Source organism: Chiloscyllium plagiosum, unplaced genomic scaffold (assembly GCF_037043375.1).
Source record: "Chiloscyllium plagiosum isolate Xiang-an unplaced genomic scaffold, Cpla_swu_hap1 HiC_scaffold_35, whole genome shotgun sequence".
NCBI classification, from domain to species: Eukaryota; Metazoa; Chordata; class Chondrichthyes; order Orectolobiformes; family Hemiscylliidae; genus Chiloscyllium; species Chiloscyllium plagiosum.
In genome coordinates this window covers 15,806,429-15,862,463 of record NW_028270173.1, presented here as the reverse complement: position 1 = coordinate 15,862,463, position 56,035 = coordinate 15,806,429, and the positions used below count along the sequence as shown (strand labels likewise).

General features: G+C 45.2%; 1 protein-coding gene across 2 annotated transcripts; it reads right to left on the bottom strand.

The window, feature by feature from the left end:
- Positions 1-22,097: 22,097 nt before the first annotated feature.
- Positions 22,098-39,749, bottom strand: LOC122541543 (zinc-binding protein A33-like). 2 transcript variants are annotated; one of them, XM_087979309.1, is made up of 7 exons: positions 39,325-39,749; positions 38,994-39,089; positions 35,169-35,402; positions 34,485-34,507; positions 33,496-33,609; positions 33,283-33,398; positions 22,098-23,594 (listed from the first exon to the last, which is right to left on the bottom strand). In XM_087979309.1, exons 1-7 carry the CDS (start codon positions 39,733-39,735, stop codon positions 23,044-23,046), a joined length of 1,545 nt encoding a protein of 514 aa, XP_087835435.1. In that variant the 5' UTR covers positions 39,736-39,749; the 3' UTR covers positions 22,098-23,043. The 2 variants fall into 2 exon arrangements, with proteins under 2 accessions (XP_087835435.1, XP_087835436.1); XM_087979310.1 differs by lacking the exon at positions 33,496-33,609.
- Positions 39,750-56,035: the final 16,286 nt, after the last annotated feature.

The following is a 56,035-nucleotide window of genomic DNA, read 5'->3' as shown; positions in this document are numbered from 1 at the left end:
GGTCGTTCCTCACAAACCTTATTGAGTTCTTTAAGAAGGTGACGAAACAGGGAGATCAGAGTAAACCAGTTGATGTGGTGTATATGGATTTCAGCAAGGTGTTTGGTAAGGTTCCCCACAGTAGGCTATTGTACAAAATGCGGAAGAATGGGATTGTGGGAGATATAGCAGTTTGGATCAGCAATTGGCCTGCTGAAAGAAGACAGAGGGTGGTGGTTGATGGGAAATGTTCATCCTGGAGTCCAGTTACCAGTGGTATACCGCAAGTGTCAGTGTTGGGTCCACTGCTGTTCGAAGGGTGGGTTAGTAAATTTTCAGACAACACGAAGGTCGGTGGAGTTGTGGATAGTGACCAAGGATGTTGTAGGTCACAGAGAGTCATAGATAAGCTACAGAGCTGGGCTGAAAGGTGGCAAATGGAGTTTAATGTGGACAAGTGTGAGTTGGTCGGAGTAACCAGAATGCAAAGTATTGGGCTAATGGTAAGATTCTTGGTAGTGCAGATGAGCAGAGAGATCTCGGTGTCCAGGCACACAGATCCTTGAATGTTGCCATCCAGGTTGACAGGGTTGTTAAGAAGGCATACAGTGTTTTCGCTTTTATTAATAGAGGGATCGAGTTCGGGAACCATGAGGTTAGACTTGTTGGGCCGAAGGGCCTGTTTCCACACTGTAATCTAACCTAATCTAGTCTTCCCCCGCTAGAGGTAATACAGGTTAGACAGAGGTTAGACAGCTGTACAAAACTCGGGTGCGGCGGCACTTGGAGTATTGTGTGCAGTTATGGTCACCACACTTTAAGAAGGATGTGGAAGCTTTAGAAAGGGTGCAGAGGAGATTTACTAGGATGTTGCCTGGTATTTCGAGGAAAGGCTAAGGGACTTGAGGCTGTTTTCGTTAGAGAGAAGGTTGAGAGGTGACTTAATAGAGACATATAAGATAATCAGAGGGTTAGATAGGCTGGACAGGGAGAGCCTTTTTCCAAGTATGGTGACGGTGAGCACGAGCGGGCATAGCTTTAAATTGAGGGGTGATAGATATAGTACAGATGTCAGAGGTAGTTTCTTTACTCAGAGAGTAGTAAGGGTATGGAATGCTTTGCTTGCAACAGGAGTAGATTAGCCAACTTTAAGTACATTTAAGTCGTCATTGGACAAGCATATGGACGTACATGGAATAGTAAGGGGTTAGATGGGCTGCAGATTGGTATGACAGGTCAGCGCAACATCGAGGGCCGAAGGGCCTGTACTGCGCTGTAATGTTCTATGTTCTATGTTCCTCAATCAGGTCCCCTGTTATCCTTGTCTGCACTAAAGAATACAACCCGAGCCCATCCAGCTTCTCTTCAGAGCAAAACTGATCCATCCTGTGAACCTGGGCTGCACCTCCTTCCGCGATAGAGAGAACAAAACTAACTCAGATTCCAGAAAATCAGCACAGGGAATGTCGTAAATCTTGTGCTTTCCTTCTTTTATTTGCCGTTTACAATACAGCCGCTTCTTCTCTCTGGAAGATTTCGAAGATTCCAAACGAACCTCGGGTTTGGAGAGTCAATCACAGAAGGAAACGGATTACCTGTATTACCTCTAGCGGGGGAAGACTAGATTAGGTTAGATTACAGTGTGAAAACAGGCCCTTCGGCCCAACAAGTTCACACCGACCCGCCGAAGCGCAACCCACCCATACCCCTACATGTACCCCTTACCTAACATTACGGGCAATTTAGCATGGCCAGCTCACCTAACCTGCACATTTTTGGAGCACCCGGAGGAAACCCACGCAGATACGGGGAGAACGTGCAAACTCCACACAGTCAGTCGCCTGAGGCGGGAATTGAACCCGGGTCTCTGGCGCTGTGAGGCAGCAGTGCTAACCACTGTGCCAACGTGCCGCCCAAACCACTGTGCCACCGTATCAAGCACATCTTTAGCTTTTTTGCCCTTGCGGATCTCAACAGCTTCATTGGACAGCAGGAAACTCCGTGTCTGCTGTCTGAACCAAAATCAGAAATTGCTGGAGAATCTCAGCAGGTCTGGCTCCATCTGCCGAGAGAGAAACTCAAAGTTAACTCAGACTTTAGAAGCAACGGCACCTGACTTGAAACGTTCGCTCTCAACAAGACCTGTCTTTATCAATTTCAGAAAACAGCTTCAGGTTCACCCGACGATCCTCACGCTTCACTTCCTCCTCTCTCACTTTCTGGTTTAAATTCTCCAGCTTGACAGACCATACGCACTATTTATAAACGCTCCAGTCAGAGAAAACATCCTTCCAGTACCTACCCTGTGAAGCACATGTGGAATTTCAAATTTTTCAGTCAGTTTATTTTTCCGTCCTCTAACCTGTAGCTGTTATATACCATGTCTTCTCAGTCTGTCCTCATCATACAGTTTCCAGCAGATATTCACCAAACTATCCAGAAAAATTACCGAACAAATGTTCATAAATTCACAGTGGAACTTCACTATTCTGAAACTTCAATTCTTTTCTTTCAAATAGATTCAAAGTGAAAATACGGGCGGTGATCGGAAGCGTTACTGTATCTCTCTCCACAGCCTGGGCTACGAAAGGAGGTCATTCAGCCCATTGTGGCGGCTGACCATCCTTCACTTTTCTCACTTGCATTCTTTGCAGTGGATGTTTTTTCCTGCAACACTGAGAGTCTGTCAACAGGTGGCAGCCGTGTACCGTATAATAACAAGAGGCCAGCGATGGGACAGCGACTCAACCCGTCCCAGAAACAAGCTCCACCCACAATGGATTGGGGAAATGGGGTAGTCAACATATACGAACTATACTCGTTAAAAAGTACAATCAGAAATGACTCGCCAGTTAATTTCTTTTTGAAAGTTCCCGTTGTCTGAACATTGTCGGTCTCGACATCAGGAGATCTCCCCCGCACCTCTTTATTGTGGAATCTGAAACTTTCCCTTCACAAACACTAGGTTTCGCTTTAACAGGAGCAGCAGCAGGCCCTTCAGGGACTCTAATCTCTTCCACCGTTCAATCAGATCATGGACAATCTCAAATCCTTTCACCGCTTTAATTGATCCTTTAGTGAGCTCCAATTATTTCAGTATCCCTCACCGTTGGCAGGAAAGAATTCCACAATGTCCCCAACATCTGGTCATGGAAGAATAAACTTTGGGCATTCACACTCGAATTGCTCCATTGAATTTTGTAAAGAGTATGACACTGTTGCCCCCACCCCAGCCCCGTGTCCCTCTCAGCCCCAGGCTGATGACAGAGGAGTGGAGGTTGCAAAGCTAAACAGGATTCCGTCCTTGGGGGAGGATTCCCACCGCTAGCAGATTTAATGCTATTCACTCAGTAAAATGACCGAATGATGAACAAGAAGGAATCTGTGAATGGGTGAACGTGACAGATGGCACAACCATCTTCAGCTGCGTTATCAATGACCTTCCCTACATCATAAGGTCAGAAGTCGGAATGTTTGCTGATGATTGCAGAAAGTTCAGCACCATTCATCAGACACTGAAGTCATCCATGCCCCAATGCAGTAGCACATGGTCAATATCAAGGCTTTGGCTGACATGTGGCAAGTACCACTCGTGCCACACAAATCGTCAGCAATGATAGAACCTAACTACCACTTTTTGATGTTCAATAGCATTACCATTACAGAGTTCCATACCATCAACAGATTTCACGTTACCACTGAACAGAAATGTAACGGCCCTAGCCATATAAAAACAGTTTCTACACGTTCAAGTCAGAGCCCAGGAACCCTGCAGCAAGTAATCTATCTCCTGACTCCGCAAAGCATGTCCACCATTTAAAAAATACAAGTCAGGAGTGTGGTAGAACATTCTTCATATGCCGAGATAGATGCAGTTCCAACAAGACACAAGAAACGTGACAGCAATCTGGACAAAGCTGCCTGCTCTATTGTTATCACATCCAGAAATGTTCACTCCCTCCTCCATTGATTGTCTGCAGCAGCAGTGTGTAATATTTACAAGATCTACTATCCAGTAAAAGAACATATTCAGTAAGATTCCTTAAACACCACACTCAAATCCCACAAAAAGTACCATCTGGAATGATAAGGGCGATCAGATCAATGGGAACACAATCACTTGCAAGTTCCCCTCCAAATCGCTCACTGTCCTGACTTGGAAATATAAACACCATCCACTCACTGTCACTAGGTCAAAATCCTGGCAGATAACATGGTACGAACATACAACAAATGCTAGCACAGCCAGCAATCTCCATGTCCCACGAGTGATTCAAAAAATGTCAATATATTCAAATGTGCTCAAAAACAATGAGCCATCATTTGACACCAAATAATATAATTTGCAGCTAGTTTTCAGTAACCCTTTGCCATTTTCCACATTAAATATATTCAAAAATGCAAAAGGCATAGTGAATGCACTCAATAACATCAGAATTAAACACTCAAAAAGAAAAAATAAATATTCAAATACATCAAATGCGATCAATAATCTAATGCATTGAAAAGAATGAGGGATTTGATGAATTAAGTAAAAGCGAATACCTCAGCCCCTTGTTAAAGGTATTCTCCAGGAATGTTGTACTTTCAAGGCTGGTTTGACTATTTCTGTGCCTCAGTGCTGGTAAATGTGGGGGAGGGGATTTTCCAAGTACATGTTAACTTACAGGCCTGCTCTCACCAATATATTGTGCTGTGAGATAACGACAATGGTGTGCCAGAAATGCACCTTCACTGGAGTAATAATCTGGGTGGAAAAATTCACAAACAATAAAGTGCCTGACCACACACTTCACATTCAATAACAAGGCCTACAAACAAATCATTGGAAACCCACTGGGATCACCAATATCAGGGTTCCTCGCAGAAGCACTGATACAGAGACTCGAACAAACAGCCCTCCCAAAAATCTAACCCAAACTTTTGGTCCACTATGTGGATAACACCTTTGTCATCACTAAACGAAACAAATTAGAGGAAACCTACAACACCATCTACAATATACTTAGTGGCATAAAATTCACAAAAGCGAAGGAGAACAATGACAAACTGCCATTCCGAGATGTCACACTAGAGCGAACATTCAATGGGGAACTTTAAACCGCAACTTCAGGAAAACAACACACACAGACCAAAAAGTTAACTACAGAAGCAGGAGTGCATTAGCACATTATTTCAACGAGCCACTATACACTGCAGCACGAGGAACTATGAAGAGCAAAAGAGAAATACCTGTACAGAGTATTCAATAAGAACGGGTACTCAATAAACAGAGTTTGCTAATTTCTCAGCAACAAACCCAAACAAACAGACACAACATGCCCAGAAACCCGAGCCACTTCACTTTATATCAAACCCATCTTTGAAATGATATCCAGACTACTCAGACACCTATCAACCTACAAACCTACCAACACTGAAACAGAGTCTAATGAAGTTAAAAGGCTCTGCACAAGCAACAAGCAAAACGAGTGTAATTTGCAAAATAACTTGCAACGACTGAAACAAACATTACACCAGACCAACAGGCAGAAAACTCGCCACCAAGATACATGAACATCAACTAGCCACCAAAAGACATGACTCACTATCATTAGTATCCTTACATACAGACGAAGAAGGACATCACTTTGACTGGGACAACACATCCATCCTTGAGAATGGCCAGGACACAAAAGTCGGAAACTGTGGAGAATCCACTGATTAGTGGAATACAGCAAGAACAGAATTTCTTCCCTCATTTACCTTGGCCAAAATGTTTACTTCTGTGTGAAGGCCCTGCAGACATCTATTCTCCTGCTTTCATGAACCTAGTTCGCTCAGTGGGTCGCCCTGCAATTTCGCACTGTTCACCATTTGGGTAAAATACCAGCCTGAGTTCTCACAGTTAAATAGGTCAGGACATGCTTCCCAAAATGTCACTTCACCTTTTCCTTCGCCAAACATTGGAACGAACATTGTTGGTACTTACTGGTTCCTTCTTAGTTTTCCCTATTCCTTCAGGGGCTATGGGCACTATTGACAAAGCCAGCATTTGTCACTCATCCCTAATTGCCCTTGATCTGAATGATTTATGGAGCTAGTTTAGAGGTCAGTTTAAAATTCAACCACTTTGCTGTGGTTTTGAGTCACATGTAGGTCAGACTAGGCAAGGCTGACAGTTTATCTTGCCTAAAGGAAATAAGTGAGCCAGTTGGGATTTTACACATTTGCTGATATTTCACACCAATCCCATTACTGAGATTAGCTTTATATTCCAGATTTCAGAATTGAACTCACTGTGATAGGATTCGGATCTGACTCCCCAGCATATTTGCCTGGGTCTCTGGAGTATTACTCCAGTGATATAATCAATATACCATCATATCTGTTCTTCAAAGCAAAGTAACTCAATTGTATCACAAAACAAATAAAAACAGCTGATATCTTTTCATTTTCAACTCACATTGTCTAGCTTCGCTCTAACATTGGTCAAATAGACTCTCCCTTACAAATTTCTTTAAACTTATGTAACTGATTTTGCACTTCTGTTCAGCTTTGCTCTCTTCACCGTCTGTGATGGCACATCCTTCAGCAGAGGAGAGTACTTGAGAGGATCCTCTTCGGTGAGCTGATATTAATTCCTTTCTTAACTCTGAACAAAGCTTTTGAGAATGTCTTTGAGGCCTCTTGTGGCACAGTGGTGGTGTCCTGACCTCTGAGACCCAGGTTCAAGTCTTATAAAGTCAATGAACAGGTTGATCAGAAAATCTTGTTGAGAATGCCTCATGCAGGGAAGATCATTGTGGCCATCTGTGCAGAGAATCAGTTCTGTGTCAGCCTGGTCAATTTCTCATCTGTGATATCACTTTTTAAAAAATAATTACTTGTCAATTTCACTGCGTTCCTCATTTATGGTCTCTGATTCATTGGACTGAATTTCTCCGACATAGACAAAAGCCAATTTCAACAGCCTTGCTTTATCCAGACAATGTGCCTCAACTCAATGCAGTATCTATGTGATATAACAGGGGAAAACGTGTACCAGTTAATTTGAAAATCTTGCTTCACTTTCTCTGGCATGTTGCGCCTTCTGCTTGATAAGTTTCATTGGGTGCAGTAGACAATGCCTCAATGATAGTTTGGTTTTTATGGATCCAGAACATCCAGCAGACCCTTGAGATCTTTGGTCAGCTGGCCCAGGAGGTAGGGATAATTGATAGAAAGAATGAGATTATTGTCAATCAAGATTAATGAACTATATCGTGGATGGTTAGAAAGTCTGGTTAATAAACTGCTGATGGGAGAGACTGGACAAAGATAAAAGCTTCGGAATAATCACTGTGACAAGGAAACTTGTCAGACTAGCGCACATTGTGAGCAAACAAACGAAGAGTTGCCGATGCTGGAAATGTGAAACAAAAGCAGGAATTGCTGGAGAAACTTAGCATGTCTGGCAGCCTCTATGGAGAGAAAGCAGAGTGAACATTTCAGGTCCGTGAGACTTCTCCAGTTTTGTAAATGTATCACTGGACATGAAATATTGACCCTACTTTCCCTCTACTGAGTTTCACCAGCAATTTCTATCTTTGTCGCACACCTTGTGATTGGCAGTTACATACTGGTTTGATTTGGAATATTGAAGTCACTTGTACAAAGTACAGCAAAAGGTATACAGGCCAATGATAGCCAACAAGGACATATAGTTCATCGGGTGCTTAGACAGAGTGAGATATACAAGGTTACAACTGCACAGGAGGTGCACAAAGCAAGATCAACAGAAGCAAGATCAATCCTATTAAAGTTAGATCAGCAGACTGCTAACAGCAGAGAAGTTGTTCTTAAATATGTTGGTGTGTGTAATCAAGCCTCTGTATCTTCTCCCTGATGGATGAGGTTAGAAGAGAGTATTACTGGTGTGGGAGGGGTTTTTGATGATGTTGGCAGCCTTTCCACAGCAACGAGAAGCGGAAATGGAGACCATGGATAGACAAAGTTTGTGAGAAGATTTGTAGCTCGGGTGCTCGTTGCTGTGGTTCTGTTCGCCAAGCTGGAAGTTTTTGTTGCAAACGTTTCGTCCCCTGTCTAGGTGACATCCTCAATGCTTGGGAGCGTCCTGTGAAGTGCTTCTGTGGTGTTTCCTCCGGCATTTATAATGGCCTGTCCTTGCCGCTTCCGGTTGTCAGTTTCAGCTGTCCGCTGTCGTGGCCGGTATATTGGGTCCAGGTCTATGTGTTTCTAGATGGAGTTTGTTGATTGGCACTCATCCACAAACTCCATCAACAAACACATTGACCTGGACCCAATATACCGGCCACTACAGCGGACAGCTGAAACTGACAACTGGAAGCGGCAAGGACAGGCCACTATAAATGCCGGAGGAAACACCACAGAAGCGCTTCACAGGACGCTCCCAAGCACTGAGGATGTCACCTAGACAGGGGACGAAACGTTTGCAACAAAAACTTCCAGCTCGGCGAATAGAACCACAGCACCATGGATAGACGTTTGGCTTCCATGATGGTCTGGACTTGGCACATATCGTTCTTTACTTTTCGGTCCTTTGCAGAGGAGTTGCCACACAAGGCCATTATGCACTCAGATAGAATGCTTTCAGATAGATATGGTGAATCTGGAAAGGTTGGTGAGGGTCCTTATGGACGTGTTGAATGTGCTAAACTGCCTGAGGAAGGAGAGGCATTGTGGAACCCTTTTGACCATCACACCTACATGGGAGGCCCTGAACGGATTGTTTGTTATCATCACTCTTACAAACTTAATGCTCCCTACCCTCTCCACCTCAGCTCTGTTGCTGTAGATAATGGTGTGTCCTCCTCCTTTTTTCCTGATGTCGATGATCAGTTCTTTTGCATTTGCAACACTGAGAGAGATTGTTATCATTGCACCACATCACTAAGCACTCTAACTCCTTCCTGTATTTTGACTCATTGTTGTTCCTCAGGGCCATTTCAAAGCGTTGATGAATTCAGCTTCCAATAGGCTGAGGCATTAGATTGCCTACAGCTGAACAAGCACACCATATTATCCACCTGAATCTCCCTTTAAACTGTCTCTGAAAAAAGACTATGAAACCTCTTTTAGCCACCACACAAATCACTAATTATATACTCTCTCACCAGACAGTTGAAAATGTGTTGCTGGAAAAGCGCAGCAGGTCAGGCAGCATCCAAGGAGCAGGAGAATCAATGTTTCGGGCATGAGCCTGAAGAAGGGCTCAGCCCGAAACATCAATTCTCCTGCTCCTTGGATGCTGCCTGACCTGCTGCGCTTTTCCAGCAACACATTTTCAGCTCTGATCTCCAGCTACTGGCTCACCTCCTGAGGAGCAAAACTTAGCTGAACACACCGTGCAAGGAATCTGTGGGATCTGGAGGAGGATCTTTGAACTCACTGCTTGAAGTGGTGCTCGAGATAGAAACTGCTCTCTACATTTAAATAACATGCTCATGAAGTGTTGTAACCTACACAACTACTGTTCAGGAGTTGCAAAACATGGATGAACCAATTCTGTGTCTTGCATGTACCCTGACCACATATGAAAGAGGAGCAGACTTATGTATGATATGTTTCTCAACCCGATTATCCTGCCTTTTTCCCATAACCCTTCATCACTTTAACTTTTCTGTTCTAAATATTTATATAAATTCTTGCTTTCTTTTTTGCATATTTCTGGTTAGCTTTCAGCTACAGAGTAATTTTCCTGTTCTCATTCATCTTATCGTCATTTTTCATTTTGCTTATTTCTGGTTTATTGACCAATCCTCTGACCTGTTATAGATCATAGAGTCACGGAGATGTACAGCACAGAAACAGACCCTTTGGTCCAACTCGTCCGTGCCGATCAGATATCCTAACCTAATCTAATCCCTTTTGCCAGCACTTGGCCCATCTCCCTCTAAACCCGACTTATTTATATACCAATCCAGTTGCCTTTTAAATGCTGCAATTGCACCAGTCTCCACCACTTCCTCTGGCAGTTCATTCCATACACGCACCACTCTTTGCATGAAAAAGTCACCCCTTAGGTCCCTTTTGTATCTTTCCCCTCTCACCCTAATTCTATGTCCTCTAATTCTGGACTCCCCCACCCCAGGGAAAAGACTTTGTCTATTTATCCTATCCATGCCCCTCATGATGTTATAAACCTCTATCAGGCCACCCCTGAATTAGATGTTCATCTGTAAAGCAGTACTACCCACTGAGAAATACCTGATATCATAGATGAAATATTTTGCATGCAAAGAATCTTGTTGTCTTATGATGGATTTTTAACTATCACTTGGACCAAAGACTTTGAAAAATTACCTTATCTGATTTTAATTTGTTTTTGTGCATATTTCTTTCTCATAGTAAACAATTTGTGGTTTGGCCTAAAATCTTTAGGCTAGCAATATCGTTTTGCTTTCTGAGATCAAGAGATCTCTTTAGATTATGCATAAAATGTTTTCGATCTCAACCCAATTTGCAACAAGTGATTTGGCAAACTAGAAAAACCAAATCCATTGGTACACAATTTATTATCTTCAGACCTCAATATTGTCTTTCTTCAGAGAACAATATTTAGTCTGGATGAAGAACTTTCAATCAAATCAAGAATAAAAGCTTGTTTTATAAGGAGAGACTGTAGGCCCATATTCACTGCTATTTAGAAGAATGAAGAGATCTATTTGCAGCATGTAAAATGCTAAACGTGGATTGACATAGTAGACGTAGATCGGCTTCCCCTTATGACGCAATCAAGTCGGAGAGTTCACAGCTTTACTCCAAGGGAATTCATTAACCCAGAGTGCGGTAGATGGCATGATACTGAATTAAGGACCGTGTCACCTGTCTTTCCACCATTACCTGCTTTTTCCTATTAGTTTGACACCACCTTTAACATTTTGAGTTAACCACGGGTTGCTGATCTATGCTTTCGAATTTTTCTTACTCATTGAAATGTATCTGCTGTAGGATGTACACATAGTAAAATGAGGCATAAATAGAATAAGGAATCTAACTTTTTTTAGAAATTCGACCATGTAAGTTCAGGGAAATCTGCATATTGGTCAATATATTTGGATGCACATTCATGCATATTCTGATTACTGAAGCCAGAATGCTTGCTTCAGTTATTTCATTTGTACTCTGTGTGTGATGTAAGCTCTTGATATAATTTCAGGTGATTGCAACAAATCATTTTCTGAATCTGCTGACATTGGCTTTCTGAAATTCTGCAATGTTTCTCCTGCTTCAGTTCACAATTTGGATCCTCCATGTTTGGAGGAAGAAATTGCACAAAAAATGTATTTGTTTCAATTTTGTCATTTCTCTGATTGAATTCGGAGCTCATCAAACACTGACTGAGAGGACCAAGGTATTTTTTATTCATTGATGAATGTGAGATTTCTTGGCAATTCTTCACTCTCCAGAAAAGGTGGTACTGCCAGGATGTAGGGAAACAGGAGTGATATTATGGAAGAAGTTTCAGGATTTTGATCTGACAAGACTGAAGGAATAGCGATATATTTCCAAATCAGGATGCGAGTAGCTTGTCGGGGAACTTGTAGGTAGTGGTGTCCCCTGTATCTACTGACCCTATCCTGCTAAGTTTATTTAGGTTTACGTTTAGAAGGAAATCCCAAAATTGCTTTGGAAAGTTGCTGAATTGTATCTTGTGAAAGATAAACATTCTGACTAATGTGCATTGCTACTGGAGGAAGTGAATGTGAAATGTGTTGGAAGGGACAATCAGCCAGTCAGCTGCTTCGTCCTTGAAAATGTCAACTTTCTTAAGTGCTATTGGAGCTGCACATATCCTGGCAATTCCCGGACCAGAGAAGCAACCTGGGCTAGCTGTTGAATGCTAGACTGTCAGAGGGATAGTATGCAGAGAATATGTACTACTGGACACGCAGCACTTAGATAGTACTACACTTCTGAAGGGCCAGTACAGATAGTATGCGGTACTGTTGGATGCTCTGGGTGAAGGAAGTGCTTTGCTGTCAACAAGGTCAGCACTGAGGGAGTGCCATATTGCCAGAAAGTGAGAACTGAGGAATGCCACACTGTCAGAGTGGGAGACTGCAGCATCAGAATCTCTACTGTGGGAGTTCTGTTTGAGTGGAGAGTTTGTACTCTGAGAGTACTGCACTCTCACAGGTTTGTACTGAGAGAAATATAAGTCACTTTCTGACTTCTCTGCCATCTGGCTGTCTCTCTCTCTCTCTCTCTCCCTTTGTTTCTCTCCCACAGACTCTCTCTGTTGCCCTCCCTTTCTGTTTCTATTATTATGAATGAAACAAAAGGAATGACATTTGTGAAGATGGATGGATCTAATTCTCTCTCTGTTCCCATTGCTACGGAAACTGTGGTGGGTTTCAAGGTGATGGGACTATTTGACCCCTATCTCGAGAGTTGTTGTGGTCGACATGACACTGGGTAACTTTCTCCCATTCCCCTCTCCCTCTGCTCTTTTCCTCTGGCCTTGCCTTCCTCTCCCTGGCAGTCTTCTCCCCAACACTGATTTCCTGCCCTCACAATAATTTTCCCTCCCACTTACCATCCACACTCCCATCTTCCCTCCCAACTCACCACATCCTACTCACCTATTCTCACTCCTTCCACATCACTCCCCTGTGCCCACCTCATGCCTATCCTTCCCTTTCCTCTACCTCCTACGTTCCACACACCATCCGTCTCCTCACTCCCACTAGCCTCCATCATCATCCCCTCTTCCTCTCTCTGCTCCCTTGGAATCTGCCACCACTTCCTCACTCTCCCTCCCACGCCCCACACAACATTGCATCACTGCCATCTTCTCCTCACCTCCTACCCACCGTCTCCTTGTCCTCTGGTCACTCCATTTGCTTCCTTTCATCCTCTGCCCTGACATTCATTCATTTCCTGGCTCATTTAACCACTGGCATCCCAATTACCTCCCCCTCGTTGTGGTTCTGTTCGCCGAGCTGGAAGTTTTTGTTGCAAACGTTTCGTCCCCTGGCTCGGCGACATCATCAGTGCTTGTGAGCCTCCTACGAAGCGCTTCTTTGATGTTTCCTCCGGTGTTTATTTTGGTCTGTCCCTGCCGCTTCCGGTTGTCAGTTTCAGCTGTCCGCTGTAGTCGTTGGTGTATTGGGTCCCGGTCGATGTGTTTGTTGATGGAGTTTGTGTTTGAATGCCATGCCTCTAGGAATTCCCTGGCTGTTCTCTGTCTGGCTTGCCCTATGATAGTAGTGTTGTCCCAGTCGAATTCATGTTGCTTGTTGTCTGCGTGTGTGGCTACTAAGGATAGCTGGTCGTGTCGTTTCGTGGCTCGTTGATGTTCATGTATGCGGATTGTTAGCTGTCTTCCTGTTTGTACTATATAGTGTTTAGTGCAGTCATTGCATGGTATTTTGTACACTACATTCGTCTTGCTCATATTGGGTATCGGGTCCTTCGTTCTGGTGAGTTGGTGCCTGAGCGTGGCTGTTGGTTTGTGTGCCGTTATGAGTCCTAGGGGTCGCAGAAGTCTGGCAGTCAGTTCCGAGATGCTCCCGATGTATGGTAGTGTGGCTAGTCCTTTTGGTTGTGGTATGTCCTCGTTCCGTGGTCTTTCTCTTAGGCATCTGCTGATGAAGTTGCGCGGGTATCCGTTTTTGGCGAATACATTGTATAGGTGCTCCTCTTCTTCTTTTTGCAGCCCTGGTGTACTGCAGTGTGTTGTGGCCCTTTTGAATAGTGTCCTGATGCAGCTTCGTTTGTGTGTGTTGGGGTGGTTACTTTCATAGTTTAGGACTTGGTCTTTCCTGTATACTCTTGTAGTGAATTCTCCGTCTGGTGTTCTCTGTACCATCACGTCAAGGAATGGGAGTTGGCTATCCTTTTCTTCTTCTCTCGTGAATCGGATTCCTGTGAGTGTGGCGTTGATGATCCGGTGTGTTTTTTCTATTTCCGTGTTTTTAATGATTACAAACGTGTCATCGACATATCTGACCCAGAGTTTGGGTTGAATTTGTGGTAGGACTGTTTGTTCTAACCTTTGCATAACTGCCTCTGCTATGAGTCCCGAGATTGGTGATCCCATGGGTGTTCCGTTGATTTGTTCGTATATCTGACGGCACTGTTCACTTCGATTGACAAAACCCTAGCCAGAGAAACAATAGCCAACCTACTGGACTTGGTCTCACACCCTCATCCACCTCCCCATCCACATTCCCAACCCCTCTCATTCTTAATTACCACTTGTGACCCCTGCATTGACTCTCCCTCTCCTATCCAACCCTGACTCTTCCCACAATCCATCCCCTCCCAATGCAGCCCTTCCCCTTTATCTCACTCTTCTCTTGTTCTCTTCAACTGACCCATTATATTCACACACCCACACTTTCTATGCTCTGTCTCTGTCTCTGTCTCTCTCTGTTGCTTTCCCCCTTTCTATCACTTTCCCCCTCCACATTACATTCTTCTCGTCCCCTGCTACGCCCACACTGACTTCTTCACCAACCCTCACTTCCCTTCCTCCGCCTATTACCCCCTCACATTTCCCTCCATCTGCTGTCCCATCATCCGTCCCTTCCCCAACTTCCCTCATTCATATCATTCCTTCACTCTTGCCTCCTCTTGCCAAGCCCCTCCCATGACCTACCTGTCCCTTAATCCTCCACTGACCTCACTCACTCCCTTCTCTGTAGCTCACTCATCAACTCCTCATCTTTCAACTCCCCTCACTCTTCTCCCTCATTCTCCCCTCCATTCCCATCTTCTATTCATTGCTCATCTGTTCCCACTCTCATTCACTCTTTGAGTTTCTGCTCCCCACAAACCTTTCCCACTGTGCTCTGCCTCTCTCGCTGATGGTATTATTTGATCTCTGCCCCAACTCCAGCCTCTCTGACTCTGGATCTGAACCCAATATTACGTCCAGAAGGCTGTAAAGTTCCTGGCCTGAAAACGAGATGTTACGTTAGACACAGAAACAGACTTAAACATGCTGACCAGGTACCTTAAATTAATCTAGTCCCACTTGCCATCACTTGGCCCATATCCCTCTTAACCCTTCCTATTCAAATACCCATCCAAATACCTTTTAAATGCTGTAATTGTACCAGCTTCCATCACTTCCTCTGGCAGATCATTCCGGACATGCACCACACTCTACATTAAAAAGTTGCTCCTTAGGTCCGTTTTAAATCATTCTGCTAAATCTATGCCCCCTTGACGTTTCTGGCATAAGCCATTCTTCAGGAATCCTGAAGAAGGGCTTATGCCTGAAACATCGATTCTCCTGCTCCTTGGATGCTGCCTGACCTACTGCGCTTTTCCAGCAACACATTTTTCAGCTCTGATCTCCAGCATCTGCAGTCCTCACTTTCTCCTGGAAATAGTCCTTGCCTGTTACTCTATCCATGCCTCTTATGATTTTGCAAACCTTCATAAGATCACCCCTCTGCCTCTGATACTCCAGGGAAAACAGTCCCAGCCTACAATCCTGGTAACTCTTCGGAGCAGCGAGAGCCGAGAGGAGGTGACGTTGGTTCGATGTGATTGTCGGGAAGCACGGCAAGTATATTTAAACTCCTTGCCTTCAGGCTAGTGAGGGAGGAGCGAGCAAAGGACTTCTGGGAAGGCTAAATAGAACAGGTTATATTTGCGTGGTTGCGTTACCTGAGATACTACTCGGGTAGTGTCTCCCACCCATCCTCCTTCTCTAACATAAAAAAAATGTTGTGGGAGCCAGATTGACTAGGCAAGGTAAATAGTTTATTTCCTAATCCTTTTTTTTAGTAGTCACTTCCGGATTTAGAACAGTGGGAATGGAGTGTAGGGCAGTGGAATGTCCCTCCTGCAGAATGTGAGATGTAAGGATCACCACTAGTATCCCTGCTGACGACATCTGTGGGAAGTGCACCCAACAGCAGCTCCTCGAAAAACGTATTAGGGAACTGGAGCTGGAGTTGGATCAACTTTGGATAATTCGGAAGCCAGAGGGGGTTATTGACAGGACTTACAGAGAGCTAGTCACTCCCCAGAGAAAGAAGAATGCCATCTTAGCCCTTTTCTTTCTTGACTTTAAACTGGGACATGGCTCAAGCTGGAAGGAGTTATGAAGGTGTTTTTGGGATATGTAAGTGCCCAGTGTTGGCAGGGGGAAGGCCCCTCATTAAGTGTCTTATATTAGGTTCAATTTGTTGATATTTTGCATCCATGTTTAGTTGCAGTCGTTCCAGTTTATGTATTTTTTAGGCTTCACAAGTCATTTTTTGGTTTATGCTCAGCAATTGGTAAGTCAAATTCTTCCTTTTTGGAGTTCAAATATTGTTATAGACAGTCATGGCGAATTGTGTCCTCAAAGGATGTACCTACAATATTGGAGGGAACCATTCACCAGTGAAGAGAAAACAAAGATGCTTCCTCATCTGAGAAAGGAGAGGTGGACATAGCCCTTTGACTCGGGAGACTCACCTTGGTGAATGGGAGATCTGCATTTGCAGCAGGGTGGGTTTGTTCAGGTGAATTTCTCTTCCTTCACAAGTAGGAGTATGGGAAAGACCATACTTATAAAAAAGCATCTTCCATTTAAGTTGCTAGTTCAGATTAAAGATGAGTATGGGCAGTTCGGCATTCTCAAAGACTCAATACTTGGAGAAGAGTATGGTATTTTGAATGGTTCTTGTCCTCCAGCGCATCACTTTAAATTTTTGATCAATGCATTCTCAAATCAATGGCTCTTGCACCACGATAGATTATTATAGGGGGAGACTTTATGTGCCTTATGGATCACATAGTGGATAGAATGCCTGGAGACCCTTCAACATTTTCTTTACAATCTGAGCAACAAGCAGATTTACGTGCAGAATTGGGATTGGTAGCTATCTAGAGGTGTCCCCATCCAACAGGGAGGGACATTACATTTTTTACTCATCTGCACAAGTGTCATATTAGGATTGATCTTTTCGTAAATTCTGCGTTATCCTTGGATTCCGTAACATTTTGTACAATTGGAAACGTTGCTAATTCTGACCATGCTACAGTATATTTAGTTAAAAATCGCACAACACCAGGTGTGATTTTTAACTTTGTACACCCCAGTCCAACACCGGCATCTCCAAATCACAGTATATTTAGAGATTGAGCTTAAGGGCAATATTACAGGCCCTTGACACTAGCGAATATATCCCTTTAATCTGAATCCATCATATAATTCTTCAATGAATGTAAGGTATTGTTAGCCACCAATTCGGATAAGGCCAGTAACCCATCTATTCTTTGGGAGTCTGCTAAGGCTTATGCCAAGGGATAATTATTTCTCATTCTGCCAGTGAGAAATGACAGAAGGGGGAGCAGCAATGCCTGCTTGAGGTGTGGCTAAATACAGCTGAGGAGGCATAATTTGCTTGGCCCTCAGTGGCTAAGCTGCAGTGGGTTATAGCTCTTTGGTCCAACTTGAACTCGATGCTCACGCAGACAACAAGGAAGGAACTTGCTTTTGCGAAATAAACACTGTTTGAGCATGGTGACAAGCTGGGCAGATGGCGAACATATCTTGCCAGGAGAAATAATGCCCCCCAATCGATTACCTCAATTAGGGACAGGACTTGAATGGTTACTTGTGATTCTAAAAAGATCAATGCTGCATTTTGGAAATTTCACTTTGAACTATACCAGTCTGAACGTTGTGAGGGCTAAGATTGCATCCTTCCAGGCGTTAGCTCCAAATAGGCGTCTTTCCTTAATGCCCCTTTAACAGAGCAAGAGGTACAGGATGCTGTGAAGTAGATGCAGAGTGGGAAGGCACCTGGCCCTGACGTTTATCCTGGCAAGTTTTACAAATAATTTATACATAGGCATTAGACATATATGATTACTTGTACAGCCATGATTGCCTACTGCCATCTTTAAGAGGGGCTAATATTTCTCTTAGCCTTAAGAAAGAGAAGACCCCAGAGGAATGTGCATCTTTTAGGGCCATCTCATATTTAAATGATGATTTTAAAATATTGTCCAAGGATCTTGCATTAAGATTGGTAATTCTGCTGTTTTTAATTGTTAGAGATGACCAGACATTTTTTTCAAAGCCTGTAGATCCTCCAATAATGTTAGGACGTTACTGAATATGATTCAAGTGTGTCAGCTGCAGTCAGTTCAGGTATTAGTGATCTCCTCGGATGCAGAAAAGGCATTTGATTGGGTTGAGTGGCCATATCTTTTTTGAATGATTTAATTGAGGGGAGATTTTTATTAGGTGGGTGAGGATCCTCTACAGTGATAGTCCAGCAGCAGTTCTCACCAATGGTGTGAGAGCTAGTAATTTTAATATCTGTAGGGGCAATCGGCAAGGCTTCTCCCTCTCACACTACCTTTTAACCCGCAAATATGGTTTTAAATTTTTTCAGGTTAGGGATTGTATTCAAAAAGGGACTATGCTTTTGAACGACTCCTACTGATCTGTCACAAGGAGAGGGTGCTTCGTGCAATAAGTATTCTCTCTGTCAGTGCTGTTTATCAGATATTTGGGGGCAGCGGGTGATCTTTCAGGAGACGCTGAGCAGCTTTGGGGATTCTGGGAGAGAGAGAGAAGAGGTTCTACCTCTTTCAATAAATATGTCTACATAAAAAGGAAAGGGACCTAATGGGCAACGCTTTCAAGAAAAAGTGGAAAAACTGCAAGAGGAAGTGATGGAGGCTGGTAAAACTACAAAGTTAAAAGGCATTTAGATAGGTATATGAGTAGAAAGGGTTGAGAGGGTAACAGGCCAAAAGCTGGCAAATGGGACTAGATTTATTTAGGATATCTGGTTGGCATGAATGAGTTGGATCATCGAGTCTGTTTCTCTACTGAGCATCTCTATGATGTTTTGACCCGATGAGGAATTTCTTCAGCCAGAGGGTGATTAATCTGTCAAACTCATTGTTGCAGAATGATGTGGAGACCAAGTCATTGAGTGTATTTAAGACACAGAGATAGCTTATTGATTAGTAAAAGAAGTAGGGTTACAGGGCGAAGGCAAGCGAATGGGGACTGAGAAATATATCAGCCACGATCAAACGATGGAAGAAACCCGATTGGTGTATGACCTCATTCTGCTGTTGCATCCTTTAGTCAGCAGACGGGAAGCCAGCAACTGGATATACTCGTAACTGTCTCCTATTCATAACAGATTCGTGGTGCTGTCTCCTATTCATAACCCCTAACCTAACGCTGTCAAGCTCCTTAATAATCTATTGAATGCCTCAAATAAAAAGACTGGTATTGGCATAGCACCTTTAATGACATCTCAAAGCTTCTTACAGTCCATGAAGTATTCCAGAGTTGTATTCATAAAGCAGCCAGTCTGTACAGAGCAGGCTCCCATAAACAGCAATGTGAACAGGTCATCTAATTGTTTTGATGTTGAATGAGAGATAAATATTGACTGTGGGATTTTTTTATATTCACCTCCACACAAGTTTTGGATCAAAGTGTCATTGATCGAAGTGCAGCCACATTGCTGCAGCACTCCCTCAGTACTGCACTCAATTGTCAGACTGGGTTTTTAATGATTATGTCACACCTTGCAAGCTAAGACCACCTACATTGTCCTCCAAATTATTAATATATGGGGTCTCAGTACAGATGACTGCACAACACCACTGGTCACAGATATCCAGTCAGAAAAACAAACTTCCATCACCCTCATCAATCTTCTTTGTCACCTCCTCAAAAAACTCAGTGAAGTTTGTCAGATGTGACCTCTCCTCTGCTTTGCCATTTAATAAGATCGTAGCTAATCTGATCATTCTCAAATTGACTCTCCGGCCTGAACTCCATGACCTTTGATTCCCTTCCTCGTTAAAAATCTGTCCAACTGAGCTTTGTATGAACTGAATGACCCAGCCTCAACAGCTCTCTGCAGCATCAAATTCCACACAAACTCCAACAATGTTGGAGAAACTCAGCAGGTTTGACAGCAGCTGAAGTGCGAGAAATGTTTCAAATCTAATATGACTCTTGTTAAGAGCTGTTTGTGTCTGTCCAGTGGGAGGGTGTAGAAAAGTGTTGATTTAAATGATGGGTTTGAGAGGGTTCACAGTCCTTTTCTCACCATAAAGGTACAGCCCTGCAATGTAAAAGGGAATTCAAGAAGATAACATGGAGTCCTTGGTTGGCAGTGGGGAAGCTAAATGCCTCAGCCTTCTTGAACCCTAATTCCCTTTGAAAAGATCTGGAAGAATGTGCATTTCGCTGCCAATCGCAAGGTATCCAACAAAAATAAAAATTGCTCGAGAAACTGGAGTAGACTCACTGGACCTAAAATGTTGCATCTTCTTTCTCTCCACACACGCTGGCAGTTTGCTGATTCTCACCAGCAATTTATGTTTTGTAGCACACCTTGGCAATGCAAATTGAAGTTTATAGCACACCTAATGTTCAACAAGAATTGCCAATGCTGGTAGTCTGAAACAAAACAGAAATTGATGGAGAAACTGTTTTCTCTGCACAGATGCTGCCACAGCTGCTGCGTTTCAGTGTTCCTGGAACAGACTGACACAGAAGATTACTGTAAAACTTAAATCATCTCAAATCCTCACTCACTGTCAAATTCATCTTCATGTTATCACTGGTGTTTCATTCCATGGGCTTCAATTCTACTTCTAAATCTTTTATGTGACAATTTCTCAAAAGTCCTTTCAAGTCCAAGGATCAAATTCCCTCTGAAACCTAATTTTATCTTCAGTCAAAAGCTCAATCAATTCAGATAAACATGACTTGCTTTGAATAAACCCATACTGGCTTTCCTTAATTGTCCAGAATTGCTTAACTGTGTTGAACATTATTCTTAAAATTTCCCACCATCGAGGTTAATCTCACTGACCTGTTGCTGCAGCTTTACGTTTACATTTTATTTTAAGAAACCGAACCACTAACAATACTACAAAATTGAATGAAAGTTTGACTGTATAACCAAAATTGCAGGGCAGGAGGTGAAAATGGACTAGACGTGGACCAGCAGAATACTCTATCCATGCGCCTTTACAGCTTCATGTTCTGAAACATGCGGACGTTCCCATTAACCATCACATGACAATTTGCAAATAACACTAAAATAGGCAGTATTGTAGACTGAGAGGAAGGTCCTCAGAAATTGCAGCAGGACCTTGACTAGTTGGTGAAGTGGGCCAAGAAATGGCAAATGGAGTTTAATGCACATAAGTCTGAGGTCCTGCTTATTGGAAAGTCAAATCAAGATGATCATTTCATGACGAAAATTCGGGCCTCAAGGAGTGTAGTAGAACAGAGGGACTTCTAATTCAGGTACACAGTTCTCGGAATTTGGAGTCACTGGTAGACAGGATAATGACGAAGGCTTTTGGCACATTGGCGTTCATCAGTCAGGGCACTGAGTTTAGAAGTTGGGAAATTATGTTACATTTATACAGGACATTGGTGAGGCTGAACTTGGAGTATTGGGTTCAATTTTGGTATCCTTGCTGTAGGAAGGATGTTATGAAACTGGAAAGGGTGCAGGAGATGTTTACAAGGATGTTGCCTGGACTCAAGGGTCTGAGTTATAGGGAAAGGTTGGACACGTGTGGATTTTTTTGTTTAGTCTTAAGAAGACTGAGGGAGGGGGGATTATCACAGAAGTGAATAAGTTCATGAGAGGCATGGATAGGGTGAATGTACTCAGCCTTTTGCCCAGGGTTGCAGAATCAAGGAAGAGAGGACATCAGTTTCCAGTCAGCGGGAAAAGAATAAAAGGGGCACTGATTTTACACAGAGGTTGGATTGCATACAGAATAAGCTGACACCTTCAATGGTTGAGACAGGCACATTAACAATATTTCAAAGAAATTTGGAGAAATACATAGATTGGAAAGGGTTAGAAGGATATGGGCCAAGTGCACGGAAATGGGGTTAGAATACATAGAACATTTGGTTGGCATGGACAGTTTGCGCCAAAGGGCCTCTCTCTATGCTGTAGAACTCTATCAATCTCTGATTCTAAGACCCTAAATAAGGGAGCAATGACTGAAGATCCAGAATAAATGTGGGATAATTTCCAGATAGCTAACACTCCATTGACTTGAAATAGTGAATTTTAAAATAATCCAGATGAATTTGGAATGCAGGGTATAAGGATACATATTCTGGAGACATTTACAAACAAAATCTCAACAGGTTCACTCTCTTGGATTTATTGATGAAATATTTTTTTTAGAAACCTTGCTTTCACTCTAGTGAATCACAGATGTTGATTTGATTGAAGAAATTATTTTCAAATTTTATACTGCACTCCAATATAAATTATAATTACATAAACGTAAACATTGTCAAAATCTGAATTGGTTCTGTGCACAGAGTGCTGGATTAATGACTTTTAGCAAAGATATTTTCCTTGGGCTCATTTAAGGATTATTTCAGTGCAGATAATGATGAGAGAGTAATAAATCAGGAACAAGTGATAGCTATAATTCCAACTCCATTGTAGTTTTGTACAAACTGAACGGTTTCAAACATACTTAACTATGATCCTGACACAAATGATCAGTTCACCCACCCCTTTCAAATCTGAGGTTTCCAAATTTTCCAATTTTATGAAAGAGCGGCAACATTCTGGACAATAGTTACAAACCTGAGCAAATCAAGACTGATTTCCCTATGTTACTAAATCATGTACATTACCGACACATGCTGGAAGTCTAAAGAAGATCAGTCTGACATTTGTATTTTGCGTGAGTACAGTCCCATCCGGGCAAAGACCTCACTGACTCTGCAATGAAATTATTTAATTTTCCCACCAGAAAGACTCCACTGACCCTGCAGGGAAATGTTCTAGTCTCCTCTTGGAACGACTCCCCTGAGCCCAGTCTGAGACCCACTGACTGATTCATTTCCAACACTGTCATGTAGCGCCACCTCCCGCCTGTGGAGCAACATTACAGGCAGGAAGGTCCTGCAGCTCACAGCTCACTCTACCCAGTCAGTCCCTCTCAACAATTGAGCTTCTATTTGTTTCTTCTCTCCCCCTCCCTCCTTCTTTCCCCCAGACTGAGACCGACCCCATCAGTTTACAGCTGGCAGGAGGCAGGGGGACGGATTGAAATTATGGGATGGATCTGTCAGTGCCCTTTAATCCCGCAGATTGTCAGCGGGGCGGTGATTCTCCCGCCTTCATTCCATCCCGGACTGAAGATGGGAAAAATCCTCTCAGTGAAAGTGTGGGTGAAAGTGTGGAGATGGGACATGGTGTCCGCATTGTAAAATGACACCTGTCCACCCTCATGGTCCAGGAAAACCCCGATCTTCCGGGGATTCACACTCAGGGAGAGGGGGGTCAGGAAGGGGGAGGTGGCGGCAAAATAACCACATCCGGGTACCAGCCCCACAATCCAGAATCCGGTCTCCGGGCTCGGGGTGATCTCCCGTTTCCTCTCCACAGACTCTCGGACCACTCCCAGAGCCCACCAGAACATCTCTCCCAGCTCCACCTCCCAGTAATGTCTCCCTGATGTGAATCCCTCTGATCCCTGGACGCATTCCCAGGAATCAAATCTCTCCGGGGAGTCAGGGAGCGGCTGCTCTGTGTCTCCGAGTCTCACACTGGTCCGGTCCTCAGACAGGATGAGCCAGGGATGCGCTGTGTTCGGATCCAGAGTCAGAGAGGCTGGAGCTGGCGGAGAGATCAAATAACACCGTCAGAGAGAGGGAGGGAGAGAGTAGCCACGCAGAGTGAGGGGAGCATGTACTGAGGGGTTGAGGAATGGAGGAGTATGAGAGTGAATGGAAGATAAAGAGCGTCTGGAATAGCGGAATTTGAACAGGGAGGTGAGACAGGGTAAGGGGAGTGAGTGTGGGAGAGTGCAGTGAGTGGTGAGAGTGGAGGAATGAGGAGGAGGGATGGGTAAGGCGGAGGGATGGGAAGAGAAGAGTGATGGAGGAGAGATAAGAGGGTTCATTTGGAGGGGCGTGGGCAGGGAAATGAAATGCATAGGAAGAACAGAACCCTAGCGCTAACCTTAACCCTATGGCTGTCGGGAAAGAAAGGTTAAAGAGAGGAGGAGAGTGAATCGATGTGGGATAGAAGGCGGTGAATGAGGAAAGGTGAGAGAGAGATGACGGCCGAGTGAATGGGCAGTATGAGAGAGAGAGAGAGAGAGAGAGAGAGAGAGAGGTGTGGAGAATAAGGGGGAGCTCAGAAGGAGGTGAGCAATGGGAGGGTTGAGTGCTCAGGTGAGAGCGATGGGAAGGGGTATCCCTTGGGACGGGATCATCTGGGGAGCCAGGAGAAGTGGGGAGAAGAAGGGGGAACTGTTTGGATGGGAACTGTGATGTAGTGGCAAGGGGGAGTGTGCAGGGTCAGGATAAACGGAAGCAGAAGGTGAAGGGAGAGTGAGAGCAGAAGTGGAGAGAGAAAAAGCACGAAGGGATGGGGAAGGAGAGTGAGCAAAAAGGGATAGCAAGGGGGTGTGGGACAGCAGAGGGGAGTGTCAGATGGTGGGGCCAGGAGGGGGAGGGGAGAGTGGTGACCCGATTGAGGGGCTATGGGAGAGTAAAGGGTTTAGTGAGAGTGAATGGTATGGACAGGGTGGGGGAATGGCTAGTTCCAGGAGGAAGAGACAAATTAGCAGGGCAGAGTGTGTAGAAGAGTGATGGCGATGAAATGGAGAAGGGAAAGTGAGAGGAAGGGGAGAATAAGAAGAGGGGAGTGTAATGAGGAAGTGATCATGAGGGGTGCGATAACAAGAGGAAGGAAGGATGAGGGTGAGGGTAAAGGGAGATTTGGACAGCAGGGGACAGGCAGTGGAAGATTGGTAAATGAAAGAAAAGGGGAGAGTGAGGTGATGTGAGGGGGTGGGAATGGGAATAGTGAGGGGAGGTAGGAGAGATGGACAGCTAGGTAGTGGGGAGACTGAGGGAGGGTTGACTGAGGTTGCATTTGTAAGGGAGAGTTTAGCGAAGGGGAGGGGAGCATCATGGTAAATGGGAGGAAATGAGGAGAGGTATTTAACCTCAGGGCAGGGAATGGAAATGTGAAGAAATGGAGCAAGTGATGGAGGAGGGAATTATTGGAAGCGGAGTAAGAATATGGGAGAGGGTGTGGTGGTTTTGTGAGGGGAGGGGTCTGTTTGGGATGGGTTAGAGGAGAGTGAGTGATAGTATAGAATGGGAGGGTGACAAATGAGGTCTGCAAAATAAGTGGACATTTGAGGTTTGGAGATCGGGCGAGTGAGTGGGAGGGTTGAAAGATGGAGATACGTGAATGAGGGGAAGGGAGAAAGGGAGGTGAGAGTGAGGAGGAAGAGATAGCTGAGCTGTAGGGGAGAAATACAGGTTCCTTTTGGCCACGGCAGAGGAGAGTGAGTGGCAGGGAGTGACAAGGTACATAAGTATGTGTTAAGAGGACAGAGAATTAATCCATGGGAGGAAGTGAGAGAGTGCAAAATAAGGGAGGATGAGGTGGAGTCTGAAGCTGAGTGAACTGGAGGATGAGGTGGAGTCTGTGAGGGGGGAGAGGAGAGTCAAGATGAGGGGAGTTTCGGGTGGGGGTTTCAAAGGATGGAGAAAGTGGGGCCTCGGAAGTTGAGGAAGGCTGTGGAACGTGGAGTAGGTGAGTGAATTTGAGGATGAGGTGGAGGGGGAGAGACGTGGAGGCAAGAGTGAAGGGTAAGAGGAGTTTGAGGAGGCAAGATTAAAAGGGAGGGGAGAGTCAGGGGTGGGGGTAATCATGGCAGAGTGATTATGGAGGAATGGAGTGGAGGGGGAGGGTGAACATGAGATAGTAGTGAGGGGCAGTATAAGGCAGAGGGTGAGAGCACAGTGAGGTTGAGAGGAAAGTGACTAGATTGGGAAGCTGTGTTCAAGAGGCTAGTGAGGGAGAGGGAAGCATGAGCTGACAGGGTGGGAGGAGTGATCAGGAGGGGGATGTGAGATTGAGGGGGAATGGGAGAGCAGGAGAGAGTGAGGGGGCATTGATGGGTTGGTGCAGGCAAGCAGACTGTCTGGGGATGTGGAGTGACAAGGATAGTGAGGTGGAGGGGAGAGTGAGGTGGAGGGGAGAGGGAATTGTGAAGGTTGGACAATGAAGGGAGGATGGATTGGATTAAATGGCAAACAGTCAAGAGGAATGGACGGATGTGGGGAATGTGGAGGTGAGTGGGATAGACGGTGGGCAATACACTGAGGCCGTGCTCTGTCAGGCTAAGGGACGGTTAATGGCAGGTACAAACCAAGGTTGAGGGGAGAGTGACCGGGATGATAAGCTGAGCTAGAGGGGACAGCGAATGAGGGGCAAGAGTGAATGAAGAGTGAGCAGGAGGGCAGACAGAGAATGGGAGAGGTGGGGATGGATAGGGAGAGTATGGTCAGAGATGGGAGTGGGGAGTGAGCAGAAGGGAGACAATGAGAGCAGGAGAGAGTAGGGTGGGAGATCAGGAGGGAGTGTTGGTTAGAGGGAGGGCAATGAAGAATGAAGAATTTAATAAACCAGGAGCATTCCTGAAACAGAGGAAACCTGTAGAATTGCCAGTTACAGAGTGATCTCTACTGCATGAGACAGAAACTGTTCAGTGCAGGAACAGTGAGTAATTAAGTAGGTTAATGGGACGTTTTCTCTTTTTGTTGAGATAAGATTAACATAACAGTAAAAATGTTATTGTTTTTAGTTATAGAGGGAATCAGCGAGTCCACTTCTTGAGCCACAGAGTAAAAGCAAATGAAGTTGACATACTCCCAGAGGCTGGTCTCTGATCTGAGAGAGAAAGTAGTGGTGAGTTTATTACCAGCGTCACCATCCCTCACTGAAGGGGCACAGATGAGAAGACAGGATCTTCACAGTGTAGGAACTGCTCAGCACCGTCCCCATGACCTGTCCTACCGGCCTATCTCCTTTTCCACCTATCTACTCCACCCTCCTTTTTGACCTATCACCTTCATCCCACCCCCATCCACCCATTGTACTCTTTGCTACCTTCCACTGCCGTCCTCGCTGACCTATCACCTTCATCCCCCCCCCACGAACCTATTGTACTCTATGCTACTTTCTCCCCACCCCCACCCTCCTCTCATTTATCTCTCCACCCTTCAGGCACTCTGCCTGTATTTCTGACAAAGATCTTTTGCCTGAAATGTCGATTTTCCTCCTCGGATGCTTCCTGAACTGCTGTGCTTTTCCACTACTCTACTCCAGAATCTGGTTTCCAGCATCTGCAGTCATAATTAGCTAACCAACCGACATAGCCATAGAGTAACACAGCATCAAGTGATGCCCTTCAGCCCACTGTGGCCACGCTAGTCATCAAGGGCCTATCAACTTCTATTACATTTCCCAGCAGCTCGTGAACTTGGGGAACTAAATAGTGATGAATTGGAAAGAGTTCATATTACAGAAGAGGATGTACTGTGGAGGTGTTCAATTATACAAAGCTCGACAAATCCCTGCGACACAATCAGGTGTTCACCAGAAACTAGGGAAGAGATTGCTGGACCTCCTGCTGATGTATTTGTATTAACAACAGCTATAAGCGAGGTGCCAGAACTGGAGGTCGGTTGATTTGGTGTCATTATTTAAGAAAGGCTGTAAGGAAAAGTGAGGGAACTGTATATCAGTGAGCTTTAGATCAGTGTTCGTTAAGTTATTGGAGAGGGTGGGACAGGATTGACATGCATTTGGAAAGGCAAAAGACTTATGAGGAATTGTCAACATGGTTTTGTAAGTGGGAAATCACATCTTGATTGAGTTTTTTGAAGATGTTATAAAGAAGATTGATGAAGACAGAGCACTAGATGTTGTCCATTTGTATTTCAGCAAAGCATTCAACAAGGTTCTGCATGGTAGACTGGTGAGTAAGGTTAGATCACATGGGATTCAGGGGGAACTAGCCAATTCAGTACAAAATTGGATTGAAGGTAGAACGCAGAATATGATGTTTGCTTTTCAGACTGGAGGCCAGCAGTGTAACACAAGGATTGGTCCTGGATCCCACTGCTTTTGGTCATGTATATAAATCATTTGGGTATGAACATCGAAGGCATGGTTCCTAAATAGTTCAGTCACCTCCCTCCCTTTCTTAACCTCTCTGTTTCCATCTCTGGCAACAGTCTCCAGATGGATGGTTACTATAAACCCACATCCCTCAACCACCTGGACCACACCTCCTCTCACTCAGTATCCTGCAAGAACTCCATTCTATTCTCCCAATTCATCTTCCTCTGCCACGTTTGGTCCACGAGACATTCCACTCGTAAACATCCCAAATATTCACCTATTTCAAACAATGTGCATTTCCCCCCTTTGTCATCCAGACATCCCTCCACCGCAGCACCTCCATTCCCTGTTCCACTGCTCTAACCATTCCCACCTTAACGCAATAAAGACAGAGACCCCCTTGTCCTCACCTACCACCCCATCGGTCTCTGCATCCAACACATTATCCTCAAACATTTCTGCCAACTCCAACTAGACTCTACCACCAAACTGTTCCCTTCACCAGTCTTTGGTTTGTGCCACTCACCCCACCAACAACCACGCCTCCCCTCCCCCCCGAACCCCCAGGTACCTTTTCCTGCAACTGGAAAAAATGCAAACCCTGCCGGTACACCACCCCGCCTCAGCTACATTCAGGGCCCCAAAAAGTCCTTCCAGGTGAGACAGAGGTTCACCTCCCTCTCTTCCAACTTAGGGGAGAAAGTGAGGTCTGCAGATGCTGGAGATCAGAGCTGAAAATGTGTTGCTGGAAAAGCACAGCAGGTCAGGCAGCATCCAGGGAACAGGAGAATCGACGTTTCGGGCATAAGCGCTTCTTCAGGACCTAGTTTACTTCCAACATAGTTTACTGCATCAGGTGCTCCCGATCTCGTCTTCTCTACATCAGAGAGACCAAAAGTAAACTAAGGGAATGGTTCACTGAGCTTCGCAGCTGTGTCCGTGGGGCCCAACCGGACCTCCCAGTCACTGCCCATTTAATTCCCCTTCCTACTCCTTTTCCAATATCACCATTCTTGGCCTCCTCCATTGCCACAATGATTCAAACCCGACATTGGAGGGACAACACATTCTCCACCTGGGCAGTCGACAGCCAGGAGGACTTAACGACGAGATCTTCCATTTCAAATAATCTCCCTACCCATCCCCCAATCCCTTCTGAGCCCCTCCCCCTCCCTTCCACTACTCCCAGCCACCAACCAGACTCATTCCACAAAGTAAGAAGATTGGCAGAAATGGTCTATAAGGTCCCAAACAGTAGCTACACGGTGGGGCAGAGAATAATCAGGAGATAAAAAGTGCAAGTAACATTAATCCTGGGCAACTTTTATCAACATGTCGATTGAAACTGTGAGATTAGCAGTGGAAACCATGAGCACATAGTTTCCTAGAACAATATTGTAAATACAACTACGTATTTGGCTATTTTGAATCTGGTAATGTATAATGAGGCAGGTTTAGTAAATGATGTCAGAGTCAACACTGACCATAACATGGAGGAATGTAGCATTCAGTTTGAAAGGGAGGATCTTGTTGGGAAATAACTGTGCTAAGCTTAAACAAGGGTAATTGCAAAGGAATGAGAGCTGAGCTTGCTGAAACATCAGGCCGTTGTGTCAACCACAATCACCAACCTCATTTCATCTGGGGATCTGCCCCCACTCCAAATGCCTCCAGCTGATAGTCCCCCTACCCCACACAGCTTGCTTCTACCTCCTTCCCAAAATGCACAAACAGGATTGCCCAGGCAGACCCATTCATTCTGCCTGCTCCTGCCTCACAGAACCCATCACTCCCTACCATGACTCAGTCTTGTCTCCCCTGCTCCAGTCCCTCCTCACTTACAGCCACCATTCCTCCGACACTTTATGCCCGTTCCAAAAGTTAGTTTGCGGCTCCAGCTGCCTCCTCTTTACCATGGATATGCAATCCCTCCACAATTCCATCCGCTACCAGGATGGTCTTAGGGCTTTCCACTTCTTCCTGGATCAAAGATACCACCTCTCCTAGCCCCACCACCCTCCTCCCCTTGGCCAAGCTCATCCTCACCCTCAACTTCTCTTTTAACTCCCCTCATTTTCTTCGGTCCAAGGGGTAGCCATGGGTACCCACATGGGCCTCCAATCTTTTCTGTCTCTTTGTGGGTTACATGGAACATTACTTGTGATAGTCCCATTCCAGTCTCGCACACAAGTCTTTCTCCAATGTGTTGATAATATCATCGGTGCTAAACTCCTTCCAAGTTCCACCCTGCTCTCACCTTCACCTGGGCCATCCTTGACTTCTCCGTTCCTTTCCTCAACATTCCTGTTTCCATTTCTGGTGATAGACTGGCCACTAATATCCACTATAAACCCACTGACTCCCACAGGTACCTGGATGTACATCCTCGCACTCTGCTTCCTATAAAGACTGCATTCCTTTCTCCCAGTTATTCCATCTCCATCGCATTTTTTCCGATGTTGCCAACTCAACAATGGAGCTTTCAAAATGTCCACTTTCCTCCTGAACCATGGATTCCCCAGCACAGTTGTTGACAGTGCCCTCAACCTATCTCTGGCATTTATGCCCTCACGATCTCTCTTTCCTCCTGCAACAGTGATAAGGTTCCCCTTGTCCTTACTTACAATCCCACCTGGAAGATCATTTGCCATAATTTCTGCCACCTCCAGCAAGATGCCCCCGCCAGACACATATTCCTCTCCCCTCCCTTGTCCACCTTCCATCGGGACTGTTCCCTCCAGGACACCCTGGTCAACTCTTCCCTCACTCCCAACAGCCCCCCACAGCCTCATGGCACCTTCCCCCATAACTGCAGAAATGGAAAACCTGTCCGTTTCCTTTCCCCCCCCACCCACCCTCCCCTCAGTATTCAAGGGCCCGAACAGACCTCCAGGTGAAAAACAACGCCTTCTCTCACTTCACTCAGTCTAATTTACTGCATTCGCTGCTCACAATGTGGTGTCCTCTACACTGGGGAAATAAAGCATAGACTGGGTGACCACTTTGCTGTACACTTCATTCTGTCTATAAAAAAGACGTTGAGCTTCCAATTGCCTGCTCCTTTAACACATCATCCTGTTCCCTGTCCACCATCTCTGTCACAGGCTTGATGCAGTGCTGCAGTGAAGCTCAGCACAAGCTGAAAGAACAACATCTCATTTTCTACTTCTGGACTCTGCATCCTCCTGGACTCAATATCAAGTTCGATAATTTTAAGGTCTGCACTCTCCCATGTCCTTACTTCAACCCCAATTGACCATGCCTCATTATACAGAGTCTGGCATGACACACAACCCATTGTTAGCCACAAATGGTCCCATTAACAGCTCCTCACCCTCCGAGGCAGATTGTTATCCATCTCTTTGTCTGTTCAAATGCCCTTCATTGTATTTGGGCTCTATGCCCATCTATCATACAGTCCTAACTCTAACTCCCACAATAACATCTGCATATGAACCGACATTTTCTGAGCTACCATCAGTTCTGAGGAAGGGTCACTCGATCCAAAACATTAACTCTGAGCTTTACCAGCAATTTCTGTTTTTGTATCTTATTTACAGCATCCACAGTTATTTTGGTTGCTTTTTATCTGCGACAATTTTCATCACTGACCACTTCAGTAAGACCATCACACACCTTCTCTTATACAATGTTGTCTCTCAGTGTTTGCAACTCCTTCTCTTCACTAAAGTTTCTAAATCCCACATTCCCCACTCGACCATCCTCTCCCCCCATTCTCAAACAGCCAATTTCCAACTTCCACCCACCTCCCCCCCCCCCCCCACCCCCCACCACCGCCCCCCATCTTTTACTGGTCTATCAGTAATTCCTTCTTTCTCTTCCTTGACATGTTTGTTTACATTTCTGGGGATAGACTGACCAATATTATCCACTATAAAGCCGACTCTCCCACCTACCTGGACTATACATCCTTCTACCCTTCTTCCTGTAAAGACTCCATTCCATTATCCCAGTTCCTCCATCTCTATTCCATACGCTCTGATGAGGCAAACTTTGACAAGGGAGTTACAGAAATGTCCACATCCTTCATCAACTGAGAATTCCCCAGCACTGTTGTTGACGGGGCACTCAATCAAGTCTGACCCACCTCCCACACTTCTGCCCTCACTCCCTCTCTTTTCTGCCACAATAGCGATAGCGTTCTGCTTGTCTAAACCTACCATCTCACCAGCATCCACAACTGGAAAAGCATCAGACATCATTTCCACCAGCTGCAGTAAGCTGTCACCACCAGACACATATCTCCCTCCACTCCCTTATCAGCCTTTTGCAGGGTCAGTTCTCTCTGGGATACCCTGCTGCACTCTGTTCTTTACTTCCAACACCACTCACAGCCCACGGTAACATTCTCAGCAACTGCAGAAGGTGCAACTCCTGCCTATTTACCTCCTCCCTCCTCAGTCTTGCACAATCAAGTGTCTTGCATTCACTCCTCACAAGGTGGTCTCCTCTATATTGGAAAAAGAAAGTATCTGTGTTCTGCCTGAAAAAAGACCCTGAACTTCCAGTTGCTGACCACTTTGATACACCATCCTGTTCTCTGGGCAACATCTCGGTCTCAAGCTTGCTGCAGGGCACTACAGAAGCTCAGCGCAGGCTGGAAGAACAACACCTCATTTTCCACTTCCAGACCCTGCAGCTCCCTGGACTCAATTTCAAGGCCAATAATTTTAGGCCCAGAGCTCTCCCATGACTACATAGTAGATCGTCTCAACACTGCCATTTTACTCTGCCTATTATTCACTGTTAACAGTCTCCATTACAAGATATTCACTCTTCGAGCCTAGTCATTATCCACTTCTTTGTCTTTCTAACTGTTTTTCTCTCTCTTTGGGGTGTTTCCCAATCTATCATTTCCTCCTTAACTCCTCCTCCACTGTACATTCTGCAAAAAAAAATAATACTTTTCACAGCTACTATCAGCTCTGAGGAAGGCTCACTCAATCTGAAAGGCTAACTCAGATTTGTCTCCATAGAGGCTGATAGATCTGCTTAGCTTTTCAAGCAATTACTGTTTTTATTTCTCATGACCCCCCTTACATATGTGCCTGTTAACACTGGCTCTTTTATGTCTACATGCCTTCCTGATATTATTATTAAACCTGTTCCTCCAATGTCGCTTCAGATTCAGTCTCCTCTCAAAATCCTGTTACTGTGTTCTATACCTCTGGTCAGACAGAATCCTTCACTGCTCTGACACACAGAGACACTTACCCAAATTGACCCACAGAAAATACAATGCTTCCAGGGAGAGTCTCCCAGAATTAACAACTAGGATGTGAAGATGTAAAGTGGGGCCTTGGAGATCCTGCATAACTAGATCAATCATCAAGAAAATGAATACAGTGTTTACCTGGGTGAATGGTGTGTATCATCTCTCTCCAGACTGTGTACTGTAAAGGGCCGGTGAACTGTCCGAGAGACTGAGAGGCAGCAGCAACTGAGAGTGTCTTCATCTCAGCATGAATCCTGTAAACATGAAACAGATGACATTATAAGCTCTGCTTTGTTAGAACATTTATGAAAAGATTTAAATATTCAAGTTTTCCGCAATTTTCATGATTACGTCAATGGGTTAGAAAGTGAAATGTTCATCTTATTTTTGTAACTGATCCAACACGAATTCAATAATGCAAGGGCAAGGATTGGAAACCCCGAGGTCCAGAGAAAGGCCCATGTCCTGAAAACAGATTAGGTAATGAGACATCAGACACTTCAGGAGATAATGAACATTCCCTCCATCCCCTTGTTGTATTATAAACAGAGCTTGTGGAACAGAGACAAAAGAACTGAAACATCTAAAAGCCTCATGTCCAACTGTGTAATGTATGGGTCCCACAACCCTCAGAGAATCCTGTTCCTCTACTTCCAGCCTCTTGACCATGTCTGATTTTAATCTCTCCCCCCATTGGATGTTGGACCTTCAGCTGCTGAGACCCTCAGCTCTGAATCCTTCATCTCTCCATTCCTCTTTCCCCTTTTAATCATCTAGATAAATAGCTCAGTGACACTTTACTGTACTTTCCAACGCACCTGTAAAATACCTCAGAACATTAGATGACACGAATTAAAGTTTTTTTTTAATTCTGTGTTTATTGTACCCTTTATCAAGGCTACGGTCTGAGTAAGTATTGTAAAAAGTGAAATTCCCCCTTTAAACTCTGACTGTCCTGGGTTGGTCAGGAACCATGCTGGGACAGGGGTGGCCATTCCCTGGGCCATCTCTCTCTCTCTCTCTGGGTCAGGGGGAAGGTCACAGTCACAGTCACACAAACAGTCACGAAAATCAGGACAGTGATCCCTTCCAGCCTCGGAACCAGGTTGTATCATTTACAGGCATTTGTCATTGTTCACAGTATTGTCGAAGAATTTCATAAAATCTAATACGGTCTCAACCCTGCAATAAATTTCTTATAATGAAAACACTCCTGTGTGAACCATAACGGAAATAACTGTCACCGTTTAAAGTGGCGACAATAACCAGGAAATAATCCCATAATAATCTGTCCCTGAGTTATTGAGCAAACTGCAGTGACAGTAAAGAGCATGTCCTACCTTCTCTTCCGACAAGCTTCCTCCTGAAAAAAATGCATCACAAACAGTTAGGATGGCAGTAACAGATGTCAGGAGTAGACAGACAGGCTGCTGAAATGAACAGACATAACACGGAAGTGTGAAGTGAGACATTTGGTAAGGAAGATTGAGGAGAGAGTAAACTAACAGACATAGTGACTCTCACACTCCCTTTGTACCAGACACACCCACACACTCTCCAGATGGGACTGTAAGTGGATTACAAATGTAACAGATCAATTTCTTGTCAGTTTCACAAAACAGCTTCAGATCTCCCTGATGTTTCTCACAGTGAGGTTTACTTTCCTTCTCTTTCCGATCCAGGAAATAATTAAACTTGAGGAACACGGAGAAAATAACAGAACAAATAAAAACATCACGACCCATTCCCGGGATAATGTCGGTATACCCGAGGATCTGCAATGTGGCAGTTGTTATTTAAAAAGAACGGAAATTTACTGGAAAATCTCAGCAAGTTTAGAAGGATCCGTGGAGAGAAATCAGAGTGAACGCTGCGGAAGCACTGATCCTTCTTCAGTGACAACGGCAGAATCGTTTGGACAGTCACAAGGTCGGTTCACTTTTTTACACGACATTCCATATTAATTTTACAGTTGTCATCATGTCCGAAATCTGTCTGAAATCACCTGCAGTATCTTCCCTCACCTTCAGAAACATCAGGTTGTCTTTTTGTTCCATCTGTTTCTGTAACTTTGAGAGTTCCTCCTCAATAGAATTTAAGTTCTCCTGAATCCCTCGAAGGTTTTTCTCCATTGGTTCTACAATCCTCCCCTCTTTCTCCCTGAGATCTCTGAGTAAACGCTGCTCTTTCTCAGTGAGAATCTGGTGCATTTTAGTGAACTCGGATATGATGTGGGTCTGCAGACTGCTCCCCTGTTCCTACCAAATGAAATATGAAACCTCATTAATGTCCCGCCGTAAAAGGAAACAAAACTAATCGAGACCCCAGAAAATCAGAGTTAAAAATCACACAACACCAGGTTATTGTCCAACAGGTTTAATTGGAAGCACACTAGCTTTCGGAGCATCGCTCCTTCATCTGGTGGTAGTGGAGGGCTCAATCGAAACACACAGAATTTACAGCAAAAATTTACAGTGTGATGCAACTGAACAATCGATTGTCTGTTAAACCTTTCATCTGTTAGAATACCATAATAGTTTCACTTCTTTCATGTGTAAACCACAAAATCATTTTTCAAAATAGTTGCATTCTCAGGTTAGCTGTTAACAATGGTGATAGCTAGACAATATGTTGAAGGTGTTAGCCCCCTGTGCTCTCTGTCTATGCCATAATGTTTAGATTGATTCTCATCTTAAAAGTGAGATAACGGAGTTTTACATGAATTCATGCAGTTTTTGAGCAAAGTACAATGTAACCCTGCAAGTACAAATTCACCCCGCAAAGGGTGAAGGTTTTGGTGAGGTGCTCATCCTCATTGATAATGTGTTGCAGGTCGCCTTCCCCACACCTCCACGACTTGCCTTTAAACAACCGCCAAACCTCAAACAGATTGTTGTTCGTAGCAAGCTGCCTGGCTCTCAGGACAACTCCATACAACCCTATCACGGTAGGTGCTGCAAGACGTGTCAGAGTGTGGACATAGATACCAGTATTACGTGTGGGGATACCTCCCACCCTGTACATGGCAAGTCCTCATGTGATTCAGCCAACATTGTCTACTTTATACATTGCAGGCAAGGATGCCCGGAGGCATGGTACATTGGGGAAACCGAGCAAAGGCTACGACAATGGGTGAATGGGCATCGCACAATAATCAACAGACAGTAGTGCTCTCTCCCAGTTGGGGAACACGTTAGTAGTCTAGGACATTCGACCTGGGATCTTCGGGTGACAATTTTCCAAGGCGGAGTTCGGGACAGGCAGCAGCGAAAAGTGACCGAACAGAGGCTGATAGCTAAGTTCGGTACCCAGAGGGAGGGCCTCAACCGGGACCTTGGGTTCATGTCACATTACAGGTGACCATCATTGCACTATACACACACACAGATGGTCCGACACACGCACTCTCTCACACGCACACAGGCACTCCTATACACACATACAAATGGACACACATATACACAGACGCGCACACAGGCACCCACACACACCCTTACAGACGCACATACTCCCACACTCACACATGCACCCCCTCACAGACTTAAGACACTCTGCACTCACTACACACACACCTTCTCACACTCATAACCCCCAACCCAGATAGACAAATACACAGACAAAGACCCACATACACACATATATTTTGGGGGGTGAATTTGTACTTGCAGGGTTACATTGTACTTTGCTCAAAAACTGCATGAATTCATGTAAAACTCCGTTATCTCACTTTTTAGATTAGAATCAATCTAAACATCATGACAAAGACAGAGAACACAGGAGGCTAACACCTTCAACAAATTGTCCAGCTATCACCATTGTTAACAGCTAACCTGAGAATGCAACTTTTTTAAAAAGAGTTTTGTGATTTATATATGAAAAGTGAAACTGTCATGGTTTTCTAACATATGAAAGGCTTAACAATCAATTGTTTAGTTACATCACACTGTAAATTTTTGCTATAAATTCTGTGTGTTAGGATTGAGCCCTCCACTACTACCTGATGAAGGAGCGACGCTCTGAAAGCTAGTGTGCTTCCAATTTGTGTGCTGCATAGAGTCGTTTGCCGAGTCCATCAGGAAGGATGCGAGCCTGAGAGGGGTGACTATTCCTGGCAGCGGGGACCTGCAGGTTAAGGCCTCCCTGTACATGGATGATGTTGCCGTTTTCTGCTTGGATCCACTGTCCGTGCGCAGATTCATGTGCATATGTGACCAGTTTGAATGGGCCTTGGGGGCCAAGGTAAACCGAGGCAAGAGCGAGGCCATGGTCTTCGGGAACTGGCTGATAAATCCTCGATCCCCTTCATCGTCAGGACCGACCACCTGAAGGTGCTGGGTATTTGGTTCGGGTGGGGGGGGGGGGGGGGGGGGGCTTGGGTGTGCGCCAAGTCTGGTGAGGAGCGTATCAGCAAAGTGAGGCAGAAAGTGTGCAGATGGAAGCTACGGTCACTCTCCATCGTGGGAAGAAACCTGGTCATCAGGTGTGAAGCACTGTCATTGCTGTTATACTTTGAACAGGTCTGGCCTATTCCCAGAGCATGTGCCACTGCAGTCACCCGGGCCATCTTCCAAGTTATATGGAGATCAAAGATGGGCCAGGTCTGAAGGAACTCAATGTATAAATGATCTGGGCAACGGGGGAAAAATACACCCAGTGCCACCCTCACCCTGATGGCCCCCTTTGTGTGTAGCTGCATCAAACTGTGCGTGGATCCCCAGTACGCAAAGACCAAGTGTCACTACATACTGAGGTTATACCTGTCCCCGGTGTTGCAAAGGATGGGCCTGGCATCGCTGCCGCGGAATGCTCCGAGTAGTTAGACCGTTCCGTGTCACCTGTCCTTCATGGAGAAGTTTATGAAGAAAAACACATTTGACCACAAGTCCATCAGGAAGTGGTCAGCACGTAGTGGCCTTGAGACCCTTCGGGAAAAGGAGAGGGCGGATCCTATCGAACGGTTCCCTGAGCAGACTGTCAAAGCCATTTGGCAGAATGCCTCATCGCCAGAGCTTTCTAATAAGCACAAAGACATGGCTTGGCTGGTGGTGAGAAGGGCTCTGCCTCTGAGACCCTTTATGCACGCCTGGACTCTCAGCTGCACTGCAAGTTGCCCTCGAAGCTACTGCGGGGTGTGTGGGGGGGCGGGGAAACGAGACTGTCACACACCTCCTTCTGAAATGTGCCTATGTAGAAGAAGTCTGGAGAGGAATGCAATGGTATTTGTAGAGGTTCGTCCCGAGCAGCGCCGTGACGTGGGACTCCGTGCTCTATGGTCTATTCCCCAGGACGCGCACCAAGACGAACATCAACTGTGCCTGGAGGATCATCAACTCAGTGAAGGATTCTCTCTGGGTGGTCTGAAACCTGTTGATCTTCCAGCTGAAGGAGTTGACGGCGACTAAGTGTTGCAGACTGGCACATTCCAAGGTTCAGGACTACGTGTTGAGGGATGCGCTGAAGCTTCGGGGAGCTGCCGCCTAGGCGCGGTGGGGAAAGACCACCGTGTAACATCTGCCTGCCTAACGAAGAACAGGGGGCCCATGCAGTCACTTCGGCTCTGCTGACGCCTCAGATAAATATATGGACATATGATAAATGTACAGACCTGTATGTACAAATGATAAATTCTGATCTCTGTATGCAAAGAAAAGAAATGTTTACGTGTGTATGGCATGACCAACTGTACAGATCATCAAAATATTTTATGAATAAAGTATATTTTTGAAATTAAAAAAAAGTATGCTTCCAATTAAACCTGTTGGACTATAACCTGGTGTTGTGTCACTTTGTACACCCCAGACCAACACCGGCATCTCCAAATCCGGAAAATCAGCACAGGGAGAGCTCACCCTCACTTCGGAAATCCTCCGCTTCTGGATCAGTTCCGTTTGTAGAGCCGCCAATTTCTTCTCTGTGAGAGAATCTAAGGAAGATTTCAGTTGATCCTGGAATTGGAAAATAAAATTACATTCTTAAAGTGTTCGCCCCTGAAATAGTGATAAAAACCTTTTTAAAAATATTTCAGAAGAAGACGAACGTTACTGGGGAGCATTGTCAGCGATAGAGTTCCTGTTTGTGGTCCCTGACGGAGGGGTCCGAGTCTCCCCTGCTCCACACGTGTCTCATAGAATGGTCTGAAAAGGTTGATTAGAAATATCGATTACAAAATATAATGCTTACCTTGTAGATATCAACAGCTTCATTGATCGGCAGGAAGTTGTGAGTTCTATGTTCCCGCGAATCTCTACAAACGTAACAGATCAATTTCTTGTCACTTTCACAAAACAGCTTCAGATCTTCCTGATGTTCCTCACAGTGAGGTTTACTTTCCTTCTCTTTCAGATCCAGCTTTAATTTTCGAGCTTTCTCGGCCAGATTCGCTAAGGCCCGATTTCCCCTGAAGTTTCTTTCCGGAAACACCTCTCTACATTCCGGGCAGGACGTTATCTCTTTCTTTTCCCAATTCTGGGTGATACAGGAGCGGCAGAAGTTGTGACCACAATCCAGTGTAACCGGATCGATGAAGAAATCCAGGCAAATGGGACAAATTGTCTCCTCGGTCCAACTCTCTCCCTGCAGTCTGGACGCCATGTTCACCCTCAGCACTTCCTGAGACAAACCACTTTCAGTTTCAACGTTTCTGCGCTTGTGAAAACATCCAGTTCAACGTTTCCCCGATGAATTTCACTGCAATACTCAGAGACTGATGACAGGAAATCGGAACGGGTCTCGGCTATTCAGCCCCCACCATTCAATATGATTTGTCTGATCGACTACTGCAGTGCCTTTTACAACCCCCCATTCCAATAACCCTGAATGCCGTTGGAAATCAAAAATCTGTAACCTCCTTTCTGAAACATATGATCTCTTACGCCCCTCTGCTATAGAGAGTTAGAAAGTTTCACAGCCATTATGGAAAATAGAGCATGAAAGCATGGGAAGGGGTAAATCATGAAGACCACTGGCGATCTGTTGCAAGGGGTCTGTGGAATGCGACACTCGTCAAAAGGTCACTGTGGCAGGATGGGATAACAATAGTGAAATGCCCTTACACCAATAGCAGAGTAAGGTTGAGGCTGAAAGGTCATTATGGTGGGATGAAATAACACAGTTAGTAAAGTAACCCTCACCTCCTAAATATCATCATGGCAGGACTGGGACAGGTTGTAACAATAAATATTTGGGACATGATGTTAAATATCTAATTAACAGTTAGTAGAGTCAGCTTGAGACAGGAGACCATTTTAGTAGATGGGGTAGCTAAATATCTAATCATGACAGGTTACTCTGGGATGGAAGATCATTGCAGCAAATATCTAATTGTGTCATTAGAATAACATTAAGTAGAAAGTAGGAAAAATTATAGCGGCAGAACTGCAGACATTATGGGAATTAACATCATTGATTTATTGAATTGCTGGAGTGAGGTAATTTCGATTAGTACAGTTGGATATGCTGATAAGCGAACAAAAAAAGGGGCCACTCAAGAATTTGCTTTCTAAGTGTCACAGTTGTCTGTTTGTAAATGAAAGACCAACTCCTTGAAGAGCTCTTCGCATCTCCTGGTGATTCTCTACATTTTCTCCACGACACCATCCAAGTGAATTCAAAATGTTTCTCTCTCAGACCAAAGTGAGAACCGCATTATGTTTAAGTTGGGCCCTGGTTCAGGAATCTCCAGTCATTGGGAATATCTTCCCTGAAGAGGCACTGTCCACCTCTTTAAACACTTTGTGAGTTTCAGCTTGATCACCTCTCATTCTTCACAAATCTGGGGAATACAGGCTCCGTTTGCCTTGCTGCTTATCATTGGATGCTGTCCCGTCATCCTGGGATTGAGTCTGGTGACCCTTTGCTGTGTTCACCGGATGATAATTACTGTATTTAGTTCCTCCGATATGGTGATGAAACGTACATACAGTCCTGCAAATGCAGGATAACTGAGCTCCTATCAACTGAAGCAAGTCTTCCTTGCTCCTGGACTCAGATGCCCTTGCAATGAAGGCTCACTCGCATTACTTTAGCTTTCGTCATACACCCGCTTGGTAACTTTCGGTGATTTATTGAAAAGGACACCAAGGTCCTACTGTACATCTGCATCTTCAACCTCATTCTTTAGGAAATACCCTGCAAATCTGTTTCTCTGCATGGTTTCACAGTTCTCCACATTATGTTCTATCCGGGCAATTCTTGCTCATTCTTGAAGCCTGAGAATTCCTCAAAAGCCGTTTTACACCTTCCTCACAACACACTCACCCCCTGAGCATTGTACTCCCCACAAATCTGTAAAAGATTACACTTGGTCCCCAGCTTTTATTCACTGTTATATATTGTGGACATTTCTCATGAGTCACAGCCTGTCAATGTGAGAATGTCCCATTCACTCCTACTCTCTGTGCATGTATGATCACCAATACCTTGTCGCCAACATCATCCCTGTGCCTAAGAAGGTTCATGCAGCATGTCTCAATGACTACTGCCAAGTGGTCCTAACTTTGCTCGTCATGAAGTGCTTTGAAAAGCTGGCCAAGGCATTAATCAACTCCAGCCTCCCCACTACTCTTAACCAACTCCAATTTGCCTATCAGACCAACAGATCCACTTCAGCTGCTATATCACTTGTCCTTCTCTCTTCCCCAGAACATCTTGACATAAAGTACAGCTACTTAAGAATCCTACTCATTGACTACAGTTCAGCCTTCAACACTATTATCCCCTCAAGACTGATTACAAAACTTAGCAATCTATTAGAGAGTCCCACTCTCTGCAACTGGATCCTCAGTTTCCTGACCTTCAGGCCACAATCAGTGAAGACTGGGTACAATATTTCATCCTCACTAACATTCAACATTGGATCCCCCAGGAGTGCATACTCAGCCCCCTACTACACTCGCCGTATACCCATGACTGCGTCACCAATTACCACAATAATGCCATTTACAAATTCGCTGATGACACCACCATAGTCGGTCAAATCTCAGCTGGCAATGAAACAGACTACGACTGGAGGTGGAAGACCTGGAAAAATGGTGCACTGAGAACAACCAAGCTCTCAATGCCGGCAAAACCAAGGAACTCATTCTTGACTTTTGGCAGGATGTTACTCATGCCCCCCTTCACAGTAACAGCACAGAGGTGGAACGAGTGGAGAGCGTCAAGCTCCTGAGAGTGATCATCCACAACAAGCTTTCCTAGAATCTTCATGTGGACTCACGGGTTACAAAGTCCCAACAACATCCTTTCTTCCTCAGGCAGCTGAGGAAATTTGGCATGACAGCAAATTCCCCTGCCAACTTTTGTCGGTGTGCCATCGAGAGCATTCTGTCTGGATGTATCACTACCTGGCAACTGTACCATTCAAGATAGGAGACAGTTACAGAGAGTCGTGAACTCGGCCCGGACGATCTCAAAGGCCAAACTCCCATCTGTAGGATCCATCTACCAGGCCGACTGTCAAGGAAAGGCTGCCAGAATTCTCAAAGATGCATCCCTGGCAATGTTTTTTTACACTCTCTACCATTGGGGAGAATGTACAGAAGCCTGAACACATGCATCAGCTGGTTTGGAAACAGTTTCTACCCTACTGTTGTTAGAATTCCGAATGGACTCACAAACTCTTAACATCCTTCTAAATTTTTCTACACTCTTTCCAGTTTAATAACATCCTTCTTATAGCAACAGACCAAAACTGAACACAGTACCTCCCCCAAATTCTTGCACCCTCCTCCCAACCTCCTCTCTTGCGTCCTCTCTTTTTTGCCCATTTCTCTCTCTCTGATTATTATTTGATCTTTCCCCCAGCTCCAGCCTCTCTGACTCTGGATCCGAACACAGCGCATCCCCGGCTCATCCTGTCTGAGGACCTGACAAGTGTGAGACTCGGAGACAGAGAGCAGCCACTCCCTGACTCGCCAGAGAGATCTGATTCCTGGAGCAGTGTCCTGGGATCAAAGGGATTCACATCAGGGAGACATTACTGGGAGGTAGAAATGGAGGGGAAGAACAGGTGGGCTCTGGCAGTGGCCTAAGAGTCTGTGAAGAGGAAAGGGGGAATCTACCCGAGCCCAGAGACTGGATTCTGGATTGTGGAGCTGTGTCCCAGAAGAGGTTATTTTACCACCACCTCCCACTCATGGACCTTCCTCTCCTCAAATGTGAATCCCCAGAGGTTTGGGGTTTTCCTGGACTATGAGGATGGACAGGTGTCCATTTACAATGCAAACACAATGTCCTATCTCCACATTTTCACCCACACATTCACAGAGAGGATCTTTCCCTTCTTCCATGTGGGAAGAAATGATGGCGGGATAAACTTGGCCCTGCTGACAATTTGCGGGATTAAAGGCATTGACAGATCCATCCCATAATTTCACACCATCCTCCTACCTCCTGACAGCTGTAAACTGATGGGGGTCGGTCTCGGTCTGGGGGAAAGAAGGAGAGGGCAGCGAAGAAACAAAGAGAAGCTCAATTGTAGAGAGGGGCTGACTGGGTAGAATGAGCTGTGAGCTGCAGGAACCCTGGGGCCTTCCTGCCTGTAATGTTGCTCCACAGGCGGAAGGTGGTGCTACATGACAGTGTCGGAGATGAATCAGTCAGTGGGTCTCAGACTGGGCTCAGTGGAGTCTTTCCAAGGCTAACACCAAATCATTTCACTGCACGGTCAGTGGAGTATTTCCAAGGGAAGACACCAAATCATTTCTCCCAAATGTGATTGAGGAACTCATGGGGACCATTCCTGATGAAGGGCTTTTGCCCGAAACGTCGATTTTGCTGCTCCTCGGATGCTGCCTGAACTGCTGTGCTCTTCCAGCACCAATAATCAAGAATCTGGTTTCCAGAATCTGCAGTCATTGTTTTTAACTCATGGGGACAGAATGGTGAGGGAATGGAAGAAACATTGCAAGAATAGACCACATTCCACAAGTTAGCCGAAGTTTTACTTATTTTAACATGGCGACTTGAGCGTGAAAGCCCTTGACATCAAAGCCACATTTCATCAATGTGGTATCACGGCAACCGAGCAAATCTGGAGTCGGTGAAAATCGGGAGTTGTGGGGGCAATCTTTCCACTGGCTACCTGGCACACGGGAAGATGGTTGTGCTTGTTGGAGCTCAACTATATCAGCTCCAGGATATCTCTGCAGGAGTTCCTCAGTGTAGTGCCCTTGTCCCAACCATCTTCAGTTGCTTCATCAATTACCTTCCCTCCACAATAAGGTCAGAAGTTTGATGATTGTACATCCTTCAGCACCATTCCTGACTCCACATATTCTGAAACAGAACATGTACAAATGCAGCAAGAACTTGACAATATAGAAGCTTAGGCTGACAATGTCAATTAAAATTTGTGCCACACAAATGCCGAATGAGAGCCAATCCAACTACTGCCCATTGACATGCAATGGCTTCATTAAATTCCCTGCTGAAAACATCCCAGTCGTTACCATTAACCACAAATACAATTGCCCTCACCATATAAATGCAGTAGGTTTCAGAGCAGGTCAGAGGCTCAGCATACTGTATGAAGTCACTCACCTCCTGACTCCCCAAAGCCTGTCTATCATCTACAATGCACAAACCTGACTGCCCCGGCCGACCCATTGTCTCAGCCTGCTCCTGCCTCACCAAACTCATCTCTGCATACCTCAACACAGTCCTGTCCCCCTTAGTCCAAGAACTCCCCACCTACGTTCAAAACACCACTCACGCCCTCCACCTCCTCCATGATTTTCGCTTCCCCGGTCCCCAACACCTTATCTTCACCATGGACATCCAGTCCCTATACACCTCCATCCTCCATCACGAAGGCCTCAAAGCCCTCCGCTTCTTCCTTTCCCGCCATTCCAACCAGTACCCGTCCAGTGACACACTCTTCGACTGACTGAACTGGTCCTCACCCCGAACAACTTCTCATTCCAATCCTCCCACTTCCTACAAACCAAAGGAGAAGCCATGGGCACCCGCATGGGCCACAGCTATGCCTGCCTCTTCGTAGGATATGTGGAACAGTCCATCTTCCGCATCTTCACTGGCACCTCCCCACACCTTTTCCTCCGCTACATCGATGACTGTATCGGCGCTGCCTCATGCTCCCATGAGGAGGTTGAACAGTTTATCCACTTTAGCAACGCCTTCCACCCTGACGTCAAATTCACCTGGACCGTCTCAGACTCCTCCCTCCCCTTCCTAGACCTTTCCATTTCTATCTCGGGCGAGCGAATCTACACGGACATCTACCATAAACCGACCGACTCCCACAGCTACTTAGACTACACCTCCTCCCACCTGCCCCCTGTAAAAATGTCATCCCATATTCCCAATTCCTTCATCTCTGCCGCATCTGCTCCCAGGAGGACCAGTTCCAATACCCAACGACCCAGATGGCCTCCTTCTTCAAAGACCGCAATTTCCCCCAGACGTGGTCGACGATGCCCTCCACCACATCCCCTCCACTTTCCACTCCTCCGCCCTTGAGCCCCGCCCCTCCAACCGCGACCAGGACAGAATCCCAGTGGTCCTCATCTACCACCCCACCTACCTCCATATACAACGTATCATCCGCCGTCATTTCCGCCACCTCGAAACGGGCCCCACCACCAGGGATATATTTCCCTCCCCTCCCCTATCAGCGTTCCAAAAAGACCACTCCCTCCGTGACTCCCTCGTCAGGTCCACACCCTCACCAACCTAACCTCCACTCCCGGCACATTCCCCTGCAACCGCAAGAAGTGCAAAACTTGCGCCCACACCTCCCCCCTTACTTCCCTCCAAGGCCCCAAGGGATACTTCCATATCTGCCACAAATTCACCTGCACCTCCACACACATCATTTATTGCATCCATTGCACCCGATGTGGCCTCCTCTATATTGGGGAGACAGGTCGCATACTTGCAGAATGGTTCAGAGAACACCTCTGGGACACCTGGACCAACAAACCCAACCACCCCGTGGCCCAAAACTTCAACACCCCCTCCCACTCCACCAAGGACATGCAGGTCCTTGGACTCCTCCATCGCCAGACCATAGTAACCGACGGTTGGAGGAAGAAAACCTCATCTTCCGCCTAGGAACCCTCCAACCACAAGGGATGAACTCAGATTTCTCCAGTTTCCTCATTTCCCCTCCCCCCACCTTATCTCAGTCAAATCCCTCGAACTCAGCACCGCCTTCCTAACCTGCAATCTTCTTCCTGACCTCTCCGCCCCCACCCCACTCCGGCCTATAACCCTCACTTTGACCTCCTTCCACCTATTGCATTTCCAACACCCCTCCCCCAAATACCTCCTCCCTACCTTTTATCTTAGCCTGCTGGACACACTTTCCTCATTCCTGAAGAAGGGCTTATGCCCGAAACGTCGATTCTCTTGCTCCTGAGATGCTGCCTGACCTGCTGTGCTTTCCAGCAACACATTTTCAGCTATCATCTACAATGCACAAGCAAAGAGTGTGATGGAACACACTCCACTTGCATGGGTGGATGCAGCTCCAACAATACTCAAGAAGCTTGATATCATCCAGGACAAAGCAGTGAACCTGAATGGCACTACATCAACAAATACCTGTTGCCTCCGCAACCAATGCTCAGTAGCAGCAGTGTGTACTATCAACAAGCTGAACTGCAGAAATTCACCAAAAAGCCTTGGACAGCACTTTGCAAACCCATGACCACGTCCATCTCGAATGACAAAGTAGCAGATACATGGAAACACGGCCCCCTGCAAATTACTTCCAAATCACTCACCAACCTGACTTGGAAACTTGTCTCTGCTATTGAGTGGAAACCCAAGAATTCCCTCCCTCAGGGTGTTGTGGATCTACCATGTGAGTCTGCACATGGACTGCAGCGGTTCAAGAAGAGAACTCACCACCTTCTCAAGGGCATCTAGGGATAGCCCAGCAGGAAGAACACATGTCCCTTGAGCAAATACAAACATGAGTATTTCCCCCACTAAACTTCTTGAAGAGGCAGCACAGTGGCTCAGTGGTTGACACTGCTGCCTCACAGTGTCAGGTTCCATTCTAGCCTTGGGCGACTGTCTGTGGATTTTGCACATTCTCCCCATGTCAGCGTGGGTTTCCTCCCCAGTCCAAATATGTGCAGGTTAGGTGAATTGGCCATGCTAAATTACCCATCGTGTCATGTGCATTAGTCAGAGGGAAATTGGTCCGGGTGGGTTACTTGTCGGATGGTCGGTGTGCACTTGTTAGGTTGAAGGGCCTGTTTCCACACTGCAGGGAATCTAATCTAATTCCCACTTTCTTCATAGTGATGGGGATTCTTGGTAAAATGATTTTCAGCAGGGAGACTCTGATGCACTTTCGGTGGCACAGGAGTTGGGAGACCAGCTGCTGCTGTGATATTTGGCTCTCTTCAATTTGGACTCAGGCAATGGGCAAGTGCCAAGGTCATGCTGCCTGGACCAATGAGTGTTTCTGTTATTGTCAGGTTAATGTCTGCAACTGTGATAAACTTATCAATTTCACTTCACTGGAAATCTAATCCTGCTGCAACAATGTCCTTTCATGGTAAAGTAAAACTGACAAAGTGGATTGGGTTTGTACAGGTCTGTGAATATTGTTTTTTATATTTATAAATGTATAAATTTTCATGTAAATAATGTCACGTTAAGGGAGGTTTTATGTCATTGTATTCAGTAGAAAGGAACTCATATATCTATATAGGTTCCTTTTAAACATTAAGTCGGACTTCAGCCTTTCCAACATTTATGTGGAGTGAGACTGCGGTGAAGACCGATTAAACTATCTGTGTTGGATATGATGTGCAATTCATTGTATTAATCAAGCCATTTCCACATAATGTTTCTCCCCATGAAACTATCTGTCCTGCAGAATATTGGTGGAGTTACAAAATACATTTCTTTCTCATTTAATGTTCTTTCTCAGCACTGTCCACATCAATGTCAAAAACCCTTGACTCACAAATATTCAATTGCTCATTTTGTTGATAGCATGATAAAGGACACTGTGTGTGCAGCCATTTCAATTTTCTATGGCATATTTTACTTGGATTTGAGGAATGGTGGGAGGACATGATAACTGGTTCGATTGGCACAGAGTCTTCAATCAAAAATGCTGCAGTAAACCTGAACTAGAATTTATGTAAAGAAACATGCTGACAAAAATCAAAAGAATGATAGAGACATTGAGGCAGCAAATCATCAAGTCATAGAACACACAAACAGCCCCTTCGGTCCAACTCATCCATGCCAACTAAGTCTCCCAAACTAATCTAGTCCCACTTGCCTGTATTTGGTCCCTGTCCCTGTAAACGTTTTCTATTCATGAATCTGTCCAAATATCTTTTAAATGTTGTCACCATAAGTGCATCTATCACTTCCTTTGGCACATATGCACCATCCCCGATGTAAAAAGGTAGCCCCAAGTTCCATTTTGAATCTTTCTCCTCTCACCTTAAAAGTTATGCCCTCTAGTTTCAAACTCCCATATCTGCAGGAAGCAACCTTTGCTATTCACCTTACCTACACTCCTCATGATATTATAAACGTCAACCTCCTGTGCTCCAGTGAAAGAAGTTCCAGCCTATCCAGCCTCTCCTTATAACCCAAAACCTGCAGCCCAGGTAACATTCTTGTAAAATCTTTCTAAACCTTCTCTGCTGTCGTGATATTCTTCCAAAAGCCGGGAGACTAAAAATGTACACTTTACTTCAAAAGAGGCCTCACCAGTGTTTTGTACAACCACAACCTGCTATGCCAGCGCTTAATACCTTCTTCTGATTAAAAACAATGTTTAAACACATGCCATGAAATTAACTTGCAAAATGGTGATAGAGAAAGTCAAGAAATGTCTATGCAACCCAAACACTGAAGTAAGTTTGTTCAGAGCGGTCAGATGTCACGCATGCTGATGATTCCTAGTTTGGTAAATTCCTACTTTCAGCAATAACAAAAGAGGATAGTTGCAAATAAAGGTCAAGGTGGTTTGCCAAATCAAGGTGAGGAAGGGAGAGAAAGGAAATTAAAGAATTGGGACAGTACAAGAATAAAAGAAGATTCATACATCAATAATGTCATACAATCCAAAATGAGCAACAAAGTACCAAGAAGACTACTATTTTCATTTAAGATTCAAGTTAGAATACAACCATTGCATACGCATACTGCTATTGCATTCACCAAAATGGTGGAAGGAACTCATAATGTGATTATCATATCAGAATTCCAGGCCAACCACATTTAGAAATTTAATTATTTAACTATGCAGTGGCAAATCTTACTGCAAGAATTAAGTTAGTAAAAGATAAAGTATTAATTTTTACGGCTTATTTCACCTTCATGCCCATTGGCACTCAAACACTTTGGTGACACAAATGGATCAGAAACATGACACAGGCCAATGATTTAATTTCTTGTCAGATGTACTAATAAAAAAGACAGTGAAAAGTGTTGATAAGTGTCACCACTGATAGTGCCATCTTAAAACACAGAAAATAAGCCAAAACACAGAATACAAAGTGAGAAAAATAAAACACTGAAATTCATCTGAAAGAACTTATCTCAATAAAGTGATGTGGCCTTTAGAACAGCTCCAGCTTCTCGCTCAGACATGGGCCCAGATACAGGGTCCTCCACGCCAATGCCTCAAGTCCCCTGCTGCTAAACCAACGACATGACTGCTGCCTCACATCATCACACCATCGTTACTGCAACAATGAGTTACCACACTCCGACACCATCTCGCATCCACCAGTGCCACCACCATGACATCACACTGGGCCGGCCTCACCTGTGAAGCCACTGCTAGAGCTGCAGGGTCCTGTCCTGGGAGCAAACACATTGCCGTCGCTACCTCAGCCATCTGGCGCACAGGCTGAGCCACAGATCTGGAGCTTTGGCTCAGCCTGTTAGTGCGGACCTGATGGCTAAGATTGGCACCTGCACTTTTCTCACCAGTAGACCTTAGGCTGGTGCATTTGCCTCACTCTAGCATTGCTGCTGCAACCACCAAATGTCTTCTCGTTTGTGATTTACTCAGCCTCACCACATCCCATGACTGTGCTGCCATCTCCATCCGCTACTCCCCACAGGATCCATGCAAGGGACAACAAAATGTTTAACATGATCCACAGAAATAAAGTGTATGTCTCAAATATTTTCTTGCAGTTAAACAATTTGTCACTTCTTTACACGATATGCAGAGTACTGCAACACCAATGTTGTTGAATTAAAACTGAACAATTTGGTGTCCCTGCGTTGACCCTTAATCACAGTCATGCAGTTGCGTAGAAATATCAAATGGAAGGGGATTGGAACAGTTTGGCTGCCTTATGTGTCTCAAAACTGGGCAAACCTCTAGTATAGGTCAATGAAGGGTCTGACCAGCCTCAAGACTTCAATGAACTTAAGCTATAAACATGAGAATCAGCAGGAGTAGGCCATTTTGTTCCTTGAGCTGTTCTGCCATTCAGTAAAATTAAGGCAGAGTTGGCCAGAGTTATAAAACCATAAGGTATAGGAGCAGAATTAGGCCATTCAGTCCATCAAGCCTGCTAATCCATTTGACTGTGGTTGATACGTTTCTCAACTCCATTCTCCTGCCTTCTCCCATAACCCTTGATGTCCCTACTGGTTAAGAATCTACCAATCACTGTCTTACATTCACTCAATGACTTGGTCTCCACAGCTCTCTGTGGCAATGAGTTCCACAGATTAACCACTCTCGGGCTAAAGAAATTCCGCCTTATCTGAATACTAAGGGGTCATCCCTTCATTCTGAAGCTGTGTCCTCATGTCCGAATCTCCCCTACAGTAGAAACATCTTTTCCATGTGCAGTCTATCTAGGTGTCTCAGAATTCTACAAGTTTCAATCAGCTCCCCTCCCATCCTTCTATACACCAAGGAGTAAAGACCCAGAGTCCTCAACCACTTCTCATTTGGCAGGACTTTCAACCCCAGAATCATGCTTATAAATGTCCGCTGGATCCTCTCCCCTTAGAGATACTGAACAGAGGGATTTAGGAGTCTTAATCCACGCATCACAGAAAACTGGCATTGATTTCAGTGGGTGTTAAAGATGCCAGTTGGAATATTGGCATTTATTGCAAAGGCCATAAATGATGACTGACGTGACACTGACAACTTTACAAACCCACCGACTCCCACAGCTACCTGGATCACACATCTCCCCACCCTACCAACTGCAGAAATGCCATCCCGTATTCCCAAGTCCTCCGCGTCCACTGGATCTGCTCCCAGGAGGACCAGTTCCACCACAGAACACACCAGATGGCCTCCTTCTTCAGAGACCGCAATTTCCCTTCCCACGTGGTTGAAGATGCCCTCCAACGCATCTCATCCACATCCTGCACTCCGCCCTCAAACCCCACCCATCCAACCATAACAAGCACAGGACCCCCCTGTCCTCACTTTTCACCCTACCAACCTTCGCATAAACCGCATCATCAACCAACATTTCCATCATCTCCAAACGGACGCCACCACCAGAGATATATCTCCCTCCCCACCCCTTTCCGATTTCCGCAAAGACCATTCCTTCCGTGACTACCTGGTCAGGACCACGCTCCCCGAACAACCCACCCTCCCATTCTGGCACCCACCCCTGCCATCGCAGGAGTTGCAAAACCTGCGCCCACACCTCCACCCTCACCTCCATCTAAGGTCCCAAAACAGCCTTCCATCAAAGTTTCATCTGCACATTCACCAATGTCATTTATTGTATCCGTTGCTTCCGATGTGGTCTCCTCGACATTGGGGAGACTGGATGCCTTTTCACAGAGCGTTTCATGGAACATAGAACATAGAACAGTACAACACAGAACAGGCACTTCAGCCCACGATATTGTGCCGACCATAAACCTTTCCGGACACCCACATCAATCAACCCCACCGCCCCGTCGCCTGAACATTTCAACTCCCCCTCCCACTCTGCCAAGGACATGCAGGTCCTGAGCCTCCTCCACCTCTGCTCCCTCACCACCCGACGCCGGAGGAAGAACGCCTCATCTTCTGCCACAGAACACTTCAACCCCAGGGCATCAACGTGGAGTTCACCGATTTCCTCATTTCCCCTCCCCCCTTCTTACCCCAGTTTTAACCTTCCAGCTCAGCACTGTCCACATGACCTGTCCTACCTGCCAATCTCCCTTCCCACCATTCCACTCCACCCTCCCCTCTGACCTATCACCTCTATCCCCACCCCCATTCACCTATTGTACTATTTGCTAACTTCCCCATCCTACTCTCTGACCTAACACCTCCATCCTCACCCCCATTCACCTATTGTAATCTTTGCTACCTTCTCCCCAGCCCCATCCCCCTCCACTTATCTATCCACCCTGGAAGCTTCCTGCCTCCATTCCTGTTGAAGGGCTTTTGCCTGAAATGTCGATTTTCCTGCTCCTCGGATGCTGCCTGACCTGCTGTGCTTTCCCAGCACCACTCTAATCTGAAATTTTGCCTCATATAATAAGTCAGTTCTGTTACAGGATTATAAAGCACTAGTCAGATCACCATTGTGATACATGAACAGTTTTGGCCTCCTATTCCAGGACAAGATTTACTGGCATTGAAGACAGCCCAGAGAAGGCTCATTTAGCAGATGCCATGTTTGAAAGAACTTTGAAGAGAAATTGAGTGATTGAGCCTCTGCTCATTGGAATATAGAAGAATGAATTCCCCGTAGGCTGCACATATTTACAGTCATACATGGGATTTCAGGACCTGCCCACAAAGCCATCTGTGTGGACAGTAAATGAAGGAGTGCCCAAGAGCTCTATGCAGCACATGCCCAACAGCCATGTAAACAACCTTGGAAAACCAGATGCCTCCACACAAAGCCCAAACCTTCTGTGGACACTACTCAGCCATGCAATCCCTCACAGCTCAAGACAAGTGTTCATTGACGCAGGGTCTGAGAAATGGAAGGAGCCAGGTCACATCATCCCCACTTGGGGAATTCAAGTCAAAAACTTGGATCGGGAGTTTGCATTATTGTCTTTTTCCTCTTTGTAAATAGTTAGGCAACTTTAACCTGAATGTAGGCAAAAGGGAGGACTGCAGATGTTGGAAATCAGAGTTTAGAGTGATGCCAAAGAGAGGAATCCTGACTGTGAGAAACAAAACTCACACATTAATAAATTTCAGTCCGAGTCAAATTCTGAAGCAGCGAATTTTATTGATGGGTATCTAACGAGTAAGCACGTCGATCTGAGGGTTACAATCTGATTTATGCAGTTCAGCTGCGTCTCTTGGTCCTCCCCTTTCACCCCAGTGGTTACTTTTGCTGTAGTGCGCAACCTATCGCAAGAACTAGCTTCACTCTGCCTTACTCTAAGCCTGTCACCCTTATTCTTATTTATCTCATTCCTGAGATGTGATTATCCTGGCAGAGTTTGCTGTCTTCGTGCGATCATCCTGCCAAACTAAATTCTCTCCATTGGCCACATCCCTCCTGCGACTGGCACACTATTCTCCTGTTACTGGTACATCCCGTTACATGGTTACTCTGCCCTATTAGTCATAGATAATTCTACCTGTTTTTGCTTCTTCTGTTTTCCTATGCCTGGTACATCCTGCTCCACGATTGCTCTGCCTTATTAGTCATCGATAATTCTACCTGTTTTCGCTTCTCACTGTTTAGTATTTGCATGCGCAGCCTAATTTTATAATGCAAGCTTTTGCAGAAGCAACACCTGTTACCTTATTCTGCACAATTTTAACCCTATACCTTACAATCCCCCCTTTTCTGCTTGGCTGCTAAGTGTTGTCTTCTGCATTTGTCTCATACGTTACCTTTCAGTTCACTAGCACCATCCCTGAGACTTCATTCATAGTGGCTAATTCCTTAAGGTCACCCATCCCCTCATTGTTCAAGAGATTGAGTCCCTCTGCCTGATTACCTTTTAGAGGCATTTGTTTTGCCAAGGCCATCTCAATTAGCCGCTGGGTTAACCCCATACGCAAGGTATGATACAACAGTCAATTGCTGTCAGTACTCCTGCTACCACTATCAGGGAGGTGAGGATGGAGACTACCACGCTTTTCCAATTCCCAAACCATGATTCCAGTCATCCCGTGAGTGATGTGTCCACTCCTGAATTCTCAGCCAATTCTGCCGCCAAGGTGGTCAATCCTCCCAAGGCGAGAGATTGACCCATCAGGTGCTGTATTATTTGGAATAAAGGTGCCACAGCTACCTCCAAACATCACACATACACCCCCTTTTTCGGCTAGGATCATATCTAGGGCCAGTCTGTTTTACCAGGCCATTCTGCTGGTTGCATCAAGTTGCTCGGAAATACCCTTGACTGTATCTGTAGTATAATTGATGAATCTTTGATAAAACTATAGTTTATCCAATCTACATTTTTGTTGACCATCGCCCATCAAAATAGGGCTGATCCAAAACCTGCTGCAATCTGGTTGCGGGCCTTGAACTTATCGGGGACCCCTCTAGGAACTCCTGTAGAGTTGAGATAAATACTATCATCAAAGAAGTATCTAATAGCGATCTTTTACTCCTCTCATTCTTTGTTACTACCCCTTCTCCTTCTCAAATGCCAAGGTGAATGGGATTGCCAATTGCACATATCCCTCTCCAGTCAGGAGGTAGGATAGGTTACAATATTCTGCCTCCACAGTACCACCAGAGATCCACCCGGGGAACCCTGAATGCTGAGTAGTTCCCTCTTTTGTCTGTCATTCTGAGTTTCTACCCATAAGTTCAGCTTCCCCAAGTCTCTAGACTGATTTGTACCCTGTCGACTTATACACGATGTGTGATTCCTGACCGTGGTCAAAAACGGGGTGGGGGGGAGCTTTCAAATCTGTCTTCTGCAAGGGAGGGAACGTTAGAGATAGGGATATACAATTCCTATCATTCCATGCAGTCTTATCCTGATACAGGGCTATCATACATTCCATGCCCTACCTGTTTTGGGTTCCACCCGAGCGGAAAGGGGACTATGTGGGCAGAGGGTCTACCGGAGGCACATGCATAGCAATTGCTTTTATTCACAGTTTTAACAGGTATTTTACCCATTCAACCCAGGCATTTGTGTCCCCATTTCCAGTTTCTATTTCAATGGTCTGCTTCAAGTCCTTGATCTCTTTAATTTTCACCACCATTGGGTTGTTGGGAGGGGCAAAAGGATGCATCTTACTATCAAGTTGTTTGGCTCGTTTTCTGTTTCCTACGACTATTTGGAAACAGCAGCCCGAAAAACACTTCCCAGTGGCAGCCATTATTAGCTTTAAATAGTTACTGAGGAGTCGAGACTTTTTACGGGGAAAGAAGTCTTCAAAGGAGGTATTTCTAATGGTGAGCTATATCGGGTGGTACTTTTTGTCAGGACAGTCTAGGGCTGGGCGAAAGAGGGCTCTCTGAATAGTGATGTCAGGTGGCGGTTTTTGCGAATCATGCCTTGTGTCCGATAGGATCTTAAGAAGGATTTCGGAAGAAATATACTCCCTCTGATTCTTTACATCTGCGCATTTTACTAGGCTGCAAGCATCAACCTCTATTAGTTGTGGATATTCAGACTCAGGGACCGTTAATAACAAATATGGAGATGACAGAATCGTTTGACAAAATCCCAAAACTAAGAAGGCTAATATCGTAACCCTAAGCATCCCCAGCATCCTACAATAGTATTGAAGGACTGAGAGATTAAACAGGCAATACAATATATAGATATCAAAAAGAAACTATCCCGCATCCGCATAAAAATCAGTTACTTAAAGTCTTTTGAATCTGAGTTTCAGTGGTTCTTCCATCGATTTGGCTGTCCAGACTTCTTTCTTAACCGGGGATTTTACCGGTCCTTTCATCCTGATGTAGTGAGTCCATCCTTTCTCCACCGTGCGTATCACCATTTCAGTAGTCAA

Bases quoted from the DNA above. Each gene is read 5' to 3' on its own strand.
- LOC122541543 (XM_087979309.1), bottom strand. From the start codon at position 39,735: ATGGCGTCCAGACTGCAGGGAGAGAGTTGGACCGAGGAGACAATTTGT. The intron at 33,610-34,484 runs GTAGGACATGCT...ATCTGTTTTCAG, and splicing joins GAAGCTTGTCGGAAGAGAAG to GACATGGGCCTTTCTCTGGA. The intron at 23,595-33,282 runs GTAAACACTGTA...TCTCTCCGCCAG, and splicing joins GATACACACCATTCACCCAG to CTCCAGCCTCTCTGACTCTG.